The sequence below is a fragment of the Lycium barbarum genome, chromosome 8, assembly GCF_019175385.1.
Source record: "Lycium barbarum isolate Lr01 chromosome 8, ASM1917538v2, whole genome shotgun sequence".
Lineage (NCBI taxonomy): Eukaryota > Viridiplantae > Streptophyta > Magnoliopsida > Solanales > Solanaceae > Lycium > Lycium barbarum.
The window spans coordinates 112,636,204-112,707,127 of NC_083344.1; the positions used below are offsets into that span (position 1 = coordinate 112,636,204).

Sequence of the window (70,924 nt, forward strand, 5' to 3'; positions counted from 1 at the left end):
ATAAACCGGGTATTGTGTACCTTTCTCTTCTCGAACTAGAACGCCGCTCACCGCTATCTCGGACACCGCCAAATATAAATACAGCTGCTCATTCGCTTTTGGCGTATGGAGTAGAGGCGGGCTCGACAAATAACTTTTGAGTTCTGCTAAGGCCATCTGACGTTCGGGGGTCCACGCAAAGTCGGTCTTTTTCTTTAGCAACGAGAAAAATCGATGACTTTTGTCCGAGGATCTGGAGATGAATCAGCTTAAAGCAGCTATCCTTTCTGTCAATCTTTGTACCCCTTTGATGTCGTTTATCACGGTGATATTTTCAATTGCCTTTATCTTATCTAGGTTGATTTCAATCCCCCGATTCGATACCATGAACCCGAGAAATTTTCCCGATCTAACACCAAAGGCACATTATACCTCCTTAATATGCCGAAAGTTTCCTGCAAAAATTTCAAATGGTCCTCTGCTCGCAGGTACTTAACAACCATGTCATCTATGTAAACTTCCATTAATTTTCCTATTTGGTGTTCAAACATACGGTTGACTAACCGTTGATAGGTGCCACCGACATTTTTTAAGCCGAAGGGCATTACATTATAACAATATGTGCCAGACCTAGTTATGAAAGAGGTTTTTTCTCGATCCTCCGGGTCCATTTGTATTTGGTTGTACTCGGAATAGGCATCGAGGAAACTCAGCGTGTCATGACCAGCCGTAGCGTCGATCATGCGATCGAAGCTTGGTAAAGGAAATGAATCCTTTGGGCAAGCCTTGTTTAAATCTTTATAATCTACGCACATCCTAAATTTATTTCCCTTTTTAGGCACTACCACGACGTTAGCTAGCCAATCCGGGTACTTACCTCCCGAATGGACCCTATGTTAAGGATCTTGATTACCTCGTATTTTACGAATGCATGTTTTACCTCGGGCTGTGGCCTCCGCTTTTGTTTGACGGGAGGAAAACATGGAACCAGACTCAACTTGTGTGTTGTCACATCCGGTGGAATACCTGTCATGTCTAAATGGGACCAAGCAAAGCAATCTGAGTTATTTTTAAGAAATTCAATAAAGTTTTTCCTGAGCTCGGGCGTTAACCCCGTGCCTAGGATACCTTCTTATCTGGCGAATGAGCGAACAATATGATTTGCTCGAGTTCTTCGACAGTGGATTTAGTGGCATCAAAATCATCGGGCACCACGAAGGTCCTCGGTACTCCGAATCTCAAGTCTTCGTCTGGTGTGTCTCCGTTCTGATCTGTCGAGGATTCCGAGATCGGAATCTGTGATTGCTATTTGGCATTCTTCCTTTCGTTCCGATCTCGCATCTTTAAAGTCTTGACAGATTCTTCAACCGTAAACATTTCTTTTGCGGCCTGTTGTTCTCCACGGACGGTTTTGATACCTTTTGGGGTCAGGAATTTCAATACCTGATGCATAGTTGAGGGGACCGCTCTCACGAGGTGAATCCATGGTCTGCCCAGCAATGCATTGTATCCCATGTCTCCCTCTATCACATAAAAGTTTGTCTGCTGCGTAGTTCCTGCCATATTGATCGGTAAAGTGATCTCACCCTTTGTCATTTCTCATGCCATGTTGAATCCGTTGAGGACCCGTATTGCCGACACGATCTGATCTAGTAGTCCCAGCTGTTCGATAACTCTCCATCGGATGATATTGGTCGAGCTACCTGGACCAATTAGCACACGTTTAATTCTAAATTTATTGACAAGGACAGATATTACCAGTGCGTCGTTATGCGGCTGGGCGATGCCTTCCATGTCTTCGTCATTGAACGAGATGGGACCATCGAGGTCATCATGCCGGATATGCTTTTCCCTCGTTATGGAGATTTTGGTGAATTTTACAACCGGCTTAATGGGAACGTCAATTCCTGCCATGATCATGTGTATCACCTGCTGAGGCTCTTCCTGCCTATCCTGCTTGTTTGAATCCCGGTTCTTGAAATGGGTTTTTCCTCGTTCACTCAGGAATTCTCGAAGGTGTCCCAAATTGAACAGACGACCAACCTCCTCTCTCAGCTGCTGACAATCTTCAGTTCGATGGCCGTGAGTGTGATGATATTTACAAATAAGACTTTTATCCCGCTTCTCTGGATCAGATTGGATTGGCCTTGGATGTCTTGTTTCTTTGTTTCGGATAACGGCCGCCGCTATGGTTGCTACATCGATGCAAAAACTATACTCTGATAACCTTGGAATTTCTCTGTTTCCCGGGGCTCTATCGACAGCATTTCTATTTATCAATCCACAACTACTTTGGCCTCGATCATTCCTCCTATCATTCTTGCCTGATTCGATGTTGCGCCTGTTTCCCCTTCGATCGAATGGGTAAGGCTGGTACCTGTCATATGACGATCTGGAATCCCGATCTACCATTCTCTTCGATCGATCACTCCCTTTACCGGGTACTCTATTAGATTTTGCTTTAGCTTCATAGATGTAACCGAGCTTCTCGAATTGAGCCCTTGAGTGAAAGCCTGAATGACCCAATTGTCAGTGACCGGAGGTAAGTCCATGCGCTCCATTTGAAATCGAGCCACAAATTCTCGGAGGGTCTGGTCATCTTGCTGCTTGACGTTGAACAAGTCCGATTTTCGCGTTTCGACCTTGATGGCCCCGGCATGGGCCTTGATGAAAGCATCAGCGAGCATGGAAAATGAATCAATTGAATGCTCGGGCAAGTTGTGATACCAAATCATCGCCCCCTTTGGCAGGGTTTTCCCAAATTTCTTAAGTAGCACTGATTCCCTTTCATTATCGGTGAGATCATTGCCCTTAATAGCATATGTATATGCAGACACATGTTCATTTGGCTCCGTCGTCCCATTATACTTCAAGATATCGGGCATGCGAAATCTCTTAGGGATTTTCATCGGTGCCGCACTTGGCGAAAATGGCATTTGAACAAATTTTTTCGAATCCGATCCCTTCAACATCGGTGGGGCTCCCGGAATCTGATCGACCCTCGAGTTGTAGTTCTCCACCTTCTTGTCGTTTGCCTCTGTCTTCTTTTCGCCGGACTCGACTCACTTCGTCAATTCTTCGAGCATTCTTATCCATTCGCTGCTATGCCCGGGGTGGCTTTCATTACTCCGAAGGATGTGCCTTTCCTCCGTATCCTGGGTCTATTTTGATGGAGCAATAACGGGTGCCTGACTCTGGTTCTGCAATTGCGCTGTGATCTCTTGCTAGGCCTGTAATTGAGCCATATCCATGTCTAACTGGTTTTGGAGCCGTTGCAGCATGGCTCCGTTATTCTCGCCGGCCGGTACGTTGCCTATCGACGATCCGGCTTGAACAGGATTAACGTGGGGCGCGTTGTTTTTTGGTACGCCCCCAGCGTTATGCTCGTGATGGCTTGGTTCGACTTAGAAGTTGACGGAATGGGAATCCTACATTTCTGGTATACCTGAAATCAAACCTTAAAGAACAAGTGTAAAATACCAAGCGTTACCAGAGTATTGTATTGAACTGCCACTACTATCTCTGGCCCCATGATGGGGGCCAAACTGTTTAACCTTAAATTGGTGAACAATTAAATTTATGCGTGATTCCAAAGATATGTGGCTAAATTCAATTCGAGATTAGATTGCAAGATAAACGAATAAATAAATAAAGAAGCGGATCTGACCAAACACTAATTATGTCTAGCCTCGGGTATGGAAACCGAGGTCGCTACTCTATGCTGAATACGTACACGATGAATAATGAAGATGAGCTTAGGAACAAATGGAAATGAACTCAAATGATTCTATTGTTTTTTATATTAACTCTTTCTCTCTTTCTGTTGTCAACCCGCTATAATGGATGGGAGCCTCCTCTTTATATAGTAGAAGAGTCCCAACCCTAGTACAAGTCTAAATAAAGGAAAGAAATTTGGTGACAGCTGTTGCCGAGATCGACGCTGAAATATCCGGTTGAGGGCGGATATTCCGGTCTTCTCCTTATGGAAGTTAACCGCCCTTTCTTTAATGCCTCATCCCAGATCGAGCTCGAAGCTTCGTTCCCGATGAGCCGGTCATATCGTACCCGAGCATAACCATGACAACGGGAAACCGAGCATGTCTGTATCCTCGGTTTTACCCGTATACACGAATCACTACTCTCATAGGTTCAGTGGCGGAGCTAGAGATTTCATGAAGGGTGTGTAAAATTAGAAGAAGCAACTAACAAAAAATTTCCGGCAAGTGAGTTCACATCCATCTTGCTCAACCTAGCGACTTTACCATAAACGACGTCAGTAGTTTATTTTCCACCAGATACAAATCGTCTAAAAAAGATTCTTTACTTTGGGTTGCTTTTAGTTTAAAAAATACACGGTAAATTGTGTAAACTAAATAATAGTTTTATAATGCATGGATCGGTATTTTTACTGAACACATATCACATATTTAGAAAAAAATAACACTAATTTATCGATTTTAACTTAAATTTAAAATTGTATTCAATCTATTGATTTGGCTACTTCTTAGTTTGAATGGTTGTATGTTTAACTTATTGGGTTTTGATAGAGAATGCATGGGAATTCTAATCTAATGACTCCTAAAGAAGAAAGTCAAATATAACTTGGTTTGAGGGAGGGCCTGTGGGAGACGGACTCGGCTCCGCTTCAGTATAGCGACTGTCCAGTTTGTCAAGTGGACCTTTAATCTGCTGACATCTGGACACTTACATATCTAAGGGTCATTAATTGTTCAACCAAAAAAGCCTCTTAAACCATGGTTAAACGCAGATAAAAGAAAATCCTAAAATCCCGCTTCAAAATTTTCGGAGCTGGTTGCAAGATATCCGACAAAATTGCTGTAGGAATTTCCTTCTTGTTGGGAAAAAGATTTTCTTACCATGGAAATTATATGCTCAAGAGAGGGACGATGTAAGACTCAGCAAACAGAGAAAATTAAATCATTTGCAAGGCACAACAACAAAAGATCCGAAAGAAAAAGAAAATCAGTTGATGAACAATTCTTTTTCTTGAGAAGAAGTGACGACACAAATACAGGTTATTCATTGCTCTTACACTCCTCTTCTTGTTGCAATTGTCAATGTGAAAGCCTTTTACTTTTTGTTGGTACAATTGTCAATGTGAAAAAGTGTCAACAATGTATTTGATAAAATGTCTCAACCAGAACCTTTTGAGAATATTACTTAGTAAATATGAATAACAAAAATGTGGGAATTTTTGCACACATCATAAATTGAATAAAGTTCAAAACTATATCACACAAATAGTCCTTGTAGACTTACACCTTGAAGTTGCTGAAAAATCACCACTGTACTATGCCTTATGAAATTAAGCTTGCTTTGGAAGTGACATGTTGCTGCTACTATGTATTTTGGTTGTTTACATCACTGTGTATGCTTTTTTTGATAATGAACTCGTAAAATTTTAAGATTACTGATTATTTATCTTATTTATATTCTTTGTATTTTAGATTTATGGAAATTGGATCTAGTAAGTCTCAAAGTGGATGTAATGTGCTCATAAAACTTGGGATGGAATTTGATTCAGATGAGCATGCATATGAATATTACAATAAATACGCTGGTGTAATTGGTTTTAGCGTAAGGAGAGAATATGCTAACAAAAATAAAGTCCGAGGGTACGTGACTTCAAGAAAATTGGTATGTTATAAAGAAGGTTATAGAGATAAACACAAACGAGATACGATGGTTCAAAAACATAGAAATGAAACTAGGACGGGGTGCTTAGCTCATTTTAGTGTTAGTCGTCAATCAAATGGAATGTTTCGCATCACTTCATTTGAAGAGAAACATAATCATCCTCTTGTTCCTTCTTCTTTGGCTCATATGTTACCCTCACAAAGAAAGATAAAAGTTGCTCAAGCATATGAAATTGACTTATTAGATGATTCAGGAATATGCCCTAAAGCTTCATTTGATTATGCTGCTCGTCAAGTTGGAGGACAATCTTTTCTAGGTTACACAAGGAGAGATCAGAAGAATTATCTTCGGGATAAAAGAAAAGATAGTTTGAAACATGGGGTGGCTCGTAGTTTGGTTGATTATTTTGAGAAACAAATACTAGAAGATCCTACTTTTCGGTATTCTTTAGATCTAGATGACGATGGTTTGATAACTAATGTATTATGGGCTGATGGAAAGATGATAAGAGATTTTAAGATTTATGGAGATGTTGTGTCCTTTGATACAACATATAGAACAAATAAAGAGTATCGACCCTTGGCGTTGTTTGTTGGTTTAAATAACCATAGGGAAATGGTTATATTTGGTGCAGCCCTTCTATACGAAGAGTCAACTGAATCATTTGTATGGCTTTTTAATGCATTCTTTAAGATTATGTCTGCGGATAAACCACAAACATTTTTCACTGATCAAGATCCCGCTATATCTGCTGCTATATCATTTGTAATGCCCAAAACATATCATCGCCTTTGTGTATGGCACTTGGAAAAGAATGCATTTAAACATCTTAATCATATCTTTAGAGCTAATGAATCATTTCCAAGAGATTTTAGCAAATTGCTTTATGATTATGAGTATGAGGAGGATTTTTTAAGTGCATGGCAGGAAATGCTTGAGAAATATGACCTTGAGGATAATAGTTGGTTGAAAAACACATTTGTTGTAAGAGAGAAATGGTCCATGACATACGGAAGACATACATTCTCAGCAGGTATGCGAAGTACACAATTAAGTGAGAGTTTTAATGGATATTTAAGGGGATATTTAAAATCTGATTTGGATATTGTTCAATTTTTTAAGCATTTTCAAAGATCAGTTGATGATAAGCGTGACAATGAGAATAAGTCAAATTTTGACATGACTCAAAGAATACCTATTTTAAAGGTTAAACTTCCTTTATTGATTCATGCTAGGGAAGTATACACCCCAACTATATTTGATATGTTCCAAAATGAATGGGAAAGATCACTACTGGTTTCCATAAAGGACTCTTATAGTGAAGGAGAATTATGTACCTATAATGTTAGCACTCTTGGAAGTGTTAAAGAGCATGCTGTAACTGTTAAGCAATCAGTAACTCAAGTTTCTTGCAGCTGCAAATTGTTTGAATTTTTGGGTATACTATGTAGACATGCTTTAAAGATTCTGGATTTACTAAATGTGAAGGATATGATTCCGGTACATTATATATTAAAGCGGTGGACAAAAGATGCTTCTAACATGAACGAGGTAGATATCGATCTAGTAGAAAAAGATAGTGATCCAAAAGTTGAAGTTACTGCAAGGTACATACATTTATGCCATACTTTTGTTCAAATTTCAAGTGAAGCTTCAGAATCCACAGAAGGGTATGAATTGGCCGCAAAAGGTGCGAATGAGATAATTGCCAAGTTAAAGGATATCAAGAAGAGAAATGAATCGCCTGAAAAGTTGGCTCCAAGCAAGAGTATTCAGAACGAACCGAGTGAAATAATATTTATTGACAACACAAATGTCACAAAGGTGACCGGGTTAAAAAGAAAGGAACCAACTCGTCGCTCTAATACTCGGCCAAAGAGTTTTACGGAAAAGTCCAAGAAGAAAGGTAGGACTTCGTTGCCAAAATCTCTTCAATGCCAAACTAAGCAACAGTTAGATCACCTTCCCTGTCTTCAAGTCCCATGTACACCTTTATCAGATACATCAAATGATATGGTACCTCACGACATCTAATGTTTTTCCTTATTTATTATTATAACTTAAAAACTCATGCAATCGTTTAAATAATAGGGTGTGACAGAAGGAAGTTTTCCTCCATTGTGCCCTCCACAGTTGTCTCAAGGGTCATCTAATGGAAGTTTGACTCAACTCTTAAGAGTTAGTGAACAATTTTTTAATACTTCACATACGTATATATTTTTCTAATAAGTACTATTATTTATCACAAACTGTCTTTTTATATCTATTGCAGGATGTTTCATTTCATGATTTAAACAAGTATTCTCAACATTGATTATGGCAAATTCGTGAACGCAGAGGTTACATGGTGATCGTGTCCGACATAGTAGCTTGTTTCCGTTCATAGGTTTTTTTACTAGTGTGCAATTGACATTCGCCAATGTGAATTGAGCCTTTTTTTTTTTTTTCATGTCAAGGTTGTAACCCACCTGTGGATGTTGGAATTTGTTTGTCCCTTATAGAAGTATGTTTTGAGTTTCCTCTTCTCAATTCCAATTTCCCTTATATCGAAGATCTGAACAATCTTCAACTTTGGAACTACAATAAAGTAATGTTTTTGATGCTTATTTGGTTGTGCAACTGCATTGAATCATTTGTTGCATGATATTTACCCTGTTTTTTGGTAGCAAGAGAAAAGGCAATTGCCAATGTAATCAAGACAAATATATTTGGAAAGAGAAAGGTGCTTCGTGTGCTTGGATTTCATCAGCAAGACTAGTTTGGGATTTTTATTTCATGGGAATTCTGACTGCAAATACAGTTGAAATGAAACAAGGTGATAGAATTCTAGATTTTTGTTTTCATGCTTCAATAACACCTTTCAAGATGTTTAACCAAGGAAGATTATGTTAAGACATTTTTTTTTATATGTTACACTGTTAACAATACCGTCCCCTACTACATTTTTATATTGTGTTTGAAACGTGGGGTGGCTAGTAGTTTGGTTGATTATTTTGAGAAATGAATACTAGAAGATCCTGCTTTTCGGATAGTTGGAGTAGTAATAACAGAAAAAACGAATACTTAAGATTATATTAGCATCCAATAAAGTGTGGAGCGGACATACGCGGATGCAATATTTTTAGTTTATGAGTTCTGGACAATCTATGAAAATAATGGCGCGTTAAATTTGAAAGAGGTTGAAATTTTGGGCGGAAATTTAACAATATTTGGAGACATGGTAGTGTAAATAACAGACACTTAAAGAAAGATCATGAAAATAAAAATTAAAAAAAAATCATGAAATGAGATATCTTCAATTTTTGTTGGGAATAAAGAAAATCAGAAGACTGAAAAGTAGCATGATTCTCGCCTATAATAATGTTGCTGATAAGAAAATATTAAATATTAACTAGTGTGTGGCCTAACCATGGTTTAAGAGGCTTTTTTGGTTGAACAATTAATGACCCTTAGATTTGTAAGTGTCCAGATGTCAGCAGATTAAAGGTCTACTTGACAAACTGGACAGTCCCTATACTGGAGCGGAGCCAAGTCCGTGGGAGACAGGTAGAAAAGGAGTTTTTTTTTTTTTTTTTTTTCAAATTGTTTTTATTACATAGGGGGTAGGGAAAGGGGAAATGGGGAGGGAATTACAAAATGGGGATTCGAACTCTCACCAACAAGAGATTCGAACTTCTGACCTCATCACAAGCATTTCTGAAGGCTTTTCCCACTGCGCCATGGACCCTACCTGTGTCAAGGGTGTGCAAAAGTAACTATATGTTGACATTTGAGAAATTTTTCCCTACATACACGGTATAATTTTTTGACGAAGGTGTTCACCTGCACACCCTTGATTGGCCGTAGCTCTGCCCTGCATAGGGGCTCTTCTAACTATTTATGAAGCTACTACTAACAAATTCAGACCCAATTTCACTAAGTTTAAAATTGAAATAAACCTCAGCATTAAAAAAAAAAAAAGACTCGATTTGCGTGTAAAAATAACTAAAGAAATCAAAAAGTGAAAATCGAGGGACTAAGTTTCTGCTCGATTTTTCCTAACTGAGACAGTCCCTCGATTTGCTTTACTTGATTTTGGTCCTGTTTTTAGTAGTAATGTATCATTGTATGTCATGCATATGTTAAGCGTATACAAGCAAGACAGAGAGAACTCCGCGAGAGAAAAAATTTCTAGTGAAAAAAGCAAAACAGAGCCAACAGGTGGGATGGGGACAATGAGGCAAAAAGAAAAAGCTATGAGAGAGAATCCTTAATTTTGAAGGATTTGATGGAGTTGTATATATTTTATAAAATTTATGTTTTTTTTTTAAAGTTAGATAATATTATATAATTATGATAATTAGAATTTTATTTCATATATCTAGGAAATTATCCCATTTTGATGTCGTTCACTATCCACACAAAAGTGGCCCGGACTAATAGGGCTCGTTTGGTTGGACACAACTTATCCCGGGATTAGTTTTCCACCCTCAAGGTGGGATAAAAAAGCACTCTAATCCCGGGATAACTAATTCTGGGATTAGTTATCCCGAGTTTTTTTTTCAACCAAACGTGAGATAAGGCGGTACTAATTTTTATCCCATGACTATTTTTCTCTATCCATCATACTAAACGAGCCCTAAGTGACTAACCAATAACGAGTGGTCCAATTGTAACTAAAGACCTGGTAACGCGTGGTTTATAAGAACAGCTTCGAGGTGGTTGGTCTTGAACTTTTGACCTTGAAGGTTTACCAGCGCGATTTAAAAGTTCAAACCCACTCATTTTCAAGTAGTTATGAAATTTTCTCATAACATTACGGGGGTTTTACATAGCTATGCAATATATAAATATTTACCCGATTTAGTAATAAGAATCTATTTTTCAAAAGGTAGCGAGATTTTGTTTACAAAATATATACAATCTAGTGAAAACATAAAACTTACATACAACTTGCATACAACCTTTTCTTGTATAAAATCCGGTCAAAACATACAACTTGCAAACAATTATGTGGTTGTATGTATTTTGTATGTCGTGTGTATGTTGCTTTATGTCCATTGATAGACTGGACACACAAATAACATACACCCGAGATACAAAACATATACAACTAATTTATACATCAGCATCTGAGAAAAACAACATTATTCTCTTTTCTCTTCGAGATTCAATATGAAATTCTAACAAAAATCAACTCAAATCTTCACCCAATTTCCTCAAAATTGACAAATAAACTCTAGCAACACAAAATCTAAATAAATAACAATTTCCCAAAGTTCAATTTCGAATTCAAAGCTTCAAAGCTTTTTAATCACTGTTAATCGAGCTTTTCTTGGCTTGACTGTGCTTGGGTGTGCTTGGTGAGTATAAGAGAGAGAGAGAGAGAAGGAGAGAAAACAAGGAAGATTATAGCCTAAACGGAGAAGATTGGAGCCTGATCTCTTACATTTCTATTATATATAAGTGTGGAAGAGGGACCAACACAGCATTGACTGCTTGTACCAAAAGCTTTATAAATTATACACGCATGAATGCTTGTTCCAAAAGCTATATAACTTGTACACTTTAATCAACTACTTTTTTATCCCACGTGGACATATGTCATAGTACTTAATATTTATACCCTTCTCATGTATAGACGTATGCACTTCAATTTTAATTCTCCGACACATTTATTTCGTCCGTGCACTTTTACTTGTTCACTTTTGACTTTTCACGTTCTACTGAATATTTATTCTCTTCTCATGTATCGACGTATGCAGTTCAATTTTAATTCTCCGACATAAATTTATTTCCTTTGTGCACTTTTACTTGTTCACTTTTGACTTTTCACGTTCTTTAATAATTAATAAATCCCACATGGACATATTTCATAGTACTGAATATTTATTCTCTTCTCATGTATACATGTATACACTTCAATTTTAATTTTCCGACACATATTTATTTCTTCCGTGCACTTTTACTTGTTCACTTTTGACTTTTCACGTTGTTGCTGAATATTTATTCTTTTTTCATGTATATATGTATGCACTTCAATTTTAATTCTCCGACACATATTTATTTCCTCCTTGCATTTTTACTTGTTCACTTTTGACTTTTAATGTTCTTTAAGAATTAATAAATGAAGTACTCCCTCCGTCCCATATTACTTGGTCACATTACTTGACTTTTCACGTTCTTTAAGAATTAATTAATGAAGTACTCCCTTCGTCCCATATTACTTGGTCACATTACTATACTTGACTTTTCACGTTCTTTAAGAATTAATAAATGAAGTACTCTCTTCGTCCCATATTACTTAGCCACATTACTAAAAATACTTCGTGCACTTTTACTTGTTTACTTTTGACTTTTCACATTGTTGCTGAATATTTATTCTCTTCTCATGTATACATATATGCACTTCAATTTTAATTCTCCGACACATATTTATTTCCTCCGTGCACTTTTACTTGTTCACTTTTGACTTTTCACGTTCTTTAAGAATTAATAAATGATACTCCCTCCGTCCCATATTACTTGGCCACATTACTTGACTTTTCACGTTTTTTAAGAATTAATAAATGAAGTACTCCCTTCGTCCCATATTACTTGGCCACATTATTATACTTGACTTTTCACGTTCTTTAAGAATTAATAAATGAAGTACTCTCTTCGTCCGATATTACTTGACCACATTACTAAAAATATATGTCTATTTGTCTATTCTATATTTTTCTTATTATATATAAACGCCCAAGGTAGACGAACACAACAACAATAAGTTGTACAAAAAACAACCGAAATTGTACTCTAAGCCGGGGCTCAATGCATATGCGGCCCCCTAAACTTGCTCCTTTCTTCAATTTGATACCCTAACTAAGTGTTGTTCCTATTGAACCCCTGAACTTGACCTCAAGTGTGTCTATCAAACACAATCCGACTTACATAGCATCTCACATGATGTATCCTTGGAAGTTAAGCTAATATATGTATGGAATTTGACTATGTTGATAAAGATAATGATATGCTGATTCACTTTGTAAAATATGTTTTGATTTTCAGTTATTTTAAGTTTTAATTTTGTGATTTGTAGGGTCTTGTGCCAACCGTACCTGAGTTAAAAAAAAAAAAAAAACTCACCATATATGCTATGTAAGTCGGATTGTGTTTGATAAATACATTTGAGACCAAGTTCAGGGGTTCAATAGGAAGAACACTTAGTTGGGATGTCAAAATGAAAAAAAAAAAAAAAAAAAAGCAAGTTTAGGGTTGCGCATATGCATTAAGCCTTTAAGTTATGTAACCTTATCCTCAAAAACGCCAATCCCAAGATCAAATTACGTTTTATCTGACCTTTTCATACTCCTTTAAAAATAGTTTGAATTTCAAAGTATAGAGTTTTAATTCCAAACCCATATAAACCACTGCGGGGTCGTTTGGTAGATAGTCGAAATTATCCCGGGATTATAATCTCGGGACTAATTTATCCCATCTATTGGGATTATTTTATACCATCTAAAAGATGGTATAAAATAATCCCAGTATAAGTGGGATAAGAAGGTATAAGCTGGGATATCCCAGCACTAATTTTTGTACCATGTTTGGTACAAGGTATAAATTTATCCTAAATTTATACCTTGTACCAAACATGGTATAAAAATTAGTGTTGGGATATCCCAGCTTATACCTTCTACCAAACGACCCCTACGTGTTAAGATGTTAACCCCTCCGTTCACTTTTACTTGTCTAATATTTTAAAAATAAATTTTCACCTTTACTTGTCACTTTTAGCATATCAAAATAAAACAATTTTATTTTTCCTGTTTTACCTATAGTATTTATTACTCACTTCAAATCATTTTTCAAATCCAATAAAAATATGCACTAATTAATATGAGCACATTGATAAATTATGCACTTCATTTATTATTTCTTAAACAGCGTGAAAAGTTCAAAGTGAACAAGTACAAGTGAATGGAGGGAGTACTAAACTTCTCAATAACCATCTCCATCTCAAATCAGTATAATAAGTAACTCCCATAAGGCCACAAAGCATGATTAAATACATGACACTCTGTTTTTCTTCTCTATTGTTCGTTTTTTCATAAAATTAAAAAATATTGTAATTGATATAGTAAATATTCGCTTACTTTTTTTTAGTATAACTGATATAATATACCTTTTTTCTTTCTTTTTCTCTAAACCGGTTATCAAAATAACCTATACATTATACATGTTTTTTTTTTCCTCCTTTCATTTTCATTTTTCACCTTTTCTAATTTCAGTTTTAAATCATTTTTTTATTTCATGTCTTTTCATAATCTAATTCTACACACCTTTTTAGTTCGTTATTTTAGTTCTTTTATATTTTTTTCTTTTCTTCTTCTTCCTCTATTGAGCCATCCACATGATATATCATATACTGACAAGATATCATAAATGACTGATTTATTTCTTAAAAAAAGAGTTCAGTCCTGTGTGACACCACATGGTATAAAACATATACTAACATGATATCATAGAATATTGGTTCATATCTTAAGAAAACACTTCTCAGTCCTCTATAATACTCACACGACGCGATATAAATACAAGATATCACAAAAGACTAATCTATTCCTGAGAAAAAAAATCATCAATCTTCTCTTACACCACATAGTACAAATCACTAAAATCATTTTTTCTTAATTATTTCTTGTTCTAGTCTAGTTATTTAATTTTTTAAACATATTTACTAGTCTACAATATTTAGCTAATATTTTTATCTTTGTATGTTATTTTTATCCTCAAAAGAAAATAAAAAGAGAAAAGACAAGAATAGAGAAAGGAACAAGAGAAGAAGAAGATAAATTAACCAAAAAAAGGAAAAGAAAATTAAGGAAAAGAAAATTAAGGAAAAAAATGACAAAAAGTGAAAAGAAAAGAAAACAAAAAAACGGAGTCAACTATGAGAAAATGAAATTAACAGAAGAAAGGAAAAAAGAAGAAAACAAAACAAAACCAAAAAAAGAGAAAAGGACCCAAAAGCCTACAATTTCATTACATGGGTACAAGCTTGGCAAATGATGCCAAATTAGTAAATTGATGATCAATACTGACTTGGCGATTCCAAGACTGATTTTCTTCATGCCTTGGTGTCAATGAGGATAAGATGGCCAAATTATAAAAGATCAGAATGAGTTTATAAATTTGATTTTTCTTCATTCCTTCAAATTAGGACATTCGTTATCCTATGAAAGCAAAATACAAAGGAATATCATGATTCACTGACGAAAAGTTTAGTGGCATAGAATTTAGTAAGAAATTTTGTTAGGACGCTAACTAAAATCATTGTATCAGGACAAAGGAGGTTCAAGCTAACTACAACGGTATCTTCACTAGTCCAATAGTAATAATTGATTTATTCTCTTCAGAATATAACACTGATGAGAGTACGATATATTTCAACCTAACTCTAAACTTAATTTTCTTAAATTCAGATCTATCACTAAGAATGCATTCCTTTAACAAATGATAATCTTTTACTTTTTTTAATATGATGATTATGTTAGTAAAAAGTTAGAACAACATTGATCAATAAGAAGTAAGAGATAAAACAACTTATCAAATCAACGTTGAGTGCCTTGAAAGCAATTTTGGAATCGTTTAGCCCGTTCGCTCCTCAAGTTTCCACAACACTTCCAAACACTTGCACTAGTGGTTGAAACTTTAATATTTGCACAAACTATTGCACAGAAGCCAGGAGAAATAAACTAAAAAATAAGTCAGATCAATGTTGTAGAACAACACGTATAAATAGTAGGTTAATATACGTGTATAATTTTTTTCAAAAAGTAAATAAGGGAGTCTGGGATATTAATAATATTGAACGAACATGGGATCATATGTTAATAGATATTTAGTGAAGTAATTAATGGGGTAGAATAGATCGTGGAATAGCTAAAGAATGTGGATACATTCTCATCTATTTAGCACTAAGATGGAAGAGTAATGCAATTTGATGCATTAATATTTTTAATATTAAAATGTCGGTATCTCTTAACATTTTTCACTCAATTAACTAATATTAAAAATCATACAGTTTATCGGTTGAAAGGGGCCATTATACACAATGAAAGTGTGCTCTATTGAACCTCTAGCGTAAAGTAATTATCTTTACGGTCAATAGTGATTTTAGACTTGAACTATCATTACTAATAAAAAATTACTGATTACACATAATAATCAAGGTCTTGAGTTAAGCTGTATTAGATAGCATACTACTGCCTCGTTCTTATTCCGATTTTCATGAGTGTTCTTACAATAAGGCTAATGCTCATAGGAAATGACCTACTCTCACATTCACTATGTGAAATCTGAAAAAGCCGACTTGCGTACTTTCTCTCAGATAAACAAGCAAAAAAAAAAAAAAAAAAAAAAACCGATATGAAAATTGATGTTGCAATACATCTTTTTTTTTTTCTTCCGAAAAGAAGTTATCGATCACTACGGGTATGTAACAGAATGGATGAAAATTCGTTTTCGTTCCAATTCATTTAACACTTGCTCTTACGTTACGTTGCTGCTAATTGGAAGATGATGCCAAAGACAAATTGATGATCAAATTTGTCTTGGCAGATGATTCCAAAGCCAGATTATGTTTAATTGGATTATAAATTGGATTTTTCTTAGTATGTTGGTCATTCCTGCAAATTAAGACATTTGTTACCCTGTGAAAGCAAATACCAGACAGAGGAATGTAATTTTACTGACGAACCTAATGTTACATCCCTAATTAAAAACCATCGTATACAGGGAGAATTTCGGAAGGCAATATGAGTTTTTATAAAACCAAAAACTTGGTTAAAGACCATAAAGGCAAACAAAATAAAAGTGGTTCAAATTACAGAGGCAAAAATAAAATAAAAAATACTAGCTGATTTCTTCGGTCTTCCTAAGTTTGTTAGACAGAATTACTTTACATATGTAACTAGTGATCGAGATGCGAGTAAACTGAGGCAAACACCACCATCATTATAACAAATCGCAAAAGATGAACCCATTACAAGCACACATAATTAATGACCGAATTAGTTTTTCATTTTGACAATAAGTGATATGATGGCCAACTGATACACAAAATGAGTTTTTTAATTGGATTTTTCTTCATTTAATATATAATATATAAATTATTCATGTAAGATAGTGAGAGTATAAAACAATTTTACCACTATTTATCACATCACGGTACGTAAAAAGGAAAACTATGTTTGGATTATTACCATGTCCTAAGATACGTGGTTCATAAAATGTCGTACACATAAGCAGAGGCGGAGTCAGGATTTGAAGCTTGTGGGTTCGGAATTCTAATTCGCTTAAGTTACTGGGTTCTAAATTAATAATTTATACATATTCAATGAATTTTTCAAGACAAATACAGGGTTTAGACCAAAGTTACTAGGTTCGGCCGAACCCCCGACTACCATGCTAGCTCCGCCTGTGCACATAAGAACTTTGTGACTTTATAGCTAGCGTCACCACCATAATAATGTCCCATAAAGAAATACTGAATTTTATTGGCTTAAGTCATAGATAGACTTTCAAATTGTCCATAGTTTTCACTTTGACATTTTGACAGAGGCTTATTCCAGTTGAACACTTCAATCTTAACAAATGCTTACTTATTAGACACGGAATGACAATTAGTGAAAAAAAGGTGCATGTAACTCACATGCAAATATTAACAAATGAGACGATGATAATGGCATTTGGGTCTAGATAATTATAAAAATACTCGTAGTCTCGGAAGGATGAAAACCAATTATTTTTTGTTAAAAAAGGCAAGAAAACTATTTAATTAATCCAGAAAAAAATTTCAAAAAAGTTATTTTATAACACTCTTCCAGCTGATGTTTAAGAAATCTTTTCAATTTGAACAGAACCTACGGTAAGGAATTTCTAACACTAAGTTTACTACTAATTATTTCAAACACCAAAAAATACAGAACATTGTGGTAAGGAAAGGTTGAGTGATAAGAAACACACAAAAAAAGGATTGATGGTTTAGAGGAACAAAGGAATCGAAAAAGCTACTGCAAAGCATGGGTTTTGATAAGCAATTGAGGAATCAATTAGGAGAGGAAGATGAAAGAGAGAAGAATTGGGAGAGTGCTTTCAGAAATTTGGTTAAAGAGAAAGAAAATGAGAAATAATAGGGGATGGGAAACACAACTTCTCCCATCTCTTTTTCTTATTTGTTTTTCAGTTAAAAAGTCTTTTTCTTTTACTTTTCTTATTTAAGTTATAGCCATATATTTAATTGTCAAAGCTGAAAAAAATTAGTATTATTTTAAACTATTTTACTTGCCGGAAATGAAGAACACTTTTTGTTTGACTCGTCAACTTTTTGTGTCTAATAGGTACGCATTTGTTGAGATTGATGTGTTCAACTGCCTCTGTTGAAGTGTCAAAGTGAAAACTATGGACAACTTTCGGGATCTATCTATATTTTAAGAAAGTGAATATTGTGGACAACTTTTGGGGTATGTATTTAAAAAGTGAAAATTGTGGACAACTTTAGGGGATTATCCATCTATATATTTAGCCGATCTTATTTAACCCAAGTACACCAATTCTAAATTCTCTCACTCCTCCATTGGTCGACCATCAATTTTGTTTTAATTTCCTCTCTATAAAAACCCCTAAGGGCTCACTACTTTTTGTACCCAACACTCCTTACACTACACTCTATCTTATATACTCAATTTTTTAAGGAATGAAAATGGTTGGCAAGATAGTATGCTTTATGGTTCTGTGCATGGTGGTGGTTGCACCTCATGCTGAGGCAGTGACGTGCGACGAGATTCATGTTGGCGCGGTTGGTTGCCTCCCGTATGTGCAGAATCGTGGCCCTCTAGAAGGCTGTTGTGGCACAATTGAAAGTCTGATGAAACTTCTCAAAACGCCACAGGACCGTAAGATTGCCGGCAGTTGCGTGAAAACGGCCCTTAATACTATAGAGGGTATTGATTTTGGCAAAGCAGCTGGTCTCCCTGGTATTTGTGGCATCAATGTTCCTTTCAAAGGCAGCCCCTCCGTTGATTGCTCCAAGTACGTTTTTCACCTTCTTCCCTAACATAATTATTTTGCGAAGGGAATTTAAAAAAGCCCAGCTAGGATGGCACAATTATGATTCAATTTTGTGATCTAAAGCAACCTTTGAATCTCCTTTATCCAACACTAGAATTCAACAGTTCATACGCAATCATAAAATTTTATTTTTATCCTTCTTGCATAGTATAATTATTCGACAAAAGGGATTCAATTTGAATCCCCTTCCCTCTTGCTAGATTAATTCATGGGATACTTTATGAAAAATAATTACTACTCATACATACTGTTTATGTTATCTAACGTGTTACAAATGAATTGATACTGTAACACCCCGTACCTCTAACCTAAGCTTCAACCATGATCCTAGACTTATAAATCAGATAAAGAATGTGAGAATTGGAATTTCCCTGTTCCGTTGTAGGATGGGAGTTTACGCCCATGAACAGTGATCGTATTTCACTATACGGGCCGTAAATCAAATCGTAAACTGAAACCAAGGATTTCTGAGCATTCTGGAATTTGGCAATTTGATGTCAAATGGTTAAATACGGATCGTATTTCAAAATACGGCCCGTATTTCAAAATGTATTTGGAATTTGGGAAAACTTCCTTCATGAAAGTTGTAGATCTTTGAAATACCTTTCCAACGGTATATTATGGGGGTCAAACGGACATCTGTGCAATTGGTGATAGGCGATTCCCTCCGGGGAATGTAAAGGGCTTGAGGTCACGGGTTCGATCCCAACCGCTGCAGCGTATATCGAATCGTCTGTGTAATCTTGCTACAATACCCAAGTATGTAATGTCATGCCAGATCATGTTCATGGGGTCAGATACCCAGGGGGTTCACAGTTGTATGAATGGGTAACACCTTCTGTGGGTCCTCACAAAAAAGGCGTCTTGTGTTTGAGGATCCCACAGTATGGATGCGACCAGACGACTGTGAGGTTGCCCTCCATGACATGCATGTACACTGCAACATTGTATGACTTGGGTCGCAGACGGATCGCACAACTATGCCATCTTCACTCTGCAGAGCTACGGGTATCGAACCCGCAACCTCAAGCCCTTTGTCTCCACGAGGGAGCGCCTCTTACCAATTGAGCTGCAACTCAATTGGTGATAGGCGATTCCCTCCGGGGAATGTAAAGGGCTTGAGGTCACGGGTTCGATCCCAACCGCTGCAGCGTATATCGAATCGTCTGTGTAATCTTGCTACAATACCCAAGTATGTCATGTCATGCCAGATCATGTTCATGGGGTCAGATACCCAGGGGGTTCACAGTTGTATGAATGGGTAACACCTTCTGTGGGTCCTCACAGGTAGGTAATGATAAGAGTAAGACAAGATAGATGTCCTACCCACGATTCTACGTAACTCATGCTTATGTTCATCTGGCTACTGTTTTAAAGCAGCTCGTAGCTTGGCACAAAGGATGCCATTTTCTTTTCCGAAGTACCTATCCCCTGTTTAAGTTCAAGGTGACTTTCTACTTCTGCCTTAGGTACTTGACGAACGAATCATTCATGCCTATGATCCTTTCCTTCATGAGTCTTATTTTTATAATGAGGGTGTCGACTTATAGTAATAAGAGTAAACTATGTTGAACCATGTCCCATTCTGTAAGTATAGCTAAGTTCCAAAAGTGATATCTTATCCATACCTATGTCTCTAAGTACTCAAGAGTGAAGCCTACAACTTATACTCCATTTAAGTCACACTTATGTCTTATTCACACTTCAATATCCATGACCTAATGTCCAAATGTTAGGGTATGTAGCTTTGAAGTACTTATGTAAACGTCGTGTCTCTCATGCCCCATGTCATGCTATTCATGTATTCATATCTTATGCCATATTAGTTCCATGTTATGTTCTTCAATCTGATGTACCCATGCCACGTTTATCTTCGAAGATGAAGTTTCTGATTCGTATGAATGATCCCTTTCTCTCACTCCTTAGTGATCTGCTTACAATAATAAGCAAGGTAAGCCAAGATATTCATATCTATGTTTCAGAGAGAACAAGGTAACGTTCAAAGTAAGGAATGTTTCAAGTTCATAGTGAGATCCCTTCAGGTATTCTATGGTACTTATCTCAAAAGTATTCTACTCAGATTTGATGTATCATGCCATGCCTATGCTAGAGCTTTATGAATACCTATGTTAGAATCATATTCCTAGTATATGACTCAACTCTATTTCATTCGCACGGAGTTGCAATTACATTCAGAGCCTAAGTCGTACTCTTATCTCGTATGTCTATCGTGGTAACACATGAACATCTATGATCAAGTCTCTAAGTGTTCAGATCCTACTTGCGCTTAGTATTCAACCCTTATGTTGAAACAATCATGTTTTCGACATCCAGATCTCATGTTGATGTCCATGTTTACACGTGTTTGTATCTTATAAAAGTTTAGCACTCATGTTTACATGCTAGCCAGTCTTCATGTATTTATTTCCCATGTCACGCTCCTCACGTCTAGGTAATCATGTCATGTTCGTGCCTCTTTTCCAATACTCATGTCATTCATGCCTATAAATTCTCTCCCAAACCCCATGTATAGTAATCATGTAATCATTCAGCCAATAATCATGTGTTCAGGCCAGCTCAGTATTCATGTTAGCCACATTAAAGATTCAGTAAGTAAGATTATGCTGCATCATACGTATTAAGATACCCTGTGAGGTTTATGTTGATACTTTAGTTAGCTGTCAGGCATTTGAGAAATGTCATGAGAGTCCGAATTACGAAGGAAGTCCTGCCATAATTTTCATAAATTCTAGAGTTAGTAGTAACTCTTAATCATTATTATGAATCGAGGACAATGGTTTCATGATTCTAGTTCATGTAGGTGCTACTCAGTTTCATGTTCCCCATGTACATGTTTCCATGTAATCACGTATTCAGTTCTCATGATCCATGACTATGTTCCTACGTAACCATGTCAAGCTCTTATGTTTTACATCATGTTTCTTTCATGTTCATGTATTCAAGCCATATCCAGCCATATTCTTAACCATGACCCATCATTCGAGGACGAATGATCCCAAGGGGGAGATATTGTAACACCCCGTATGTTACACCTCAGAAAATTTTCGTTCGTGTACAGTGAATTGACTAGCGAAGGACAGTTACGAGTATCGAATTAATGGTGTCTTAATGAATTATTGGAGAAGAATTATAATTCCCCTTACGTTGGTAATGAAGTGCCAAGTAAGTTTCAAGAAGGACCCATAAGCCAAATATGGGCATAAGCCATCCAAAAAGGGCGAGTTAAGGAAACACTTTCGGAGGATATGGTTTGGAGGGGCCAAAACTCCATTTTTAAGTCGGAATTTGGGAAAAATACCACAGGATTAAAGTTGTAGATAATTGAAAGAGCTTTCTAACCATAGGTCGTGGGCCCTCACAGAATATCGGTATCAAAAGTTATGGCCATTTTACGACAGACAGTTCATCACGTTCTGGCATGACATGCGATTCGCACTTGGTGTCGCATGTTCGACATGCGACTCGCATGTTCGACATGCGACTCGCACTTGGTGTCGCATGTTGTGCCAGTGAGAACCGATCGACTGGCAAGACCTGCGACACAACATGCGACTCGCATGTTCGACATGCGACTCGCACATGGTGTCGCATGTGGTGCCAGTCCAGAATCTTCTGGACCATTATATATAGACCCAACTTCGTTTTTAACCCATTTTTTCACCATTTTTGGTCCGAAAATCCTCTAGAACCCTCTCAACATTTCATCCACAAGAAAAATCAAAGGAAACCAAGATTAACAACATCAAATCCATGAATCAAAGTGTATGAAACCCAAGTAAAGTTCATCTTCCTCAAGGAAATCCAAAGAGAGAAAGTAGGGTTTTGGTGCTAGAAGGGAAAACTCCACTCAAGGCTTGTTCAACCATCATCCAAGGTAAGTTTTATGACCATTTCATGTTGTTTGAGGTATTAGAGGGCTTAGATACTTGAAATGTAGAAGAACATAGAAAGTGGGTCATTATTGAGTGAATAGTGACGTAATTGAATGATAATGGAATTGAATCATAAATGTTGGAACGTTGTAATTAGGAATACGTTATAAATGACGTGTAGACCAAGACATGGGTGTGAATTATGCGAAATTATGATGATGGGCCATAAACCATAAATGTGAGTTAATTGGAAGAAAATGGTGGATTTTACTAAATGTACATAAATGACGATTGTGGATTGTGATATTGTGAGTGTTGGGAGTTGAAATATGACATGGGAAAAGTAGTAGAAACAAAGGAAACGCTGCCCAATTTTCCCTAGAAATAGTAGCGCGTTTTTCTCGTCGATTGACTAACACGATGGTGTGAATTATCTCTTGAAGGTAGAGACGTTACGTCAAGGGAAATCAAGCAAACGATAGCATAGTTAACGACAAAGGTATGTTAAGGCTTGTCCCTTTCTTTCAAAGGCATGATTCCTAAGTTGTGAATTCATAAATGCTTCCATGACTTCCTTAATTTCAAAAGTTAGAAATTTATGATTCCAAAGCATGATTCCTTCCTTGATAACCCGTAAATATTTTCCAAATGCCTACATCGTTCCAAAACGAAGGTTTACGAGTTTGTAAGCTCTTATGAGGGCAATAATGGACATATTGTTTTTATCATGATTACAATGATGCCAAAGATGAGAATATTTTCCTATGATGACTACGATGAAACGATTTCATGTTTAAAGGTTCCAAGTTATGATTTCAATGGCGATGTAAGAATATGGAGCTATTTCTTGACTTCTCAATTTTATTCATGGATGACTATTATATTTCCTTTAATATTTCCAAAAGTATATAGAATGACTTCTTACAAGATTATGACCCTACTCTCTGTTCTTTTTATATTAGTCTTCGTTGACAGTCTCGCCTTATGATGATTGTCCCTTCAAGGTGAGACATGACGATCATGATTAATCCATAATATACCCGGAGGTGTTCGACCTTACGTCACTCCGATGGAGTTATAGCTTTTCCTTGGGTTCTCCTGCATGTTATGAATATTACGTATGTATATATATATATATGATATGAAAATGTTCTCAGGGGAAGTGGGGAAAGGTGAGGCGCTATAGACGCATAGCCACCTGTACAGCTGGCATATCATGATTTCATCCCGGACGCGGGATATATAGGTGATGGATCGGGCCGTACGTTCCTCGGCACTAACATACTATACTATATATGGATCGGGCCGTACGTTCCACGGCAATATATTAATGTATGATGACATATGGATCGGGTCGTTCGTTCCGCGGCAATATATTTATATATGATGATATATGGATCGGGCTGCACGTTCCGCAGCAATATATGATATGAAGTAAGTCAGCATGTGCTATTTCTTCTATACGTGACAGTCATATACAGTTGCTCCTTATTGATGTTTCCTTTATCTCATTGACGTCTTTTCATTGTTATGCCTTACATACTCAGTACAATTTTCGTACTGACGTCCGTTTTCTTTGGACGCTGTGTTCATGCCCACAGGTAGACAGAGAGACGGCGCCGACCTATAGGAGCTATCAGCAGATTTACGGGAGCACTCCACTATTTTGGAGGTGCTAGTTGAGCTATGATTTTGTGTATATATGTATATGTCTAGTACTCCAGTAGAGGCTCGTAGATACGCAGTGTGGGTTGTGTGGTATCCCAAGGTTGCCATTATGTAGAAATTTATATACATATATGTGCATATTATTTTGATAGCCTAAAGGCTTATGTTTACAAAAGTATATATATTTTAAACAGAAGATGATTTCTTTATGATTTGAATATAAATTGATCAAAGGAGTATTAAATTAGCAGGATAAGTCATAGAATGAGCGGTGCTCGGTGGTTAGCCCCGGGTACCCGTCACGGCCCCCTAGTTGGGTCGTGACACCGTACCTCTAACCTAAGCTTCAACCATGATCCTAGACTTATAAATCAGATGAAGAATGTGGGAATTGGAATTTCCCTGTTCCGTTGTAGGATGGGAGTTTACGCCCATGAACAGTGATCGTATTTCACTATACGGGCCGTAAATCAAATCGTAAACTGAAACCAAGGATTTCTGAGCATTCTGAAATTTGACAATTTGATGTCAAATGGTTAAATACGGACCGTATTTCAAAATACGGCCCGTATTTCAAAACGTATTTGGAATTTGGGAAAACATCCTTCATGAAAGTTGTAGATCTTTGAAATACCTTTCCAACAGTATATTATGGGGGTCAAACGGACATCTGTGCAAAGAGTTATGACCATTTTACTGAAGCGAGACAGTGCTGTCCGTATTTCAAAATACGGCCAGTATTTCAAAATACGGCCCGTATTTTGAAATACGGCCAGTATTTAACTGGGCCGAAAAATTAATTTTTCCAGAACAGTATATATTCGTCCATATCAGTTCAAATAATTATTTTTCATTCCTTCAAGCCCTAGAACGACTTCCTACCCTCTTCCATCATCAAGAACACCAAGGTAAGCCTACTCTAATTATTCCAACTCAATTCTAATACCTATCCTTGTAATCTAAACAAGAAATTATCATTCTAAAACTAGGGTTTTCAACAAAACCCATCTCAAGGTTCAAGAATTCAAGATTTTGGAAATCTTCTTCAAAGCTCAAGTCTTTAATTCAAGTTTTGGAGCGACTAAGGTATGTAGAGTTACTATCTACTTGTGGGAACATCATTGTTCTTCCCCACGCCTCATAATCCATAATATTATGATTCTCTACTAAAACTAGGGTTTCTATACCATGCTCATGATAACCCTAGGTCCGTGTCCACGATTATATTATGTATGAATTGCTATTATTCTATCATTGTGTTCTTAATAAGTCCATATGATTATTGAGAATCAGTCCGTAATCCATGAAAACCCATATCTTGTACTCCATGGGTTCTTGCATGCATGTTTTTAACTAAGAATGATTATTTCATGAATATCCTACATGTCTACAAGTTTTCGTGCAACTATATTATATAATTACTTTCATGCTATGGTACAAGATACATACATACTAAATACAAGTTATTTCATGAAACCATAGTTACAAGTTATTTCATGAAACCATGTTTACAAGTTAATTCATGAAACCATGTTTACAAGTTATTTCGTGAAATCATGATTACAAGACAAGTATAAGTTAATTCATGAAAACCATGGGCTTCTTAGCCAATTATATTATGTTCATGTTTTTGGGAGTTGCACGAATTACCGAGAAGACTCAGATAGCCTGAAACTATGTAGCCACCATAGGACAAGGATCGCTCCGCCCAGATAGGACGATACCTTAATTTTACACTGAATGGATCCATCAGGCACGATACCATATTATACCCTGGCAAGGTATGAGGGCTCTGCTAGTCGCTGCGAGGACCAGACTCCACGTACCCACGTGGTGATATCACATGTCGGTTTATGAAATGATCTCCCTACTTATCATGTTTTACTTATATCATATATATATATATATATATATATATATATATATATGTACCCATGCTCATGTTCATGTTCAGGTTTTCAGTTTCAGTCCTTATCATATTATTCCATGTCCCATGTTATTTCTTTCAGTTGCTTTACATACCAGTACATTCAATGTGCTGACGTCCCCTTTTTATTGCCCGGGGGCCTGCATTTCACGATGCAGGTACTGATATACAGGGCGACACATTTGCTGAGTAGGACAGCATTCGTATCAGCTTATTGGTGAGCCCCATCTCATTCGGGGTTTAGTCAACTTTTGTTTTATAATTAGTTATGCATCTAAGGTATGCTGGGGGCCTTGTCCCAGTAAGTATGTTTTCCAGTCAGACTCATGATAGAGGTTTCATAGACTAGACAAGTCAGTTATGTTATGTCAGACATTCGAAGTCGTATAGCCATTTTGGCTCATTTATGTTATTTTTGCACTCATGTTTAAACAAGTATTTTTATTAAGTATTATGACTTACTACGTTTTATAAAGGCTCATCATGCATTCACGTTATATTCCGCTCATGTTATGCCTCATGATGATTCAGCAAGCCATGTGGTTCGCTCGGTCACATGCAGCAAGGCACCGAGTGCCGTGTTTCGCCCAGGCCATGGTTCGGGGCGTGATAGATACCCGCATTGTCAAAAAATGTTACAAATGGATTGATAACCGCATTGTCAAAAAATGGAGTTACACCAACAGTAATAACTTAGAAACTTCAAATGTAAATGATCGCTATATATTTTTCTGGATAAATGAAATTTGAATTGGTCGCTTAGTGAGAAGATTACTGTACATATACATACGCACACACATATATGTCGGCTAGTTAATTTGATGTGGCGATGCAGGGTCCAGTAATCTGACGGAAAAGATCTGTTTTTTCACAACATAATTTGGTAGTAGCGCAATCATGTGGAGAAGAATAAAATGGGTCAAGTTTGCTCCTGCTTAATAATTGGTAGTGTCCGTTCTCTCCTCTCTCTCTCTCTTTCTTTTTTTGATTGTCTTTTCGAGTCACAGTCGAGTCTTGTAATAAGACATTGGCGATTAGTTTGCAATCCAATCTTGATAATGCATGTTCTATCTTATTTAGTTCAGTGTCTCTTCCGATGTTTTAAAAGGTGCACGAGGTGTTTTACTTGATAATTCAAGGTGGGAGTAAGTCCCGAGGCGCTGAGCATGAGCCCTATGAATATTAATCTTTAATATTTTATAAATTAATAGTATATGAATAGATATTAAAAATGGTACAACTGTAGAAATTTAAGAAAATTATAAAATAAGTGAAAGTTTGTATGTAGAACTATTTCATTAGTTAAAAGAAGACTAAGAGCCCGTTTGGATTGGCTTATAAGTTGCTTATAAGCTGTTTTCAGCTTTTTTGAGTGTTTGACTGGCCAGCTTAAAGTCATTTTGTGCTTAAAATAAGCTCAAAAAAATAATTGGGCCCATTTGACTTAGCTTATTTAAAGCAGCTTATAAGCTGAAAACAGCTTATAAGCCAAAAAAAATAAGTTAGACTACCCCAACTTATTTTTTTTTAGCTTATAAGCTGTTTTCTACCCCAACTTATTTTTTTTAGCTTATAAGTTGTTTTCAGCTTATAGGCATAAGCCCATCCAAACAGGCTCTAAGCAAAGCAACCCGTTACGTCCAACATAAAGTAACATGATGATTTTGACACGCCTCGCCCAAAACTTGCTCCGAAAACACATTTTCAAACAATAGTCTCTTCTAGATTTCCTTTTCTCTATTCATCTGCCCCCTTCATTTACGTAAGGATAAGAAATACATGATCATGTCACATTCTCTTTTGAGATATTCTTAGACATCAAAACAGCGATACATAAAGCAGAACACAAGCTAGCGACGGTTCTCGCTAACGAAATTGATTAAATTAAAAACAACAATTTACTAAATGAGCGTTATGAAAAAAGAAGGAATAATTAACTAGAATAGCTGCCCATATTAGCAATAAACTTAAAATAACCCTATTCCTTCTTTATTCCTCATACCAGCCAAGCTCAAAATACCGTATACACTTAATAGCCATATTTTCTATGTTCACCAAAAAGATACCATAGCAGCCGTTATTCTTTTTTCTATCTCGTGTATATCCCCATCTCTATCTTTCCCTACTCCTCATTTTCTTAAAAAGTTCGATTTTAATACAATTTTCCTAAATTCTCATGAAAAAAACTGATTATTTTCTTTCTAAAATCTGGTATGGTTGAAGATGCATGTAAAATTGAATAGTGAAGAGTTGAAGGTAGTGGCTATGGTGGACTGGATTAGGAGGGAGGTCGTATTATCTATGTATGTGTATTGCCCGAGTATAATGAGTATAAAATGATCGGATGAAGTTACCAATGAAACCTCTGATGATCTGGCCAATGTATATTTAATGTGTAATCATTGTACAATTTATAGGTATAATCGGCGTATATGTATCGCCTTAGTAGTATAATGAGTATATAATGACCAGAAGAATTTACCGACGATAGCTCCGATGATCTCGTTGGTGTATATCTAATACATATTCATTGAATAATATATGTATTATCGGCGTATAAATTAATTATATACATATTATCCTATGATTATACATTAAGTATATACTCGGTGTATAATTGGGTGAAGAAAGAGAGGGGTCACCTAAGTGTGTCTACTGTGTATATACAAGTGAAGGTGTGTTTGGTGTCATAAAAAACGCTTATTCATGTTAAGAGTTAAATCCATATTTTGCAGTTTTTAGTCCAATTCTTTTGAATTTTAGATAGAAATTGTTTTCGGAAGGATAGATTTCACGCTTAAATAGGATAATTTGGTTATGAATGTTGAGTTATGGGGCCAATAATTGGTTTTGAGTTGCCTCTTCATATCTGTTAGTTTGTTGGTGTTTATTTAATGTGTTTTTGTTCATCTCTGTGTGTATATATTAAGTTAGAATATGTATGGCTACTTTGAGTAAATGGTATTTTACGGCTATGGTAGTGGGAAAAGAAAGAAGCGGACGGCCAAATATGTTTTTTTCCCAAAAAAGAATGTGCCCCACATGCCTCTTTTTTCCAAATGAATTACTTCGCTCCCATGAATGCTTTGATGACCATCGGCCATATCGACGTGAGTGGCGAGCACGACAACCATCCCTCCAACACTGAATTATCAAAGGGTGCTTCTTCTCTAGCTGTTCCTAACAAAAATCAGCCAGCCATTAGGTTCAATTTTCGACCTCAAGAGCTACACAAAGGGCAGCCGACGATGTTCGTTTCGCCATAGGAAGACGAGAACTCTCCAAAGTGTGCACATTCTGGTGATTGATTGGAAAATTTTCGCATGGAAAACATATGATTGAGGATATATATTTGCAGGGATTTGCTCCAAGATTTCCGATAAAGAGGCCAGTAAAGATCGGACACTACAATCAGGGGCCACTACTAAAAAACACTATTTTCCTACTGAATTTTCCACTGAATATTCAGTGGCTATTCTCACTGAATGTCGGTGGGAAAAAAATCTAAATAATAGTATTTTCACACTAAAAAATTAGGAAGCTCCCCAACATTTCAATAAGAACCTGTTTTCACCATGCACTTTCCGAATGAATTGGTTCGATGGGAATGCCGCGGGAAATCATGTTTTATAGCACAATTTCCAATTGATTGTCGGTGGAAAAAATCTTTATTCTAGTACGTAGTGGATAGATCTATGTAGTAGGGTGGGAGTATCACGGCACCCCGACGTCTCGGTTGAAACTATGTATATATGTGTATATATGTATGAGAAATAGCATAAATATTTGTGGTGCCACCCGGAGCAACAATGTAACGTGTGGTGCCAGTGGTGAGGAGTCAGGTTTTACTTCCCTGGATGCGAGTTTGAATCCATTCCAGGTGCTTTTTGTAACACTATTGTAGCGTGCTTCATCTAGGACATTAGTATTCTAGTCAGACTCACACCAACAGTCAAACAACGCTTCCTGACTTGTTGATTATATTAGAAGATTAATCTTTGCTTATAGTGGTCAATGGTCCAACTTAGAATATTTTGACAAAACATTCGAGTGAGCTTTTATTGTTAAAAAATTGTGGTTAAGAAGAATAGAATCCTCGATCTCTTTGAACTTAAGCCACAAATGGACCAACGATCCAAGGATCTTCCTTGTTTACAAAAATTGAGCCACAAATAGACCAACGATCCAAGGATCTTCCTTGTTTAAAAAATGGGAAAAGGGTCAAATATACCCCTCACCTTTATTTTATTAATTAAATATACCCTTCGTCAGTCAAAGTTAACAAAAATATCTCTGCCGTCTTCAAACTTCACACTTATGCCCCTATTTGGATGGAAATCCCCAAATCCTCTCAAATTACTCAATTTCAAAAAAAATTACCCATTTTTTTTGTTAATCCGCCCCGCCCGACCCGCCTATCATCATCATCATCAAGCTCTAGCAGTGATAAGTATTATGATGATAAGTATTGAAGAAGATGAAGCTAGAGCTTGATGATGATGATAAGCAGGTCGGGCGTGGCGGATCAACAAAAAAAAAAGGGTAATTTTTGTGAAATTGGGTGATGTGAGAGGATTTGGGGATTTCCATCCAAATAGGGGCATAGGTGTGAAGTTTGAAGACGGCAGGGGTATTTTTGTTAACTTTCACTAACGAAAGTATATTTAACCAGTAAAATAAAGTAGAGCGGGGGGGGGGGGGGGGGGTATATTTGACCCTTTTCCCTTAAAAAATTGATGATAAATGTTACTTATTTCTATTTAATTATTGCCACCATTTATACAAAATACCGCGAGCTACTGTTCAAAACAGTGTGGAATCCAGAACTTTCAAATCCTGAATCCGCCTCTAACTACAATCCAAACATATATTCATAGATTTTAAAAAGAGGGGTTTTAAGAACTTCAATTTCAGAGACAACATCACGATCTTGAGATTTCCTATGTGTTTGTTTCGTTAGATCAAGGACTTCATCCCAAAGGAGGAGACACCACTTGCTCAGATATGGATTACTTCATTAATCCGATCTTAAATGGAACCGGGATGCCCTGCTTCGGATCACTTCTCTCGTATGTGCTCTTCTAACTATTGATAAAGCTACTACTAACAAATCCAGATCTAATTTCACTAAGGTCAAAATTAAAATAAACCTCACTATTCAAATAAAAGATTCGGTTTGGGTGGACATGAAGAGGGATGAGGATGCAAGTTTTTTTCAACAAATAGAATATGATTTTATACCTGATTACTATTTCACTATTTTGATGAAGTCTATTGTTCTAAGAAAAAGAAGTCCTAGATTTCAACTGTCACGACCCAACAAGAGGGTCATGACAGGCACCCGAAGCTAACCTATCGAGCACCACAACACGTACATTCATCTCATATTCATACTTGAGTGGGCCATCATGCTAACTCATAAATATCATAAACTGTATGGGACACAAGCCCAAAGATAATATACATACAACATCAAGCTGATCCAAGTGCACATGCTGGCAAGGCTATCAAAACGATGACAATAAAACATAGACCGAGATGGTCTTAGAACATCTGGCTGTGCATATCTGTCTACGAGCCTCTACTGGAGTGCATAACATAATAAGGACAGGACAAGACCCCACCGTAACCATCTGTACACAAAAGGACCTACCAACCGAACTGCAACTCCGGAACAAGTGGATTGCTCCTGTACAACCGCTGAGAAGTCAGCCTATGAGTCTGAACCGTCTCCCTGTCTACCTACGGGCATGAACGCAGCGTCCACAAACAAAAGAACATTAGTACGAATAATGTACTGAGTATGTAAGGCATAAATAACAACATAAAGAAAATATGGAGATAGCATAAGATTAGAGAGATCAACTTGTACCTCTGAATGCCTCTTAAGGCGGATGTCATGCATGCTTAGCATTTAAAACACACACACACACACACACACACAGATATATATATATATATATATATATATATATATATATATATATATACCCGACCATATAGGCTCGGTGATATCATCATATCATCATCATCCTGCGTCCGGGATAACATCATAACATGCCCACTGCAGTGGTGTGCACATCTACGTGCCTGCCCGGCCAACTATAGCGCGACTCGATGTGAGAAAATACACACACACACACACACACACACACATATATATATATATATATATATATATATATATATATAAAGCATGCATGAGAGCCCAAAGAAAAGCTATGACTCTACCGGAGTGACGTAAGGTCGGTAAACCTCTGATTATCATTATGGAACTATCATTATGGACATATCTCACTTTGAAGGAACAATAATCATAAGATGAGATCAACATCAATAATAAGATCAATAACTAATAATCATGAGATAAGGATCAATAATATTATAAGAACATCAAGAACATATGCTTATGATAATTCTAAGAGAAAAATCCTTATGGACATCCTTTGTGTAAGCTCGAAACCATGGAATCATGCCTTAAGAAAGAAAGGGACAGGCTTAACATACCTTGTCGTCTCCTTAACTACTTAACGCTTATCCTTCCAAACTTGCAAATCTACATCCAAGATGATTCATACAACAATCAGGCCATAGGAACACTTACACACTCAAACTTAGCTAGTTAATAAGTTAACGGAATTCGGACAGTATTTTCCCTACATTATCTACTCCGAACCAATTCCAAAACAGCTCCCAAACATCAATAACAACATCAACAATAACATAATCAAGATACTACATGACAAACATATACAAATCTGTCCAAAACTTCCTTCGAAAATCAATCCATAAGCCAACAACATCAACATATCAAACTACGACCTTTATACTATGTTTTTTTTTCTTCATTTTAAACCATTAAAATCTTCCAAAAACAACTTAGCATCAAAGTCAAGATAAAGAACATACCTTATAACTTGAAGAACTTCAATTCACACAACTTGTTTCAAGACCAATTTCATCACAACTCTAAGTATAAGCAAAAGCAATCACCTTTTATAAACTAGTTGCGGAGTTGAACCTTGATCTTCTCTTGTGATGGCATGGAATGATTTGGAGTGTTTAAGAGGGCTTGAAGGGTCAAGAAGGATCTGTTTTGGTGAAAAATATGAACTTAAGGTCGTGCCCCTCTTATTTATAATCAAGAAACAAGTCTCGACCGCCTCAATTTGACGGCAGCATCGACCGTACCATCGTTATTCGACGAGCCATTGAATTGCATAGAGGAATCGTACAATTTTGTACAGGCCGTATCTTCCACTATACGTCTCGGATTTGCGATCTGTCAGTTGCATTGGAAAGAAGACTCTCTGAACTTCAATTTACATAGGTTATTCATTCCATAACTCCTCATATTCTAGGAGATATACCTCTCTCAATTTGGACCAAAATTTCCTGTCCAAAATTCTGCCAAATTTTTCCAAATTTTAGACAAACTTAATTTCTTCGATTTGCTTGATCCTGAAACCTTTAGACACTTTCTTAGCACTTGCTAAGAGTATTCCTTAACCTTATAAGGGTTCCATCACCTCTCTGAGCTTACGTTAGTTTATTTACGACGCAAATGACGCGAAATTTTTCGAGATATAACATCAAGAGGAGAATAGAGCAATATATGATCAAGTTTTCCAAGTGCAAAAATCAATCGATATAATTATTTTGAGTAATATCTTAGTAAATTTCATTTTCAGGGAACATTTTATCAGTTTAATGCGAAACCAAAAAAAGGAAATGGTAATTCGATTTGATATTATACTTTTTGTTAACACATATTTAGAGAAATCGCAATGACTAATTAGATTCGAGTTATCGATTTAATTAATAAGTTTGATTAAGAATATCCATTGATGTTTCCGCAAAGTAAGATTAAAAGTTGTGTCACGTAGGGTGAGTTATGTTATGACGCATTGTTTAGCTCATCTTTACCCAAATCACTTAGCCGGGAAAAACTTTGGGCGGGTCATTTATTGATTCAGCTCATTTTAACCCGCTCAAATTCAACCCAAACTGCACATTTGTCGCCCCTAGTTCGAATATACAAGCTAAGGGAAGTTTAAAAAATTAAACACTAATGTTAAAGTTGTTTTCTGGTGTGTACGTTAGCTAGGGACGACTTATGCAATTAATTTCATAATTTATTAGTCGAACAACTTTGAGGAAGATCAATTTACTCAAAAGCAAAAAGGTTGCTCATTCAATCGACAACCACCTTGACCGGGATGTACTCGCTAGTTGAAAACAACATGATCCAATTTCTTCGAAAAACAAATTACCACACAACTCTCTGCTCAAAATTAACTTATTTTAGGTAATAACAACAAAGTTACAAAAGAACAAAAATCACAAACAATTGACAATAGCCAAATTATTGAAACACTCTATTTTATTAGTAACATTAATCAGCACTGCTTAGTTCACCTTCCTGCAGTTGACACGAATCTGACCTTGATCCCCAGTCAATGGCTTGATATTACCCATCTTAATCATAGATTCAGCAAAATCTTTGGAGAAACTCCTTAGGTTCATGCTATAGGTTTTAACAAGATCATCAGTTTCCCCACCACTAAATAATGCTTGATCAGAATGCAAAAGCCCTTTCTTGGACACCAAATTACTGAAATATTTCGAGTCGAAAAGGGCCGGCGTAGGATCAAGGGAAGCAAGGTTGGAATCACCTCCACTACGTGGACAATTCTCTTGACGTTGGCTCGCAAAGGTGGAGTCAATATTAGTCTCATTGTAGATGCGATTCCTGAAGGTGAAACACTGAGCAAACCCTAGCGTGTGACCACCGGTGAGAGCAACAAGGTCTTCCTCATCCAAACCTTGCTTCTTGAAGTTGTCGATAAGTGCAGGTAAGTCCATTAACGGAGATGGAATGTCATTGTTAGCTGTGGTTCTACTTGCTGTGGTTGAGTCCCTTCTTCCTAGTTGCACTTCCCAAGTTGGTCCATGTAGCTGGTCATATTTAAAAAAAAAAAAAAAATCAGTTTTCTGCAAGGAAAGGTTCATAACATTTGTAGCAAATAAATATACTATTACTGTATCGCATCTATTTAGTTTGTTCATGTATGCACATTTGACTTTTGACATGCTTGCTAACATAAATAGTTGGAGAATCTTTAGATTTCTAATGGACTCGCAATACTTTTTAATCGTATTGGTTGAAATCCAATATATATACTTCCGTCGTTCCAATGTATTTGACGCTCTTTTATTTTTAATCAGTATAAAAAAGAATGACATCATTCTATATTTAGTAACACTTTTACTTTAAACTTCTCATTTTACCCTTAATGAGATGATTTATAGCCACACAACTATCGATGTCTTTTTTTAGACCACAAATTTGAAAGTATTTCTCTATTTTGTTTTCTTGGTTAAAAAAATTAGGACGGAAGGAGTATATTCTGCATCAAAAAAATTAGGACGGAAGGAGTGTTACCCGTGCTGCTACTGGAGTTTGTCAAAATTCAAGATCCCTTAAATATACTTACAAAAAAAAGTTTTCTAAGTTATCTGTTTCTAATTAAAGCTGCAAAAGCATATACAATGGACTAGAAACTCACAAACACTAGTTCTTTATTTCATGTTGAGCTTAAAATGTCTAATTCATTCGTCTATCTTTTGAGTATTCTTCTTTGGTCCTTTTTTGTTGGTAGCTTGATCAGTTGTTTAGAACGCATGCAATTTATTTGTTACTTCTTTTTTTTTTCCAGACAAATTTGGACCATGGTGAGCTTTAAATTGAACATTAATAAGTATGGAAAATATATATACTAGCAAAGAAAAAATTGACAAGAAAAAAGGTCATAAACTTTGGGGTCGTTTTGGTTGATCGGATCAGGTGGAATATTCTCAGATTAAGTTTGAGATTAAATTTATATTCTGTTAGGTTGAAGGTATAACTAATCTCATGATAAGTTTATACCTTCGACAAAAAAGTATAAATTTAATCTCGAACTTAATCCTGAGATATCCCACCTTATCCCATCAAACTTGGTGTTATCTTATCCCACCTGGAAGATGGAATAAATTGGTCCAAGAATTATAATCCCAAGACTATAATCTCAGGATATATTACTTAGTGCACGAACCAAACGACCTCTTAGAGCTTATATCGAATAGAAGGGAGTAATACGCACAGCAACTACGGAGTCACGAGCTGCAACTGCCAATATATCTGCACAAGATACAACTGGACGTCCGCAAACTTTATCAACCTCCGTCTTAATTCGGTCAATCACTTCAAATCCCCTAATAGAATTGTTATTAGCACGAGCAGTCTTTTCACTATCAATAGTATCCGTTTGATCAAGAAGAATCGAAGCGTCACAACCCTGCATTTACAAGAGACATGTTAAACAGTGAAAGCTAAATCCATTCCGAACCTCAACATATCTTAAGCTAAATATAATCCTCTAGCGTTCTCACAAATATAAATTAGGATGAAATGATAAACATTAAGTATGGGAGAAAAAGAATCTCACGTTAACGAAACAATCATGAAAATGTAAACGTAGCAAAGATGCGCCCATTCGCCTCTCTTGCCAGACTGCATCCTCAACAACCCATCTAATGGTTGGTAAAGCATGGGGACAAATATCATCGTAGAAATCATCTGACAAGTCCGAAAATGCCATACCTGCTAGAGAAAGCATGACTAACACATGAAGAAAGAGGAAGCTGCTTGAAGCCATTTTTTGATAACTATAGTCTATGAAGTTCTACACTTCTATGTGATGATCAGAGTAAAATGAGGCCGTATTTATAGGTATAATTGACTATAGTAACACGACAAGAATGAGGCACACCAGGATAATTTTTAATTTTCTGGTCCAATATTGATCCGTTGTATCAATACGCATGAAATGTTCAGACTTAGTAATTCATCATCAATTATTGCAAATTTGAGTGGGTCGTCGTTCTTTTAATAAAGGACTATCAGTTTTGACTTGGCAAATAAACCGTACGAAGTAATTTTCCTAGGTAATTAAATATACATCGGTATCAAATTTGATATTATTTAATAATGTGTTTTGTCGCCATTTCGTTTTCTAGTATAAACAATACTGACATATATATTGGTATTATCTTACACCGGTATTATCTTATACTAGATCCAACATGAGTAGTTTTTATGCGATAGATTTATGCAGATAAATCACCTTAAAACCAAAATAACCTCGATAGCATATTTTTAATGTTATTTATTTTAGAACAAGATAAAATTGTATTTCTTTTGTATTAAATGATGCATATCCCATTTTTAATGCATGAACCAGACATTTGTCACTGATTATTAATTTTTGTATCGTACAGTCCTTACATTATAATCTCAACATAATTTTATCCACGCATGCATTGGATGACCTCTAAGTGATAAAAAAAATGAACGAAATATAGAGCTGGCAACAGACATAAAATTTAAAGAATAAGAACCATTTTCCATGAGGATATGGCCAAAACTTTACTTCACAAGAATGGTTTGTGACATTATGTAGGCTGATATTAAGAGGGGGCAGAGTCGGTTCAAGGACATTGGAGGCCTAAAGCAAAACTTTATTAAAAGACCTCAAACTTTTTTTTCTTTTTTTTACAAAAAAAAAAAAAAAATCTCATTAAGTAACCTTATTCATGCTTTAAGTAACATTTTCTAAGTAATTTCTTTCTTTTTATTTATAAAGATCATATACTCCCTTCCGTCCATTTTAATTGTCGTGCTTATTGAAAATTGTTGGTCAAAAAATAATCGTCATTTGAGAAAATATAGATATGGTTAATTATTTATTTTCATCTTTATTCTTACTCAATGGGCAGCTCGGTTGGTAAAAAAGGAAATGGTGCCGAAGCGGGAGACTCGTAGACGGTACTAGTGCAATGACTAGTCTAATCTCTTTTCTCTACATGAACTTTTTCTTCTGTAAACCCAGTGTGTTATCTAAGTCCCTTATATTTATACCTTCGTCATTAAGGATATGGGGCCTCCACTTAATATCATCAACGAGTTTATATATGAAAATCTAATTGACGACGGTCCCTCGTTCTCTTTGGGTTGGTAGTAATGGAATGCTTTCATTATCTAAAATAAATGTGGATAGGGACTAATATGGTAACAAATAAAGTAGTATTTAATTTAGAACAAAGAGTAAATACGGATAATTTAGTCAAATTACCCTTTTAGTTACTATTTTGTTAAAGGATATGCAAATATAAACATGACAAGTAAAATAGATCAGAGGGAGTACTGTAAGGATCTAATAGCTCAGTTTATTGGCTACCTGAACTTTCATCTTGTTGGAAGGGTTCGAATCCTCACATTGTAATCCCCTCCCCATTTCCCCTTCCCCTACCCCCATGTAATAAAAATAAAAAAAAATCAGAGAGAGTACTTATTTACCATGAATCCTCAATAGTTTTTAAGGAAAATTTTATACCATTAAACTAACCTATTACTATTAATTAGCAAAAATGGGGCCCCAAATTTTGGGGGCCTAAAGCCATTGCTTCACTGACTTGGGCATTGAGCCGGCACTGAGACAGAGGGGGTTATTAAGGAGGTTTGCACATCAATAACATTAAGCAACTACCAACTCCAAATTTGGAGAAAAAGTCGAGTTATCTAACACAAGAAAAAATAATTAGCAAAAACGAAATATAGAAAGACGAATAACAATTCAACGTGGACTATATCTACAAAAACTGTCTTCGAGTATCTATTAAATGTCAATGTTAACAACATGCAAATAAATTAGCTATAATGAGGGTAACCATTGGTGCTAAAGGTCTTTATTATTAGTTCATTCAAGAATAGAGTGGATACTTACCACTCTTCTATTTTATTGGCCCATTCATTACTTATAAGATATGTTAATTCAATATTATTAATCAATTAATGGCCCATGGCCATAACGCGTCTCACCGAAAAATCCATTAAACAATATTGATGAAGAGAAGATGTGTGATCAGTAGATCAACAACTCCGTTTGAATTACGTTTTATGTCTCTATTAATTAGGCAAAATTACATATAGTTTTATTAGTAGTAGTTGTTATCGATCTTTAGGCAAAATTACATATAGTTTCATTAGTAGTAGTTGTTATCGAAATTTAGGAGAATACAATCTAGCTTCCTTGGAGTTGGTCTTGGGATATGGTTCAGGTGCTACTTCTATGATATTGAACCTTAAGGTCAAAGTCCAAAATATAAGAGAGAAAAAAATACTAGGATATACTCCAGGACGCCTATAATATTATCAATTTGCGTGGTGCTGATGAGAATAAAATAATGAAAAGGAAGAAAAGTTTATGTGGCAAAGGTGTCGATTCTCCAAATGTTAAGTTGTCAAAGTTGAAGTATGCAAGTAAATATATTAACCTGGTCGTACATCAAGGGTATATAGAATAGATATTGATTGTATAAATCCATTACACTATTATGTCACTCCGAGAATAGTTGAGGATAGCTAATCCCATTAAGTGAAATTATAGTACATTAGAGAATAAGGCAATTACTCTTCTACAACAACTTAAATTGAACTATAACAATTATGCCTCAATCCTCATCTAGAAAAAGTCAGCAATATGAATCAAAACTAACCATGTCGTTCCATTTAGGCTGGTCATAATCCAGTTAGTTGAAGATTTATTAGGTTCTCTAGCTAACACTAAAAGCTCTCTTCATTCCTATTATATATCATGCAAAACTGATCTAACAAGACTTCTAGCTAAGTAAACCAAACCTCAATCACGGTTAATTGGTATTATATATCTAAATCTTTTTCTTTTAATGTATCCTAATATTTATGCTAAGTATGCATTTATTCTAAGAGATTGTAAGTCTTTCGAGATAACTTAGCTTGTTTAGGTGATTTTAGGTCTACTTAGTTAACTCCCTTTTAATATATCTTCAATTACCATAGTTTCGCAACTATGGACCAGTGCTCACGCAACTTTAATTTTCTCATTTTTATTCTTTATCTGTGCTACTTAGACCTTCCATGAGTTTAATATAAAGCATATTATTGCCGACTTTCAGACTCAGGCTATTGTAAGCAATTATTGTGATTTACTCTTAGCAATATATAGCCAAAAGTGCAAAGAATATGCTTTTGGAGGAATCAAGCTGCTGAACTAAAGAACCTGGTTGCAAGAGGATCCTGTCTAGTTCTTTAGATGTTGAATCTTTTACACTACAAAAAAAATGGGCATTTTCGACCTAAAAATTTCGACCACACTTTTGGTCGAAGAAAAATCGACCACGGGCGGTCGAAATTTGAAGAATTTAATTTTTATTTAATTTTTTATAGAATTTCGACCACATCGAGTCGATTTTTTAATAGGAAAAATGCATTTCGACCACGTGTGGTCGAAATTAATTTTTATACAAATAATAAATGGAAAAAAAACATTTCATACATAATTAAATTATATATATATAAAACAATTAATTAAAAAATAAAAATAAAAATCTAATTTCTACTACATGTGATCGAAATAATTAAGTTAAAGTCGGTCAAATCTGACTTAATTATTTTCGACCACATGTGGTCGAAAATTTCAAAAGATTTAGACCAGATGTTAAGTGTCTTTAATTTTCTTTTCATTTTCCCCCCTTCTCTTTCACTCTCTTCACTCTCCCTCTCCTCTCTCTACCATCCCACCACCCGACTGCCCCACCCCCTCCTTAGACGGTCAACGCCGCAGCCACTGCCGTTTCGGACCAGCAAGCGTCGCCACTAGACGCCGCCGCTGTTTCCGACCATCGTTCCATATTTTGAAGATCATGGTGTTAGATTTACTCCGGTCAAAAAGGTAACGGCTAACTGAACCTCAATTTAAGGGGAAATTCTTTGTACAAGATCAGCTTATGTCTCTCATTTGCATTTTTTTCCTCTTTATGAGTATCTGATTTTTTCATGCTTCTTGTTGTTGATTGGAGTAAATAAGCTCTCTGGTTTCTTTCTTCTTCAATTTTACTGTGCTATATGTTAGTTTGATCTTTTAGATCGGAATTTCTCTGTGCTCATTTTGTAACCATAGGAGACTGGGTTTAATTTTCTCTCTATTGCTTGTGATTTGGTATGATTCATATTCATTTGTTTATACTATATTAGTAGTTGTGGTGTTTCCTCAAGAGGAAAAATTAACAAGCCTATTTGGTGTTTGATAAAATGTCACAAAAGAGATAATGTTAATGACTATATAATGGTAATAATGTTAATGACTATATAATCGTATAATGTTAATGCTACAATTCCTAAATGGCCATGCTTCTTCAATTTTTTCCTCATATTTGAGTGCAAGGGCAACAAAAAGAAGATGTTATATGGTACATGAAAGAATCAACTATAGTTCTATATGTGCTGAAATGAAAAGGGAAATCAATAATGATGAGGAAGCTTTAGGAAAATACGATGGTAAAATTCGAGAGGTAGCAAATGAAGTTACCCCCATAAAATGGTGGAACACCACTGAGTAGAATGTATAGAATAATACATACTTCACTTTTCAACAAAACGGAAACCTAAAAATAATTGGCTACCGCTGATTTGGCACGAGCTCACCATTTAGCGCGCACCTCATTCTGTATATCCAACAGCTCTTATGTTGTCTGTTGTAGGGAGTGCGCGATTTGTAGAGCTTGACGAGACTGAATTACACATATTGAGCAATTTTCTTTGACTGAACTGACCACTTCATGTTGCGTTTGATAAACTTCATCATAGTTTCAGAGCTACAATTTCTTAATTACTTGAAAGTTCCTCTCAGATTTCCTTTCATTTCAACTTTGGTGAGACCCCTAAATCACCCATCTGACCTTCTTAATGTATACCTATAAAATTTCCATGTTTCAGCTCTACTCTTAATCTCATACGGAGATTAGGAGAATCTATGTAACGAAATTCATGTGTTTGATACGTAAGCACTCAAGCCTAGAAGTCCAATATTGCTAGAGTATTCCATCCTGTCTATAACACCTTATTCTCAAGTGGTCTCACTTCGCTAATAAAATACAACGGTAGTCCATAGAATTTTGTGCCTTTTCTATAAATATCTGGTCAGATTCATGTGTTGCATCCATTGATGCTTATATGTTCTTCGTTTAATGAGGCTTTTGGATAAATAATTAATTTTGATTTGAAAAATAAAGGCGCTGAATAGAGTCCACTAATTCTCACACGTGTCTTATGGATTAATTGTGATTCCCTTTGAAACTGAAGTTTGATTCCATATTCTCTTATGTCAGATTTTCTCTTAATCCTTTTTCCTTCACTAGTATAGATATATTGGCATATTCAGGCAGAAAATATTAATGATCTTTTGCTTTTTCAGTTATTGATGCTTTGATCTTGTGCTAACATGTTTCATGGAAGTAACCCTTTTATATCATCAAATGAGTGAATAATTTTAAATTTTGATGCTGCTATGAAGATAGCATTGAAAATTAAGGCTGAAACCTCAGGTCAGTAAGCTTCCAAATATTTCTGAATACCTGTAATGGCACAATATTAGTCCATAGACTTCCATCTCACTATTTATGCATGTGAATCTCAAAGTACCAGCCATTTCTTTTAATTTGAGAAATGTGCACTACATTTTTCTAGTTCTTGATTAGATGATTCTCTTTGGAGGTTGGCACCTGAGATGAAGTTGGCCGATGAGACTGTTGAGATAATACTTGATAAGGTAATTTACTGATGACGACCAATTTAAGTTTCCATCATCCCAGTACTTAAAATTGGTACCTCCCCCCTTCCTGTTTGATAAGATGTTAAGGGAACCAATAATTTTTGTTTGCATTTACTATCACTGTAATATGTGGTTGGTTTGTTGCCCATGAATAGTGTATGGGAGATGGCCATTTACAAAAGCATTTACTGATCATTACCATTCCAATTTTAGTAACTAGTAAATGTATTTCAACGTGCAGACATTTTTGGAAGCAGACTCAAATCAGGACGGAAAGATTGACAAATCTGAATGGCACAATTTTGTGGGCCGAAATCCTTCATTATTAAAGATAATGACTCTTTCGTATCTAAGGTATCATGTTTTGATATTGATGTGTGGTGAACATTAATATATTAGACATAGGATGTTGTTGTCTGATGAGATTTTTCTTTTTTCTTGATTCTAAGGAGTATGAAGCTATGAAGCATCAAGTTGCTCAGCTAACAAGAACACTTAATTCCTCGGAGGCTAGGATGTTGGGTATGCAAGCCCAAATTAATAGTTTATGATGGATATGTTTAAATGGATATGTATATTATCTTTAAGGGTTTGAATGTAGTTTTAGTTCGAATTAGAAGTACTTTTAAGTTTATAATGTTTAAGTGTTTGAATGATGTTTATGATGTTTAAGTGTTTGAATGTAGTTTATGATGTTTAAGTGTTTGAATGTAGTTTTAATTTTAAGTACTTTGAGGTTGAATGGACAACGTTTAAGTGTTCAAGTGTTTGAACATTGTTTATGGTTGTTGTGTTGCATTGTTGATGAATTTGGATGACTGTTTTGGTTGATGAATTTGACTATTTGGAAATTGGCAGGTGGGCTGCCAAAAGCAGGCAAATGCTGGAAAAAATATTCCAGATTTTCGACCACATGTGGTCGAAATCAGCCCAGATATTTCACAATTTCGACCACATGAGGTCGAAAAACAGAAAATAAAAATTCAATTTCGACCACATGTGGTCGAAATTTAGCAAGATTATTGCCAGATTTCGACCACATGTGGTCGAAATTCTGGGCCCATTTTACAATTTTGACCACATGTGGTCGAAATTGATTTTTTATTTTCTTTTTATATTTAAATATAAATAATGTTTTCGAACACACATAGTCGAAAAAGTTAAATATAATTTAATATAAAAATAATTTTTTCGACCACATGTGGTCGAAAACAATTTTTCCCTTAATTTCGGTAGAATGTGATTTCGACCAAGCTGTTATCGACCTACGCGTGTGGTCAAAAAATTGGTCGAAATAAAGGTTTTTTCGACCTCGTGTGGTCGAAATTTTTGGTCGAAAATCCCTGTTTTTTTAGTAGTGTTATTCATTGTTGTAAAGTCATAACCTATTTGCTATTGAGTATCACTTGTGTAGGTAAACAATTCTGGGAAGTTGTTTTGTTTTCTACGCTAGAGTTTATAGTCTAAAAAGTATGTAGTTAACGTCAAAGGTGCGGACCTTTTATTTCATTAACAAAGAAAGGTATATAGACGCGAGGTTCAAGTAAAACTAAACTTTAGTGAGCATTTACAATAGTCTAATTATTACGAGCTATCAAGTACAGCGAGGCCCTCAGCATCGGAGGCAAAGCAGTGATGATCAAATTTGTTCTATCATCCTTGCCTCTTCACATCCTTTCAGTCATGCAACCTCCTAAGACTACTATTAAACAAATAGAGATGGTGATGGCAAATTTCTTCTGGGGAGATACTAATGGTAAACACAAGCACCATTGGATCAAATGGAATGAACTATGCTATCCTACTTTGGAGGGTGGAGCAGGATTTAAAAGCATTCAAAGTTTTTGCGATGCCTTTTCTGCCAAGAATTGGTGGAACTTCAGAACGGGGAATTCTCTTCTCAAACAATTCCTGGAAGCTAAATATTGCAAAAGGATGCATCCGGTTGCCAGGAAAAGCAAGCCTGACCAGTCTCAAACTTGGAGAAGGCTCATGAATATTAAAGATAGATGTGAACCTCATATGATTTGGAGTATAGGTGAAGGAAATCTATCCTTTTGGTGGGATAACTGGACAGGGAAAGGTTCCTTGGCCAAATATCTTCATCTTCCTACTAAATCCAAGAAAACCAGAGTTATGGACTTCATGATTGAAGGAGAATGGTACATGAGCAAGCTTAGATCTGAGCTTCCGGTTAACATTGTTGATGAAATCATGAAAATTAAAATTCATAATGGGCAAGTAGACATGATCAATTGGACTGCTGAACCTAATGGCAAGTTTGCAAGTCTGCTGGCAAAGTATTGAGAAATGCTAGAAATACCACCATGACGGCTCAAAAAATCTGGCATCCAAAGATTCCTTTTAAAGTAGCCTTTTTTATGATGAAGCTACTAAAGGGAAGGATCCCTACAGATGAAAAAGTGAGGAAATTTAAGGTGCATGGCCCTTCGATGTGTAATTGTTGCAAGTCTAAAAAGGAGGAGAATATCCAACATCTGTTTGTGGAAGGAGAAATTGCTCATCTATGGAAGAAATTCGGTGACTCTTGTGGAATCAAACTCCACAATGGATCCATCAGAACTATTGCAGTACAATGGTGGCTGGCTAAGACAAAGAACAAAATTCAACAAACCATGTATCAATGCTTACCAATTATCATGTGTTGGGAGATATGGAAGAGCAGATGCACCGCAAGATTTGAAGGGATTAAGGCTACTAAACACAGAATTGCAGACCAAGTGATCAGACTGATGATCCTCATCCTCAACAAGCAATTCCCTAGCCTCAATTTCAGAGGTAGCTGGCAAGATCTATGTAGCAAGATTGATAGAGCTAAGCCTATGATAACTACCAAGATCATCAAATGGCAAAAACCACCTGATAACACTCATAAGTTGAATACTGATGGATGCTCAAAAGGGAATCCAGGAGAGGCAGCAGGAGGAGGAATTCTTAGAGATCATCAAGGTAATATGAAAATGGCCTTCTACTCTTACTATGGCAAGTGTAGCAATAACATGGCAGAGGGTCGGGCTATTCTTAATGGGCTTCAGTGGTGTGTTAGTAATAACTATCATGTGGTTATCATAGAATCGGACTCTCTGATGATGGTGAACATGATAAATGGGAAAAACAATACCATGTGGCAAGTTCATGACATTGTTATGCAGATTAGAAAAATCATGGAGAATGGCAATTTTCAGATCCAACACTGCTTCAGAGAAGCAAATGAAGTTGCTGACTTAATAGCAAACATTGGAGTTATGGAGAAACATGAAACCTTCTTCACAGAGACTTTTTCTTTGCCTAGACAAGTGAAAGCTGCTTTGAGGAATGACAGAGAAGGCATCCCTAATTTCAGGATCAGAATAAAAAAAGGGCACTTCAATTTCTTGACATGAGTAGCTGGGTTTATTTCTACTTCCTTACCTTATGGGTACATGCTAGGCACTTAGCTTATGATATATACTTTTATATAGGCAGTCCAAAAAGTTGTAACAATAGCATAGGGCACATTTTGTTCAAGGATGAATTATTTATTCTCATTATCCCTCACAGAGGAAAGGACTATCTTCCCCCTCTTGTACTCTTATTGCAGATGAAATGAACTGGTAGGGGTCTGCCTAACCCCCCACCACTGAGGTGGCTTAATTAAAAAAAAAAAAAAAAAAAAAATCAAGTACAGCGAGGAAAACTCTCAAATGCAAAAAGGTTAAGCTCCCTAAAACTTAGAAACATTTATGCATATATGTTCTTCCTTGGTTTGTGTCTGATGGATACCATGTTATCGTTATCCAAAATGTATGCCTCTACTGCATTTTTAGGAAGGTCCTTGAGATCATAAAATATTTCTTCATGTCCATTAATATTCCATTTAGCCAATGCATTCGCAATTTAGTCCCTCTAGTTATTGAGTTGTAACCTAAAACTGTCTTTTATTGCTTAATGAATTGAAGCTTTACAGGTCGTAGGTCGTGATTTTACTCTCTTGAGTAAGGAGATTTTTCATCTAAAATCGAATGTGCGTGCTTTATTTTACATTATATTGTGTAATTGTATGTCACTTAATTCTGAAGTTGAAGAACCAGGTTCTTCAATAAGTAGGAAATAGGGAATACACAATTCATCCCCTCTTATGTATTAGGTGAACTCTAAAATAACAAATACAATTGGATTAAGTATTTTTTTTTTACAATTGGATTAAGTACGTAAGATAAACCTATCTACATTCAATAGCAATTTACGTACTACTTTTTTTTGTCGGTTAAACACTGAATTTATTTATTTATTTATATATTATGCATCATTACAATTAACGTTGTTGGCATTGCTGCTCGCATTAGCTTGTTCAGGACGAGTATAGTAATTACAACCCAAAATTTAGTGCTTGTTACCATGAAGTTGTTGAGCACAGCATGGTCCCATTGGAACAACTGACATGTGCGCGGCGCAATTAGTTTGCTTTATAATCTAATTTCTCCATTTCATTTTACTTGATCCATGTTGATTTGGCACACTCCTTAAGAAAGCTTTTATTCGGAGTGTATTTACTAAACTAACCTTATAAATAATGCTTTGGACCTCTAAATTTGACAACTAGAACTTTATGCGGTTAGTTAATACTAAGAGTAGTATGAGAAAAAAGCAATAAAACTCTCTTGATTTGCTAAAATGGACAATTAAAACGTATATATATATATATATATATATATATATATATATGTTAGTATAGAGGTCAAGTAAAATGAAATGGGTGGAGTATTTGTCAAACAGCCCTGAAGATAGTAATCCCCAAATGAAATTCTTCCATGAAACTGTAATTAGATGTATTTGCAGAGACCACAAGGGCAAAATGATTGCTGCTTCTTTTGGGCTAAATTCTAGTAATATGGCTGAAGCAAAAGTAGCATATATGGGATGGACTGGGCTAATCAGAATGCCTAGATATAACAACATTATCCTAGAATGTGACTCCCAGGTTGTGGTGGAAATAATCAAAGGTAATTTCAACATTCCTTTACAGATGAAAGATCTTATAAATCTGATTCAAGATATGGCCAGGAACATTCATTGTGAGTTTAACAATATTGCTATCGCGTAGCTTATCAAGGCGCGAATGCACTCACTAAATGAGGTATTACCAATGGCGAATGATGATCCTCTGAATTTCTTATTTACCCTCTACAACTGCTAAACCTTATCGTTTGGACCAGAGTCAAACGGTCCCTTTAAGTCATGCATATATAAATAGAGGAAGAATAGTACTTTTGCATTAGAAGATAAAGTTCCGATTTGGGTGCTGAAGAAGATTTTTTGGTCTTAATGTCACTGGATCCTTTCACCTTGTTTTATATACATTTGTATAGTTAAGTTGTATAGTCATTCTTATCTGGGATTATAATCCCTCTATATGTTGTAATTGAGCTAAGGACATCTAATCCCCCTCTAACTATAACTTTTGGCGATATGCAAAGGTAACACCACCATACACCGGAATTTTTTTTTAAAAAAAGTCCTCAAATGAAACAACAAGATTCAAATTCTTGGAAAAACAAATTTGAAATTACCACACAACTTTCAAGGATCGCCAATAAAAATTGACGTATTATAGGAATACAAATGAGTAAACATCACAATTACAATTGAAAATAAGCACTCTTGAAACACTTGATTTCATCAGCATCACCAGCACTGCTTAGTTCACCTTCCTGCAGTTGACACGAATCTGGCCTCGCTTCCCAGTTAATGGCTTGATATTACCCATCTTAATCATAGACTCAGCAAAATCTTTCGAGAAATTCCTCAAGTTTTTACTGTAGGTCTTAACGAGATCATCGGTCTTTCCTCCACTAAACAGTGCTTGATCAGAATGTAGAAGCCCTTTCTTGGATACTAAGTTACTAAAATATTTCGAGTCGAAAAGAGCTGCAGTTGGATCAAGTGGAGCAAGGTTGGAATTACCTCCACTACGTGGACAATTAGCCTGTCGTTGTCTTGCAAAGGTGGAGTCAATGTTAGTCTCGTTGTAGATGCGATTCCTGAAGGTGAAACACTGAGCAAACCCTAGTGTGTGGCCACCAGAGAGAGCTACGAGGTCTTCCTCATCTAAACCTTGCTTCTTGAAGTTGTTGATAAGTGCAGGTAAGTCCATCACTGGAGTTGGAATATTATTGTTGGCCGCGGTTCTACTTGCTGTAGTGGAGTCTCTTCTTCCTAGTTTCACTTCCCAGCTTGGTCCATGTAACTGTTCATATAAAAACGTTTCAGTTTGATTATACTTAAGTTTCCTAACATTAGCAGCAAAAACATATATAATAGGTGGACGAAATCAACAAACTTTATGTTGATACTAATTCTTTATTTCGTGTTGAACTTAAAATATCTAATTTTTTTCCATCTGAATTTGGGAATTCTAGTTTAATTTTCTTCTTGTAGCTTGATCAATTTTAAATAATATGTAGTTGATGAATTTTATTGATTAATTTGGACAGCGATGGACCCTAAATTAGACATCAAATATGGTAGGAAAAGATTGACAAGATAAAAGTAAAGATTTAGCTTATGTTAAGACAGAAGGAGTAATACGTACGACAACTACGGAGTCACGTGCTGCAACTGCCAAGATATCTGCACAAGATACAACTGGACGTCCACAAACTTTATCAACCTCCGACTTGATTTTATCAATCACTTCAAATCCTCTAGCAGAATTGTTATTAGCACGAGAAGTCTTTTCACTATCAATAGTAGGCGTTTGATCAAGGAGAATCGAAGCATCACAACCCTGCATTTACAAGAAATATATTAGTAATGGCATCTCAAGCAACTACTGGCAATTACTCCACTTTCTATTAAACCTATAAAGGTTGTAATGTTATTTCATTCCTGACATCAAAGTTTCTAGGTTAAATACTCAAATGCTTTCACAAATAGAAATTAGGATGCAATGAAAAACATTAAGTACGAGAAAAATAATCTCACATTAACGAAACAATCATGAAAATGCAGACGTAGCAAAGAACCACCCATTCGCCTCTCTTTTCGTACTGCATCCTCAACAACCCGTTTAATGGTTGGTAAAGCTTTGGGACAAATATCATCATAAAAATCATCTGACAAGTCCGAAAATGCTATGCCTGCTAGAGAAAGCATGACTAACACTTGAAGAAAGTGGAAGCTACGAGAAGCCATATTTTTAAACAATTACTAGAATCTATGAAGTTATACACTGCTTTTCTATGTTTCTGATTTTGTGATGATAAGAGTAAAATGAGGCTATATTTATAGGTAAGAAAAATGTTGACTGCAGTAACACGACAATGGTTCTAGGTTTAGCAACTCTCACAAGAATGAGCCACACTTTGACAATTTCTAAGAGGACCATTTTTTAAAATTTTTGGTCCATGGTACCAATTCATGCACGAAATGTTCAGACTTGGTAATTTTTCAATTATTATTAATGCAAATTTGAATGGGCTGAGTCTCTAGTTTTATGATAAATTAAAATCAAACCTACTACTTAGGAAACGTCTCCAGAAAAATATATTCTCAATTATTTTGAAGGAAAAAAAAAACACGTATCCTATATTCCCTCTTGACATCTGACTTTTATGTGCTTTTTAACTTTTTCTGCTTTATGAGTTGGTATAACTTATTTGCTCTAACTATCTAAATTCGCTTCCTATTAAGAAGTTCTCAAATTCTAAAGATCGAACTAAACATGTCTTATCTCTTGTTGATATTGTACGTTATCGGAAAAATGAATTAAAGAGAGCTAGTGACTAAGATAATGAGAAATTGAAGAATAAGAACCATTTTCAACGAGGATATTGCCAAAATATTTGCCAGAATCGTTATTTAGGCTGGTATTAGATGAGGAAGTTATGCCATGATGAAATAATTTTTTTAAGTGTACCCTATCTAACTATTAAATGAGATGGTCATGTACTTTCACCATGCATGGTATATATCGGAGCAAGCATAGTTTTTGAGTTCCAGTCTCACCACCACCCCATGAAAAAAGGAATTAGGGCCAAATACGAGGGATGGTGTGCAGAGGCGGACCCAGGATTTTAAGACGGCGGGGGCACCATTATCTTAACATACACAGCAACAAAAATTTTAATGACGACTGAGGGATAATACCATTTTGGATCGGTCACTAATAGCGTAACAGTGGCGAAAATACAAGTATATAGGCCGAAAAAAATTGTGTTGGAGCCGAGATTTGATCTCTGGTGGTGATCAGTGTGCACTCAGGGGCACTCCTACCAACTGAACTACTTTTGCAATTATGTTTGGGGGGTCCTTTTAAAATATATCATAGTTTTTCAAGGTATATAAATATATATAGAGAGGGTTTTTCCCGAAGTTGGGCGGGGGGGGGGGGGCACGTGTCCCCCCCACCCAACACGTTGGGTCCGCCTCTGATGGTGTGATGACATAACTAATTAAATAAATGCATACTTTTCTAATAATTTAAATTTTTAGATTAGATGATCACTCGTAAAAGTAATTAAGGACTCTTGAACATTTATATAATAGTATAAGTAACTAACAATTAACTCCAAGTTTGAAAAAGAAAAGGTCAACGTGTCTCAACAAGCAAGAAAAATATAGGACTAAGAAGAACAACTCAACGTTTGACTATATCCAGAAAAACACCCGTCGGCCGGTATCTACATAAATGTCAACGTTAACAACATGCAACATAAATGTCAACGTTAACAACATGCAAATAAATTTTGTAATGCGCAGTAGCTATTGGTTAACATATATTGATGCTAAAGGTCTTAATTTAAAGAATATAGTGTGTCAGTGTTCTGTTCTATTGACTCAATCATTAATTACTTATAAGGTACGTTTGTCTAAAAAATAATTGGCACTTTTTGCGAGAGTTAAATTTCTTAATTTTGACCGTGTGTTTGAACATAAAATCTTTAATCTTTCAAAATAAAATTTACATATTTAGAAACCATGTAAAAAGTACTACAAGTAATCAAAATTAATAATTTAAAATATTTAAAAAACATATGAAAAAATTACGGTCAAAGAACAACTCGTTTGACTCTCAAAAAGCGAAAAGTGTCAAATTTTTTTTGGACGGAGGGAGTATTAACTAATCATATGGCCCCTTGGCATACCGCACTCATTGAAAATCTTTTAAATAAATTATTATGCAGAAGAAATACGCAATCAGTAGATCAACAACTACGTTTGAATAATACGTTTTGGGTATCTTTTGTCAGGATATTAAGTACGGTTTAGTATTATCATATTTCTGCATGAATGGACATATACTAATTGGAAAATGAGATTGACGAAAAACTGTACTAAAATGAACAATTCATTAGTATGTAACTAAATACTACTAGTATGTTCTTGACAAGGCAAACATGGCATCAATTAGACATAAACAAAGGAAGAACATCTTTGTACAATTGTAAATTTTTGGGAACCTAATCTTTGCTTAGAGAGATCATTTCTCACTGTAGAGTACCACAAGCAAGCATATGGATCTTATAAATGCTCTGCTCCAGAGGCTATTATTACCCTCTGTACATTCTATTCTAAAGAAATGAAAGGTTCACGCCACCTCAAAAGTTTAAATTTAAAATTAAAATAAAAAAATACTACTAATATGTTTGGCCAAAACTTCTCGGAAGCTCAAACAACTTCTATTTAGATTTGATGTGTTTGGTCAAAAACAAAAAATGTTTTTCAGTAGAAGTCGTTCTCGTACTGCTGTTGGCGAGAAGCTAGAAATTTTATTTCTTTAAAGAAGTAAAAGCAGAAGCAGAAAACTAACTATTTTCAAGACAAATTTATGGTCGTCAAAAATTTATATCTATCATATTGTCTCTCATTAGCTAGACCTATATATCTCTCTCAAATGCAAACACAAAGCTCTTCTGTTCTTTTTTTTGGTTTAATTAATTTTAGATTGATTAACCTTTTTGGAAGACTTCTGTTTAGGATAGAATCCTTTATCTTGTACTCTTTTGGTTACTTAGTGCTCTTCCTTTCCCAAAATGAAAAGTAAAAAGAGGTTTATAACAGGATTGTTTTCGCTCATGCATAAATCATATTCATAAGTCATTGTAACGTCGATTCGCTCGGTCATGACAGCTAAAGGCACAGTCCATCTCACTAAGATTTGGGGAGTGACATTTGTAATACCAATCTCCTCAAGTCATCTATACACCATCATTGGTCGTAATATATACACCATCATTGCCAATCACTAACTCAGACTTTTCTCCTCTCTGGAACAGCTCACTAAGCGTGAGCAACAAGGGATCATCATATTGTCTTGACTTAATCTGCTCAACTGAAAAAAATGATGCAATAACACAAGCGAGCCTCCTACCAAGCCCAGTGACACCAAGTCTAGCTAACTCACCAATTAGTCAAAGTTTGAACCTCCTAAACGTGTAAAAAAATAAATTTTGGACGTAACTCAACCTCAAAAGCTAGGTCATTAGGGGAGGATTTGTCCAAGCCCATTTAAGGAGACCACTCATCTCATTAACCACCGATGTGAGACTTTTTCATGCTTCAACATCCCACCTCACGCCAGGGCTGGACATTTGGAGCTTGGCAATTCAATTTGGGAGCCCAACATCTGGTGCAATGGGACCCACTCTGATACCATGTAAAGAAATAGATTTTTAGGCCTAACTCAACCCTAAAAGCTAGCTCATGAGGGGAAGATTTCCCAAGTCCGTATAAGGAGACCACACATCTCATTAAATACCGATCTGGGACTTTTTCATTCTTCAACAAAACGCGAGCCAAGCTACACATAATCTTCAGCTCAAGACGTTTGCCATAACATTGGCCTCTCTCGGGTGACACATGATAGTGATACATAATTTTTAGCAACTCAAGCCATTGTCTCTATCTTTCATTCAAGTCCTTTTGTTTAAAAATATTTTGTATACTCTTTTGTTTTCTGTTTGTCTCACATGCCTGGCTATTCAACAAATGACGTCATATCTTAAGTGCAACTTTAACTATTTCCAGTTCTAATCATGTGTGAGTCAGTTATTCAACTGTCCAGAAACATACGCAACCACTTTACAATTTTCTGCACCAGGGCTACCATCCAAACTAGTAATCGGTTCCTTGCTATTTCACATAGTCCTTCACTACAAGCTCTTTGCCTTATCTTGCATATTACATATTGAGCCATCCGGATTAAGTTTGTGCATACTCCTTTGCAACAAGCATTGCCTTATCTTGCATATTGAACCATCACGATTAACTTTCGTCTTGAATTTACCAGTTTGACTCCAACCACTATCTGCACTTTAGGTCTTTCTCAAGCTACCATGTTTCATTTTGTTGAGCATATATCAATCTTCTTCTACATTTCCTTTCTTTAAGCTAGTGAAGTTTTTGCCTCATAGAAATTGCTATAGGTATGGGATTTCCAATTGACTTTAATTATATATTTCTGCCCTGTTGATACTCCTTATGGTATTTACTTTATATTTATTGCATGAAGCGCCTAATTTGTTCCGTGATTAGATTATTCACTTGGTGAATAATTGCTTGTTAAGTGTCGGTCATGGTCCACCAGTTTTGAGTCCTGACAGTTAGCTTGGGAAAACTTATATAATGCAATTAAAACTAAATAAATCAGCAAGGCATCTTTAAAGATAAAATTAATAGTACATCAAGGGAAAAGGAACTCGTTCACTGAAAAGCATTTTGGATTAACTCAGCAATTAAAACAACAAGATCAAATCTCTCGCTAATTAACAAATTACCACACAACTCTACCAAGTCTCTCCGTTCACAATTAACTTATTTTATGGAAGAGAGACTCTTCAAATGAGTAAAAGATCACAATTACACTAAAAAATAATCAAATTCTTGAAACACTTTATTCATCAACATCATTAATTACCACCTCCTAGTTCCCTCTTAGTTCAACTTCCTGCAGTTTATGCGAATTTGACCTTGATTCCCTGTCAATGGCTTGATAGTTCCCATCTTAATCATAGACTGAGCAAAATCTTTAGAGAAAGTCCCGAGGTTGGAGCTATATGTCTTAACAAGATTATCAGTCTTACCACCATTAAATAGTGCTTGATCAGAGTGCAGAAGTCCTTTCTTTGACACCAAGTTACTAAAATATTTCAAGTCGAAAAGAGCTGGAGTTGGATCAAGTGGAGCAAGGTTGGAATTACCTCCACTACGTGGACAATTAGCTTGGCGTTGTCTTGAAAAGGTGGAGTCAATGTTAGTCTCGTTGTAGATGCGATTCCTGAAGGTGAAACACTGAGCAAACCCTAGGGTGTGGCCCCCAGAGAGCGCGACGAGATCTTTCTCATCCAAGCCTTGCTTTTTAAAGTTGTTAATAAGTGCAGGTAAGTCCATGAATGGAGTTGGAATATCATTGTTGGCTGTGGTTCTACTTGCTGTAGTGGAGTCCCTTCTTCCCAGTGGCACTTCCCATGTTGGTCCACCTAACTGTTCATGAAAAACCATTAATCGACTACTCTGTTACTAGTTTAATTTTTAAGGGTTCGTTATAGTAGCTATTGCAGCTAGCATACAAGCATTTTTCTAGCATAATTATGCTTGTTCACAATTATTATAATTTTGAATTGGTATAGTATTTAAATTACTCTAAATTTTAGCCGTGGAAAATGTCATATACCAGTAAAGAAAAACAATTGACAATAATAAAATGAACTTAGAGTTGATAAATTACGCACCGCAACTACAGAGTCACGAGCTGCAACTGCCACAATGTCTGCACAAGACACAATTGGACGTCCACAACATTTATCAACCTCCGACTTGATTTTGTCAATCACGTCAAATCCTCTAATAGAATTGTTATTAGGTACAGCAGTCTTTTCGCTGTCAATAGTCGCGGTTTTGTCTAGAAGAATTGAAGCGTCGCAACCCTGTTTACAAGAAATACATTAGTATAACATCTCAAGAAATAAATAGAACATAATCACGTACATAGTACTAGTCTAATTTAGAGCCTTTTTTGATGTAGGAGTAATTGCATGAATTGAAAAATGTTAAGTACGAAATAAGGAAAAGAATCTCACATTGACGAAACAATCATGAAAATGTAATCGTAGCAAAGAGGCGCCCATTCGCCTCTCTTTCTTCACTGCATCCTCAACGATTCGTTTTATGGTCGGCAAAGCTTCAGGACAAACATGATTGTAGAAATAAGGTGAAAGAGAATTCGAAAGTGCCATGCTTGCTAGAGAAAACATAACTAAAACATGAAGAAAAAAGAAGCTATTCGAAGCCATTTCTATTGCAATATTTTATGAAGTTACTACACTTTTACGTGTGCTGCTTATGCTTTTGTGTGACGAAGAGTGTAAAATGTGGCTGTATTTATAGGTAGGAGAAATGTTGACTACGGCAACACGACAATATTTCTAGGTTTAGCAACTCTCAAAGAATAAGCAAGACATTGACAATCTCTAACAAGACACTGGTTTTTTAGTAATACACTGGAAAGAATCAATCCGCCTGCCCGATATTTTAAGACTTATAGCTCACAAAATATTGCAAACTTTTAGAGCCTGTTTAGATCGACACCTTCTAAATGAATTTGGTATTAATTACATAGGCTTTTTTTTGTAGTAACTTTGTAATATATTTTACGTTGATAAATAAAATATATTGATACCAAAAAAATTACATAGCCTTATTTGTTTGTCATAACATAACTAAATGTTAGTATTTGATTTGTCATGTTTGGTTGTGCAGGTGTTACTAGAGTCTATATAGTTAGATTTTTTATTTATTTTTAAATAAAGTTAGTAATAAAAATTAAATAAATTACTTTTAGATGGATAAGTAAATAAACTTTAATGTGTGACAAATATATGTGCATATAAGATCAAAATTTATACATTACTACGTACTTAAATTCATGTTTTATACAAAATATATATTTAATAATTATAAATTTATAACTCACATCGTAAGAGTAATCGGTATCTTCCCACTTATATGAATATAATAAAATTCATGAATTTTTCCTTTTTAAAAATAATAAAAGAATATGTATGTGAGAAGAGAACAATATTGGGATAAATTTTCCATTTCCTGATGATGAAACCATTACACTGTACATCCAAATATATAGGAAAACGACCTGCATATTCTAGCTAATAGTTATTTGACACTTGTCATCTCTTTATTTGATGACTTGTAACAAACTTTGTAAAGAATATTCCTAACCTAGATATTTTTATTCTATCTGTACACGTATGTATTCTAGATATCAATTATGGGTTGATGGCAATCTGGATCTTGTTGTGTACTTTGGACTTGGGCCATGCCCAAGTCTACTGATGAGGCCCAAGACTTCTAACTGAGCTGGCCCAAGAAATAATATTGTCTGAAGCCTTCTTTGTTTCTACCGACAAATCCACTAGATCATTATTTTCTCTTATACCTTCATCATCGTCGATAATGTGACTAACACCATTGTCAACACCCCCCCCCCCCCTCAAGTTGGAGGGGGCTGAAAGTATACCCAACTTTCTGAGAGATTGAAGATGAAGAGGGCCAGTCAATGATTTGGTAAAAACATCTGCTAATTGGGAAGAGGATGGGACGAATGAGAGTGAAATGAGGCCAACAAGGAATTGTTGACGAACAAAATGGCAGTCGATATCGACGTGTTTCGTTCGTTCATGAAAAACAAGATTTTTTGCGATGTGTATGGAAGCTTAGCTGTCAGAGTGTAAAGGAACAGGTAATTTCAAAGGCACAGTGAGATCTTCAAGAAGACGAACGAGCCATGTAATTTCTGTGACTACACGCCTCATGGAGCTATATTCTGCCTCAGCGGAGCTTAAAGAAATGGAAGCTTGTTTCTTGGACTTCCAAGAAATGGGTGAAGTTCCAAGGGAGATGTAAAACCCAGAAACAGATCGCCTCATATCAGGACATTTACCCCAATCAGAATCACAGAAAGCAAGTATTTCGTAGGAAGGAGAAGAAGACATGAAAAGCCCCAAATTTGGGTCCTTGAGGAGATAACGAAGTACCCTCAAAGCAGCATTTAAGTGGGGTTGGCGAGGATTGGGCATGAATTGGCTAAGATGTTGTACCGTGTATGCTAGATCTGGTCGAGTGTGGGTGAGATAATTGAGTTTTCCAACGAGTCTCCGATAAAAAGTAGGGTCAGAGATGGCGGGGCCATGGTCAAGATGAAGTTTTTCAGCATTCTCCAGAGCTGAATTAACTGGACGAAGATGAACAGAGTTGAATTCTTGAAGAAGTTCGATGGTGAATTTTCGTTGGCACAGAATCAGACCATCATTTTCCCTGAGGACTTCCATACCTAGAAAGTAATGTAAGTTCCCCAAATCCTTTATCCGAAATTCCTAGTGTAAAAAATGTTTGAGTTCTTGAATTTATGTTAGATTGTTCCCTGTTAAGACAATGTCGTCGACATATACAACTAGAATAGTCACTGAATCCCCAGATTTCTTAAGAAATAATAAATAATCATTAGAGCTGTGTGAGTATCCCTTAAAAGTGAGAGCTGCAGTCAATTTCGCGTACCACTGTCGAGATGCTTGACGTAGGCCATACAGGGATTTTTGAAGCTTGCAAACCTTAGTGGAATTAGAGGGAGAAAACCCAGGGGGAAACTTCATATATACTTCCTCGTCCAAATCACCATGTAAGAAAGCGTTATTCACGTCTAATTGAAACAAATCCCATTTTTCTTTACTGCCATTGCTAATAAACATCGAATGGTTGTCATTTTAATCACTGGGGAATATGTCTCTATGAAATCCACACCCTCAACTTGAATGTCACCTTGCACAACCAACCTTGCCTTTAGTCTCTCAATCGAACCATCAGAGTGGTGTTTGACTTTGTAGACCCATTTACAAGGCAAAACTTTGTGTCCATTAGGAAGATCAACAACATCCCAAGTTCTATTTTGAATCAGTGCCCTGTATTCTTGATCCATGGCAGATTGCCAACCAGGATGTAATGCAGCCTGAGTATAACTAGAGGGTTCACTTATTTGATGAATAGAATTCAATAATTTCTGGTTTGGAAAGGATAGGGCAGAAAATGAAAACACATTAGGTAAAAGAGGAGTGTCAAAACATGGTGTGGAAACATCAGTGAGGTGAACAAGATTACAGTAGTAATCATTCAGGTATGAAGATGTTTTCCTTTCCCTAGTAGATTGTCTAGTAGACTCTGGAATGACAAGAATTTCAGGCTCATTTGATTGAATAGGAGAAGAGGAAGAAGATTCTGTGTTGTGTGTGGTTGGGGCAGGAATATGAAATGTTGCTTGTGTTGGAGGAATGCCTGGGACAGCCTCTGTTTGTGTAGGAATAGAGGAAGGAATAGGTGATTGCTCAGATAGGGAATTGGTGGATGGTGTAGAAAACAGTGGCTGTGTGTTTGGGATTGTAGAGGCAAAAGGGAAATGCATTTCATGAAACAACACATCTCTGGATATGACTATCCTTTTTGTTTGTAGATTAAGGAGCTTGTATCCTTTCTTAGCATGAGGATATCCAATGAAAACACAAGCTTGGGACCTAGGGTCAAACTTGCCCCTATTCACAGAAGATGTAGAAACATAACACAAGCACCCAAAACTCTTTAAATTTTGGTAGTTAGGGGTTCTTCCAAACAGCTTCTCATAGGGTGTTTTTAGGTTAATGACTTTGGAGGGAAATCTGTTAATCAAGTAGGTAGCAATCAACACACATTCTCCCCAATATTCAATAGGTAAATGTGATTGAAATAAAAGGGCTCTTGAAGTTTCTAAGAGGTGCTTGTGTTTCCTCTCAACGACTCCATTTTGTTGAGATGTCCCAACACATATAGTTTGATGAATTATACCTTGGGATGACAAAAAATCAGATTGTATTTTCCCAGTTCCAAGCTCAAATGCATTATCAGACCTAATTATTTTAACCTTTAATTGAAATTGTCTTTCCACCATTGCCAAGAAATACTTCAAGATGGGAAAAGCATTAGATTTGGTAGACAGCAAATATGTCCATGTTCCTCTACTATAGTCATCCACAATTGTTAAGAAATATTTGAATCCATTGTGTGTAGGAGTAGAATAGGGTCCCCAGGTGTCAATGTGTATTAACTCAAAAATTTGTGTGGTAGAAATGGAACTAGTTGGGAAGGGGAGTCTATGTTGCCTAGCCAATGGGCAAATAGGACAAAGAGTACTGAATTTATAAGAAAGGGAAGTAGGAATAGTACCAATATTCTTCATATTATAAATAGACAAATGCCCCAGTCTATAATGCCATAGCATGGCTGGTACAAATTAGTTAGATATTGCAGAATTTAAAACAGGTCCAACATTGGGTAGTCCTTGACTAGAAATTGAAACTAAACTAGGGACAACATTGGCTAAGCCTTGATTAGAAACTGAAACTAAACTAGAAACTCCATTGGCAATGCCTTGATTTTGACTTGAAACTGGTTGAACAGTGTTGAGGATGGGTGGCTGAGGACGGGAAGTAACTGGTCTTGAATGGAAGAAATAAAGACCTTTTTGTGCTTCACCAATTCCCAGAGGGCTCCTCACTGAAGGGCCCTGCAATAGACAAATAGTGTGGGTGAATGCCAAATGACATTGAAACTGATGACACAATTGGAAAACAGATAGTAAGTTAAACTTAAAAGAAGGTAGAAACAGAACTCTAGACAAGACCAAATTAGGCATAAGGGTCACAGAACCTGCATGAGTGACCTTGACCTTAAAGGAATTGGGTAACTTAACCATTATTGGAACTGCAAGTGGTTTTAAATTATCAAACATGTATTTGTTATAACTCATGTGTTCTGTTGCTCCACTATCCAAAATCCAAGTATATTCATCAAACTGTATTTTAGAACATGTGTATTTTTTGGAGTGTTTCATACCAGCACAGTTTGCAGTTATGGCTCCATCTGATGTGGGGGTTCCTTGTTCAAATTTGAACTGTTGGAGGAGTTCCATGATCTGGGCTAATGGTCCTTTTGCATCAGGTGCTGCTGTAGCATTTGCTAAATTGGCTCTAGGCCCATTTTGAACTTGTTGTCTCTGCTTGGTGAATTTGAAATCTGATGGAAATCCATGTAGCTTGAAGCACTTGTCAATGGTATGGACAACCTTTTTGCAGTAAGTGCAAGTGTTTCCATGTCTTGTGTAGTTTCTCCTGTTATCTGAGTTTGTTCTGTTTCCTTGATAATTTGACCTCCTGTTAGAACTTTGTCCAGCAACAACAAATGATGAAGATTCCATTGGACTAGGAAAGGAATGGTGAATTTCTGCTTGTTTCTCATCTTGTATGGCAAGAGAATAAGCATGATTAACAGAGGGTAATGGTGTATTCATCAGGATGTTTTTTCTCAGTCCAAGGTAAGAGTCATTTAAGCCCATTAGAAACTGCAAAAGTCTTTCATCATCTTGTGTTTTATCATTCTTGTCTTTGGATCCACAGTTGCAATCACAAGTGCACATAGAAAATGTCTTCATAGCATCTAGTTCATCCCAAATACACTTTAGATTTGTAAAATATGCAATCACAGTGAGATTACCTTGAACCAATCCTGATAATTCCTTTTGTAATTGGAATAGCTTAGCACCATTGGTCTGTCCAAATCTGGAATCCAGATCTGACCACAGAAGTTGAGCACTCTGATAGTAAACTACACTCTCAGCAATTTCCTTTGAGAGTAAGTTTAATATCCATGACAACACCATGTCATTGTATCTTGTCCAAGCATTCAAAAGAGGAGCACCAGCAAGAGGTTTTGTAAGAGTTCCATCTATGAAACCAGTTTTATTTTTGGCAGATAATGCTATCAACATGGTCCTTTTCCATCCTCCAAAACCTTTGCCATCAAAAGGTGAACTAATCAGCATCATTCCTGGTGAATCAGAGGGATGAAGATAATAAGCATGGGTGGAGTCGATTGGAGTGGGGTTTGTGGTTTGAGTGGCAACATTTCTTGTTGTATCTCCCATGATAAATCAAGTATGAGGGAAACTGAAAAGATAAGAAGAAAGATGGATCAAGAAAGGAAAAAGAAGAAGATCAGAAGAGAGGACTAAGAGCCCGTTTGGATTGGCTTATAAGTTGCTTACAAGCTGTTTTCAGCTTTTTTGAATGTTTGGCTGGCTAGATTAAAGTCATTTTGTGCTTAAAATAAGCTCAAAAAAATAATTGGACCCGTTTGACTTAGCTTATCTAAAGCAGCTTATAAGCTGAAAACAGCTTATAAGCCAAAAAAAAATAAGTTAGACTACCCCAACTTATTTTTTTTAGCTTATAAGCTGCAAACAGCTTATAGGCATAAGCCCATCCAAACAGGCTCTAAGCCTGCTCTGATACCACGTGAGAAGGGAACAATATTGGGATGAATTTTCCATTTCCTGATGATGAAACCATTACATTGTACATCCAAATATATAGGAAAACGACCTGCATATTCTAGCTAATAGTTATTTGACACTTGTCATCTCTCTATTTGATGACTTGTAACAAACTTTGTAAAGAATATTCCTAACATAGATATTTTTATTCTATCTGTACACGTATGTATTCTAGATATCAATTATGGGCTGATGACAATCTGGATCTTGTTGTGTACTTTGGACTTGGGCCATGCCCAAGTCTACTGAATGAGGCCCAAGACTTCTAACTGAGCTGGCCCAAGAAATAATATTGTCTGAAGCCTTCTTTGTTTCTACCGACAAATCCACCAGATCATTCTTTTCTCTTATACCTTCATCATCATCGATAATGTGACTAACACCATTGTCAATAATGTATGAGTTTAGAAAGTATTTTTTATAATAAATGTTTGTAATAATAAATAGGGAAAAAAACTAGTAAAACACGAATTAATTTTTAATTAGTGAATCACACATATTTGAAATGGAAGAGATAGAATTTGAAGAATTGCCATGCATGTAATCACAGAGATTCTCGCTTGCTTGTACAAAGAGCATGCCCGAGGGGGTTACTACGCTCACCGCGCACTTGCATTACCACCTGAGCTTCGCTACCGCTCTGCCCAGCTCCTATGCCCCTGCAGAGAGCCGGATGAGGGGAGACCCTCACGTCCGGTTCGGAGGGCGGGTGGAAGAGAGCGGTTTAGTGGCTTTGGGGAGTCCATTGCATCAAGAATATAGAGGTTGATTGGGCCCCTTACTTGAATATTGAAAGGTGTAATTGTTTCTTATCAATTATATCTAATTTCATGCTGGCCAAGTAATTTTTTACCAGATAAACCGTCCAAAATTATATAATTATACTCAACTACACCACAAATTAAATTCAATTAAAAGGCGTATTTCCAAACAGGCTTATTGGGTCGCTCATCTAATGATAATTAATAATGTAACCTAGCTGGTATTTAAGTTTCGTATTGATTTATATGTGTACGTGTGGGTGTGGGTGTGTTTATTAGTTGAGACTTTTTTTTTTCAAATAATCTCTGTGTGTACGTGTGTTTTTTCTTTTTCTTTTTTGTTACATAGGAGATAAGGGAAGGGAAAATGGGGAGGGAATTACAATAAATGAAATCAATTAAGCTACTAGATCCCTACTATTAATTGAGACTTTGGTATCAAGACCGGTAGTAATTTCTCCCAATCTGTATGACAGGGCACTTATTGAGATTCTCTTTTTTGCATGAGTGGAAAAAGGGGGTTTTAAATTTATTTGGGATTGTTTTAGAAGAAAAAACTAAATTTACCCCCTAACTGACTTTTATTTTAAGTGCTTTATTACTTGTCGATACTGTAATGATGGGACTAATGATTAAGATAGACCCGGTGACTAGGATTTAAAAATTGAAGAATGATTAACAATTTTCTCCAAGGATATGACCAAAAGGTTTACTTCATGACAGTAATGGTTTCATTCGATGGATATTACATATGGGGACTGGGGAGACTAATCGTGGATAATATTATATTTTGTGGCGACTAACAACTCCAAATTGACCGAATTTTTTTTGTAAATGTACATATCAAGAACAAAATAAATAAAAAAGAATAACGTGGAGTGTGTTGGGTACGAAGGAAATGATATCCACGGAAAATATTTTTTTGAAAATAATAATTTTTTACTTATTTTCTAGTGTTTAGCAAGTAAACAGAATATATTATCCCAAAATCATTTAATTTAGACAAATACTACCGGGGTGGGTGGGCTAGGGTGGTGGGGCGATGGTCTGTTGGAGGGTAGGAGGAGGCAATCAGTGCAGAATTTAACTTATGATACTTGTTTTTTCGAATTCACTAGGGAAATTTATTAATGAAAGGTTTTCAATTAGTGTATGTTTCTTTAGTTAGAAAATTACCGAATCAAGCATGAGGGGCGATGGTCTGTTGGAGGGTAGGAGGAGGCAATCAGTGCAGAATTTAACTTATGATACTTGTTTTTTCGAATTCACTAGGGAAATTTATTAATGAAAGGTTTTCAATTAGTGTATGTTTCTTTAGTTAGAAAATTACCGAATCAAGCTACTCATGCTTTAGCTAGGGCGACTGTTTTTATGTATGGTTCGATGAAATGAAGGTCTGTCCCGCCATCTTTTATTTTTGATGTACTCAATTTTGATTTGAGTAATAATTGAGAAGACGCCTTTTCAAAAAGAAAAGAAAAAATTATTTTCCTTAGAGAAAATAATCTAAAACTTTAACTGACTAAACATAGAAAAATTGAAAACTATTCCATACCAAACACACCTAAGTGTGGACTATACCGAGAAAAAACTCCCTTTTGAGTTTATACTAAATGTCAACGATAACAACATGCAAATAGATTTAATTGCGAGGGGTAGCGATTGGTTAGGACTGATGTTGAAGGTCTTAATTAGTTCCTTAAGTAATAGAGTTGAATACTTGCCACAGCTCTATTTTATTGGCTCATTCATTAATCATTACTTATAATATTTAAGTTAATTCCAAGTTTATATATATCCTATGTATGGTCCCTTGGCTGCTTGGCATACCGTGTGTCATCGAAAAATCTTTTGACAAAGTATGATGAAGAAGCAGCGCGATCAGTAGATCAACAACTACGTTTAAATATAATACACTTTGTGTCTATTGAGGATTTTATACCATCATGATTCATTGGTTCTGCATGGATTGATATATACCGATTTTTAGAGCTTGAGATAATGAATTGAACTGACAAATTAAATTATAGTGTTCCTTCTCTCCGAATTTATGTGGCATTATTCAAATTTGAAGAGTCAAATAAGTTTTTTTTATCGCGATTTTTTATATACTTTGTAAATATCTTGAATTGTTAATTATTGTGACTTATAGTGTTTTTTTACATAATTTTCAAATACATAAATTCTATGAGAAAAAACTTAAAAGATTCTAAGTTTGAAGTATTGAAAAAAATTGACTATCAAAATTTGAACAGTGCCATATAAATTGAGGCAGAGAAAATATTAAATTATCTCCAAAAAAAAACATCAATTGATTGATGGTCTATATCATTTAGACTATTATTAATGGATACTTTAAATCATACTAATTCAAATTATATAGACTATGACTTTGTACCAGAAAAAAGAGTTTATTTTCCTAATATTGTGGATAAAATGTATGATATTTTAGGCAACACTTAGTATGATATTTTAGGCAACACTTAACTCTGTTAGCATAGGATGACAGAGCCGAATGCAGAATTTGAATATTATGAGTTCAAATTGTAACAAAATTCATGGGGGACCCTATTTTGGGCGCGCTATTTAAGTAATACCCGTTTTTTTGTGTGTGTGTGTGTGTGTGTGTGTTTTGTGTGCACGTGTATCAATTGTTTCCTTTCGCTCTTCTTGCTCAGGCGCACATGTCTGAAATTCCAACCCATTTTTACATGTAGTTCATGCATATATGCATGACTGGAGTGCAAGCAAACTGGAAAAAAAAAGTGTTAAATGGGTTTGTTAGATTTGTTGTGTTTTTGACAAATTGATGATTAGGGTTTGTTTTTTATGATATACAGATCCAGGAACTTATGTTTCAAATTTGAGTTTATTTAGAGTAGATTTGGATGTTGAATCGTGTGTTAGATTGTTGAAATTCAAAAAACATATTATAACTTTTTGTTCACGCGCACATGCCCGAACTTTCAGCTCCCTTTTACATGTATTTCAATTATGTATGACTGAGGTGCATAAATACATGAAAAAATTGTTTTTGACAAAAAAGATCGAGATAGACATGACTGAAATTTTAGCCTTATTTTTACATGTACTTCAGTCATTTACGGCTGAAGGTCAGGCATACATAAAAAAATTCAGACATATATGACTAAAATTTGAACCAATTTTTACACACACCTCAGTCAAAAATGTCTGAACTTTTCCTTGGGAAGCCATACCAAACATCAGGTGAAAACTTCTGATGTTTGGCCTTCACAACATCACACTTTCAAACATGAATGTCTGAAGTTGCCAAGCTTCATGTGTAAAGTTGGTACTCATGCAAAAAAAAAAAAAATATAAGACGGATATTACTTAAATGGCGTGACCAAAATAGGGTATTTGTACACTTTTCTTGCTCGAGTTTAGTATTCTACCCCAAACGCATTCGATTTGCTGAGTTCAAAATCTATTATTTGTACTTGTTTAGTGAATTTTTTAAATACATATACAACGTCTAGGCTAAATTATTAAATTTTGATGAACCCGTAATTTATGCTCTACATCCACCTGTATCATGAGAAGATTGTGGAAGGTGTCATGGTTACCAAATTCATCTCTTATTCTATAAAACATTCTACAGTTTCAAAAGCAATAAGCTTGAAGTTGTCGAGTTGCTTCACTCCAGTTTGAGAGGGGATGATAGAGACCGTCATAGAGAGATGAGACCAAGCTACATAAGCCTTCAAGTTCTGCAGATATATACATAATATTTAAATTATGTTAGGTCTGATCATGATCTCATCTGATCAGTTCATATTCAATAACTAAATAGAGACGACTTTAATTTGTATTTTGTATATACGAATATGCTGAGCACACGGCACAACATGTCCCTTCGTGAGGCAGAAAACAATTTTCTAGTGTCATTATGATTGTTATACTCCTTGAATTGAACTGATTAGTACAAAATTATCTCCGCAACAAAGTGAGGTTCTTGTTTCCATAAATTTGTGGATAGAATGGACGTTGTACTTGGCATTAGTATTTAAATACTTAACAATTCACAAAAGTACAATCTGGTTTCCTTAGAAGGCAGTCTAAATACCACTTTGATCTGTCCAATTTAATTCATCCAAAAATTCAGCTATTATATAGCTCAAATTGACTCATGAAAAATGTTATCAAAATATTTATATAAAAAAAGTTATCTTATTTGATATGTCGTATATAGTCTAAATAAAAGAATTTTTTAAGCAACTAAACAAATTAAACAAAGAAGTTAAAACCTGTGCATTTGGCGTATACTACTGTTTATAACTATTGGCAAACCTTTAGCCAAAGATTAGGCTCAGCAATTGAAGCCAAAAAATTTTATAGTAAATAAACAATCTCGATTTACTCCTAAATGGATGAAAATATTGGAGAAACTCTATTTTTACCATCATCTCACTTGGAGTTCACCTCTGAAAACCATCGGATTTAATTCAGTCAAGGGAGAGGCAATTGTACTAAACCCCTTTACAAACCTCCTATAGAAACTTGCCAACCCATGGAAACTCCTCACATCGGTTGCATTTTTAGGAGTTGGCCAAGTTTTAATAGACTCCACTTTTTCTTCATCAACCTCCACACCATTTGTACTCACCACAAAACCCAAGAATACCACTTTATCAACACAAAAGAACATTTCTTGAGATTAGCAAATAACCTCTCACGCAACAATATATCAAATACTTGCCTCAAATGGCCTACATACTCCTCAATTGATTTGATATACACAAGAACATCATCAAATAGACAATCACAAACTTATTGATAAATGGTTTCAAGACATGGTTCATCAATCTCATAAATGTACTAGGTGCGTTGGTTAGGCCGAATGGCATGACAAGCCACTCATAGAGGCCAAAATTGGTTTTGAAGGCCATTTTTCACTCATCACCGAGGTTCATTCGAATTTGGTGATAGCCACTTCTAAGATCAACCTTCGAAAACACACTTGAGCTACAAAGCTCATCCAACATATCATCAAGTATAAGAATAGGATGGCGATACTTTACCCGACACCACCTGCACCAGCCACCAGCGTTTCAGATTTGATCAGAGTGGTTGATTTGGTGACTGAGGATGAGCCTGGGGAGAGTCGCAAGAAAAAGCGGCCTGTCAAATTGGCTGATGATGAGGATGAGGAGGATGACAATGACGATGAAGACCTAGAGCTTCAAGAGGGTATTCGGCGATCACGCCTGGACATGAGGTTCACCGGCGCATCTTCCAGTACTAGTGCTATCCCAGCGCCAGTCAGGCCGATCACTGTCATACCCCATTTTAACCGGGTTAAAGTAGAGTACAACATATTGGTGATTTCTCTTTTTTTTAAGGAATTCATTAAAGTTGAGGAGTCAGCCACCTAATTATTTATGGTGAATTAGGACACCTAAAGTTTATTAAAATTATTTTAAAGTTAACTCCGTTTTAAAAGTCTGCGAAACCAAACGATTCTAGGTAAGGATTCAATTAGTCTAAAGGGAAGGTATTAGGCATCCTTTAAGACCCATTAACAATGGTTAACCGACCGGAATTATGTTATTTAATTAAGGCTAAAAATGTAAATGTAATTTAAATATTTAAGAAAATATCTTGTAAGTATTGCTAAAGTTATAGAAATCGAATGCTTTTTAAAATAAAACTTGTAAAATAATAGATGCGTAAAAGAGTTTAGTACTAAAAGAAACGGGATGTGTAACGTTTATATGTATTTGGAGAAAATGACTAAAAAATTTAAAAGAGTTATTTAATAAAATTTTAAAAGTTTTATAGAAAGACTATTAGTTCAACGTATATTGTGCGAAGGTTGTTTTAAACAAATATGTATTTCAAGTGTTGGAAAGGAACTAAAGTGGAAAAGTTATCGTCGAAACTAGTTTGCCTTTTATTTCTTAGGATAAGCTAACGTTAGTGTAAAATTTGTGACGTTTTAAACTTCTAAGATAGTAAGCATAAATTATGATTCCTTTAGCCAAAATATGTAATCATGCTATTTTGAAAGTCAATTATTCTAAAAAATAAATATTATAGATACTATAAATAATCATAAAAGGGAAATGAAACCCATGGAGCTAATTGTTAGTTTCTCTTTGAATTAACTACCCATTACTAAAACTAAATCCCACTAATCTGCTGAAGTTCATCTAAATTAATAAACAAAAGTGTTAGTCACACAATACAAGTTAAATGTATGAAAGAAATAAAATGGAGGAGTAAGATGATTTAAATGGGCTCAACCCATTTAGGACTGTTGTTGTACGCTACTGTTGGGCTTCGGCCCAGTAGCCTTAATGGGTTGCTGCGAACTGTTCATCGCTTATTGGGCTTCGGCCCAGATTTTTGTTCTCTAATCTGGCTGCGAACAGGGCTGACTCGATAAGGAGATTTTGTTGGGCTTTGGCCCAACACCGAATGCGGAGAGTGACGAGTCCCTTGGACTCGTACGCGATGGTCATGCATAAAATGAAAGAAAAAGATTACTATGTGATCAATGAATAATGTTAAACATACGAAATATGAACTGAAAACCAATTAACAGATTGTATATTCTACGTATATTTTAAGTATATCTCATGTATACACATTCGTAAGGATGTATAGAAGGTTAATATTGGAAAGCTTTCGCCCCCGTCTTCCCTATCAATGTATTTTCATGAATATACCTTAAAAATACATAGGTATACAATCTTACCGCTTTAATAACATTAGAGCATTTATGCCATACTAAGGCACACAATCGCGGCGAATATCTTAAAACTTAACATGTGAAATCACACCTCATTTCCAGATAAAACTAAGTTGATAGACTAAGAGAGACTGCTCATTTTAGAAAACATTCACACATTCAAATGGACAGGACCTGTTTGACACACTATTGCATAACTGTGATTGGGCAGGAACATTAGGAGAAGCGAGCAAATGGTCTTTTCAACTTGCTAAATCAAGCTAAATACAATTTAGTTCAATAAGCACAGTTCAGGTTTGGATGAGCTCGCAAATATAAATGCAGGTTAATATCAAGGTTTAACAGCAATGGCATACAAACTCCAAGATAAAGATCGTTTTTAGGTTACTGATTATATTAATAAAGGGCCAGTCCCATATGATAGTAGTGATATCAAAACATACAACAACATTTTAACTCAAGAGTGCAGCATCTGCCTGTCCTAAGCAAGGCAGCAATGACCTCTCATAATGCTAACCACAAACCAAGAAACAACAGAAGATGTCTTTAAAGAAAAAGAAACATCAGCAGATTCTCAGAGAAAAAAAACAGCAATAACATGTCTTCATTTATTAACTTCAAAACAGGTAGGGCATAATAGTAGAGCATGAACCGAAAAGATATTGAATGGAAAGGACTGAACCGACTTAATCGAACATATACTAAATCATGATAAGAATTGAACAGGTTCAGGGTTGTGCACAAAGGACTCACTGCTGTATCTATATTATACTAAGATAAAAGAGGAAAGGGACTGAAATATGTATCTTTAATTACAAGCCAAACTGAACTCCTACCTGAACTTGAAGGAAAAAGACCACTGAACCGAACCAAATATGTTCTTAATTTATTGAATTTTGCTTGGCTCAAACATGAGGGAACCGAAGGGAATGAGTAGCTAAAAGGATCACATACAAAAACAGAAACAGCCTTGTACCGAAACTAATCCCCATGAATTCAGAGATAAAGAGAACATCAGAGCATGCATAGAGTGAAATGAGCTAAGTTAAGGGATAGGATCACAGAAGAGGGACGATGCACATTTTCACAATTTTTCAGTTAAGGTCAGCAA

At 35.8% G+C, this 70,924-nt stretch overlaps 8 protein-coding genes and 1 long non-coding RNA gene across 16 annotated transcripts; 4 read left to right on the plus strand and 5 right to left on the minus strand.

Annotated features, from left to right (window-relative positions):
* Positions 1–1,628: 1,628 nt before the first annotated feature.
* LOC132608136 (uncharacterized) lies at positions 1,629–2,888 on the minus strand. The gene is made up of 3 exons (XM_060322214.1): positions 2,534–2,888; positions 1,738–2,492; positions 1,629–1,682 (listed from the first exon to the last, which is right to left on the minus strand). Exons 1-3 carry the CDS (start codon positions 2,886–2,888, stop codon positions 1,629–1,631), a joined length of 1,164 nt encoding a protein of 387 aa, XP_060178197.1.
* A 2,563-nt stretch (positions 2,889–5,451) lies between these two features.
* Positions 5,452–7,067, plus strand: LOC132608137 (protein FAR1-RELATED SEQUENCE 5-like). Its single transcript, XM_060322216.1, has 2 exons — positions 5,452–6,933; positions 7,053–7,067. Exons 1-2 carry the CDS (start codon positions 5,452–5,454, stop codon positions 7,065–7,067), a joined length of 1,497 nt encoding a protein of 498 aa, XP_060178199.1.
* On the plus strand, positions 7,063–9,097 carry LOC132606752 (protein FAR1-RELATED SEQUENCE 1-like). Of its 2 annotated transcripts, XM_060320375.1 has the most exons (3): positions 7,063–7,653; positions 7,729–7,815; positions 7,910–9,097. In XM_060320375.1, the coding sequence occupies exons 1-3, from the start codon at positions 7,129–7,131 to the stop codon at positions 7,949–7,951; spliced, it is 654 nt and encodes a 217-aa protein (XP_060176358.1). In that variant the 5' UTR covers positions 7,063–7,128; the 3' UTR covers positions 7,952–9,097. The 2 variants fall into 2 exon arrangements, with proteins under 2 accessions (XP_060176358.1, XP_060176357.1); XM_060320374.1 differs by having other exon boundaries at positions 7,729–9,097.
* A 9,096-nt stretch (positions 9,098–18,193) lies between these two features.
* On the plus strand, positions 18,194–27,299 carry LOC132606753 (non-specific lipid-transfer protein 2-like). Of its 2 annotated transcripts, none has more exons than XM_060320376.1 (3): positions 18,194–18,693; positions 25,283–25,379; positions 26,379–26,695. In XM_060320376.1, the coding sequence occupies exons 1-3, from the start codon at positions 18,359–18,361 to the stop codon at positions 26,439–26,441; spliced, it is 495 nt and encodes a 164-aa protein (XP_060176359.1). In that variant the 5' UTR covers positions 18,194–18,358; the 3' UTR covers positions 26,442–26,695. The 2 variants fall into 2 exon arrangements, with proteins under 2 accessions (XP_060176359.1, XP_060176361.1); XM_060320378.1 differs by lacking the exon at positions 26,379–26,695 and adding an exon at positions 27,056–27,299 and having other exon boundaries at positions 18,195–18,693.
* A 7,329-nt stretch (positions 27,300–34,628) lies between these two features.
* On the minus strand, positions 34,629–37,255 carry LOC132606754 (peroxidase 2-like). The gene is made up of 3 exons (XM_060320379.1): positions 36,711–37,255; positions 36,366–36,560; positions 34,629–35,178 (listed from the first exon to the last, which is right to left on the minus strand). Exons 1-3 carry the CDS (start codon positions 36,918–36,920, stop codon positions 34,630–34,632), a joined length of 954 nt encoding a protein of 317 aa, XP_060176362.1. The 5' UTR covers positions 36,921–37,255; the 3' UTR covers position 34,629.
* Positions 37,256–40,811: 3,556 nt separating this feature from the next.
* LOC132606755 (uncharacterized) lies at positions 40,812–43,640 on the plus strand. Of its 6 annotated transcripts, none has more exons than XR_009570058.1 (5): positions 40,814–41,033; positions 42,555–42,684; positions 42,827–42,908; positions 43,153–43,265; positions 43,361–43,640. It is a non-coding gene; the product is annotated as an uncharacterized LOC132606755 (long non-coding RNA). The 6 variants fall into 6 exon arrangements; XR_009570059.1 differs by having other exon boundaries at positions 42,854–42,908; XR_009570060.1 differs by having other exon boundaries at positions 40,812–41,033; positions 42,555–42,963.
* Positions 43,641–48,454: 4,814 nt separating this feature from the next.
* LOC132605288 (peroxidase RIP1-like) lies at positions 48,455–50,153 on the minus strand. The gene is made up of 3 exons (XM_060318487.1): positions 49,896–50,153; positions 49,504–49,698; positions 48,455–49,158 (listed from the first exon to the last, which is right to left on the minus strand). Exons 1-3 carry the CDS (start codon positions 50,103–50,105, stop codon positions 48,610–48,612), a joined length of 954 nt encoding a protein of 317 aa, XP_060174470.1. The 5' UTR covers positions 50,106–50,153; the 3' UTR covers positions 48,455–48,609.
* A 4,525-nt stretch (positions 50,154–54,678) lies between these two features.
* Positions 54,679–56,203, minus strand: LOC132605290 (peroxidase 22.3-like). The gene is made up of 3 exons (XM_060318488.1): positions 55,991–56,203; positions 55,643–55,837; positions 54,679–55,394 (listed from the first exon to the last, which is right to left on the minus strand). The coding sequence occupies exons 1-3, from the start codon at positions 56,201–56,203 to the stop codon at positions 54,846–54,848; spliced, it is 957 nt and encodes a 318-aa protein (XP_060174471.1). The 3' UTR covers positions 54,679–54,845.
* Positions 56,204–57,640: 1,437 nt separating this feature from the next.
* Positions 57,641–58,255, minus strand: LOC132608138 (secreted RxLR effector protein 161-like). The gene has a single exon (XM_060322217.1). The coding sequence runs from the start codon at positions 58,253–58,255 to the stop codon at positions 57,641–57,643; it is 615 nt and encodes a 204-aa protein (XP_060178200.1).
* Positions 58,256–70,924: the final 12,669 nt, after the last annotated feature.

What these genes read in the sequence shown, in the direction of transcription:
- LOC132605290 (XM_060318488.1), bottom strand. Translation starts at nt 56,203, where the DNA reads ATGGCTTCGAATAGCTTCTTTTTTCTTCATGTTTTAGTTATGTTTTCT. An exon ending in TTCATGATTGTTTCGTCAAT is followed by an intron (nt 55,838 to 55,990) that starts GTGAGATTCTTT and finishes TCTTGTAAACAG; the next exon opens with GGTTGCGACGCTTCAATTCT. An exon ending in CTCGTGACTCTGTAGTTGCG is followed by an intron (nt 55,395 to 55,642) that starts GTGCGTAATTTA and finishes TTTCATGAACAG; the next exon opens with TTAGGTGGACCAACATGGGA.
- LOC132608138 (XM_060322217.1), bottom strand. Translation starts at nt 58,255, where the DNA reads ATGGAAGTCCTCAGGGAAAATGATGGTCTGATTCTGTGCCAACGAAAA.
- LOC132606754 (XM_060320379.1), bottom strand. Translation starts at nt 36,920, where the DNA reads ATGGCTTCAAGCAGCTTCCTCTTTCTTCATGTGTTAGTCATGCTTTCT. An exon ending in TTCATGATTGTTTCGTTAAC is followed by an intron (nt 36,561 to 36,710) that starts GTGAGATTCTTT and finishes TTGTAAATGCAG; the next exon opens with GGTTGTGACGCTTCGATTCT. An exon ending in CTCGTGACTCCGTAGTTGCT is followed by an intron (nt 35,179 to 36,365) that starts GTGCGTATTACT and finishes AAATATGACCAG; the next exon opens with CTACATGGACCAACTTGGGA.
- LOC132606753 (XM_060320376.1), top strand. Translation starts at nt 18,359, where the DNA reads ATGAAAATGGTTGGCAAGATAGTATGCTTTATGGTTCTGTGCATGGTG. An exon ending in CCCTCCGTTGATTGCTCCAA is followed by an intron (nt 18,694 to 25,282) that starts GTACGTTTTTCA and finishes TTCTAAAACTAG; the next exon opens with GGTTTTCAACAAAACCCATC. An exon ending in CAAGTTTTGGAGCGACTAAG is followed by an intron (nt 25,380 to 26,378) that starts GTATGTAGAGTT and finishes TTCACGATGCAG; the next exon opens with GTACTGATATACAGGGCGAC.
- LOC132608137 (XM_060322216.1), top strand. Translation starts at nt 5,452, where the DNA reads ATGGAAATTGGATCTAGTAAGTCTCAAAGTGGATGTAATGTGCTCATA.
- LOC132605288 (XM_060318487.1), bottom strand. Translation starts at nt 50,105, where the DNA reads ATGGCTTCTCGTAGCTTCCACTTTCTTCAAGTGTTAGTCATGCTTTCT. An exon ending in TTCATGATTGTTTCGTTAAT is followed by an intron (nt 49,699 to 49,895) that starts GTGAGATTATTT and finishes TTGTAAATGCAG; the next exon opens with GGTTGTGATGCTTCGATTCT. An exon ending in CACGTGACTCCGTAGTTGTC is followed by an intron (nt 49,159 to 49,503) that starts GTACGTATTACT and finishes TTATATGAACAG; the next exon opens with TTACATGGACCAAGCTGGGA.
- LOC132608136 (XM_060322214.1), bottom strand. Translation starts at nt 2,888, where the DNA reads ATGAAAATCCCTAAGAGATTTCGCATGCCCGATATCTTGAAGTATAAT. An exon ending in GGCTCGATTTCAAATGGAGC is followed by an intron (nt 2,493 to 2,533) that starts GCATGGACTTAC and finishes TGGGTCATTCAG; the next exon opens with GCTTTCACTCAAGGGCTCAA. An exon ending in AGCCGCATAACGACGCACTG is followed by an intron (nt 1,683 to 1,737) that starts GTAATATCTGTC and finishes TAATTGGTCCAG; the next exon opens with GTAGCTCGACCAATATCATC.
- LOC132606752 (XM_060320374.1), top strand. Translation starts at nt 7,129, where the DNA reads ATGATTCCGGTACATTATATATTAAAGCGGTGGACAAAAGATGCTTCT. An exon ending in CAGATACATCAAATGATATG is followed by an intron (nt 7,654 to 7,728) that starts GTACCTCACGAC and finishes TTTAAATAATAG; the next exon opens with GGTGTGACAGAAGGAAGTTT.